The sequence below is a fragment of the Oncorhynchus keta genome, chromosome 10 (assembly GCF_023373465.1).
Source record: "Oncorhynchus keta strain PuntledgeMale-10-30-2019 chromosome 10, Oket_V2, whole genome shotgun sequence".
NCBI lineage: Eukaryota > Metazoa > Chordata > Actinopteri > Salmoniformes > Salmonidae > Oncorhynchus > Oncorhynchus keta.
The window spans coordinates 24,030,578-24,101,156 of NC_068430.1; the positions used below are offsets into that span (position 1 = coordinate 24,030,578).

Sequence of the window (70,579 nt, forward strand, 5' to 3'; positions counted from 1 at the left end):
ATGACATAATTTCTGGAATTTTCCAAGCTGTTTAAAGGCACAGTCAACTTAGTGTATGTAAAGTTCTGACCCACTGGAATTGTGATACAGTGAATTATAAGTGAAATAATCGGTCTGTAAACAATTGTTGAAAAAATGACTTGTGTCATGCACAAAGTAGATGTTCTAACTGACTTGCCAAAACTATAGTTTGTTAACAAGAAACTTGTGTAGTGGTTGAAACACTTATGTTGGAGTCATTTCAACTAGTTTATGTAAACTTCCGACTTCAACTGTAACTCTGTGCTGGAGCTGGATTCTATACCGGATGTCACATATAGCATCTAGCTCAAAGTTACAGCCCCTACTGCACCCAGAATTCCACACAATAGTTTGTGGACTCTACTCCATAATTGCCAGGAGGTGAATAAACGGCATGTTGGTATGTTATTACAAAATGTATTCTAAATTAAACAATAGATCAATTCAAAAGCAAACTAGTCCTTGCTTGTTCAAGTACCCTTATGTCCTGCACAGATTTACATGATCACTGTAAAAAGCCAGTCTATTAGATATACAAACGATTGATTATACATTTGTGGAGTAAATGAGTACAATATTGTTGAACGTATTTCTTTCATAGTCTGCTTTCTCTTGTATAATATTGAAAATATTAGATTTGTACATTTGTTTTCATTTTCAGCCAGAATGTAGTATTGTTACTGAGTTGTTTTTTCCCCCACGCTGCATGTGTTGTAAAGAGAATTATCATTACATTTACATTACATTTAAGTCATTTAGCAGACGCTCTTATCCAGAGCGACTTACATTATCACGGCTGTGGCGTCCACAAATACAGTCTGTAGCTCGGTCTCCATTCAGTTGGTGACACATTTCCTTGCGAATATTCTAAAATCGGCATAAAGAAAATATGCACATTTTCCCACCCAATTAATGTGTTGAGGATACAAATCAGTGCATGATGACGTAGTGGACACAAATATACTTTTTGGCTTAAATGTTCATGTACCGAATAAAAATCTAAGATTCAATGGTGTTTCCATTGCATTTTAAACTCTACCGATAGTTACTGTTGCGTTGAATAGCAAATGTGCCTCCTCTAGCCAACAACTCGTAGTGCGGGTGATGTGCTTGTAGGCTACTCTACTTCAATCAACATGATGAGATTATTTAGAATAAACGAGAATATTCTTATTTGTCAAACGGCAGTCAAGCATCAAGCCTTATGTCACCAGAGTACATCTGTCGATATTTATTTGAAATCTAGATCGCTGTGCACTTTCACCACCCTGTGAAGTTCATCATCATTTATTTAATATGTAGCCTAATAGACTGCATGGTTTCCCGAGACATAGTGGGAGGACCACACACCATATAATCGCGTGGCTCCCAATTGACTTTGGTATGATGTTATTTTGTCAATATTTGTTCATAAAGGCGTTTAACCACCATTTATTGCATAATTAATTTTACCGACACAAAAAGATCCCACCATGTCGAATGAACAAATTATCTGTCTACATTTATACAATTTTACGGAAACTGTACCCGTTTCGATCACAGCTGTTATTATTTTAAAAAATAAGATATGACTTCACTCGCATAAAACCTGTGGATGAAAACGTAGTTATTGCTGGTAATTGATTAGACAGTAAAAGGAAATGTGAGCGTTTTATTTAGCTAGTTAAAATATAAATAAAGTGTTTTATGACCTGCTACAGACAGCATTAGATGTGTATTCTGGAATTGAGACGCTCTGCAACCAGGTTGTGATAGGACCTTCTGTGTTTGATTTCAATAAATAGATTTGATAACTGCTTTCCCCTCCATTTTAGCTGCTTGTGCCACGGATGTCTTCAAAATAGCATCAATATGAGTTTTCAATGGCTGATTATCACTAGACAAGTCCATATGCACATGTAAGTGAATATGCATTTCACGACAGCTTCACGACTTTCTGCTTTGTCTGCAGTGCCTACATTCCTCTGAACATGGTGTTTGTTTAATGACGTTGATGGTCTGTACACCACAGCGAAAGGTAGGTTCTGTTTACATCTTTCTGGCTAAGAATACTATGATGAAAGGTACCTGGTAATAAATTGTTATCTACTTCCACTATATTTATTTCAAATGTCAAGGGAACTGTTCAGCCTGCAGTCAAGTTAAGACTCAAGTCTCTATCTACACATTTGATTCTGGAAAGCCAAACTACTCCACTGTCATATTTCATATCTGGAATTGTTAGTGATATCTCCGTGTTATATGCACTGCAACCTCACAAGCTCTCTTGCACTGGAGAAAAGAGAACTGTACCATACTTAAACAAACGTTCTTCTTTTACAGTTTTTTGTGAGTTCTTTAAATGTTTTTGATTTCGTTACAGGAATTCCTTCATTGGGTTTCACACACCCAGACATAACAGGAATAAATATTTTCCTACACAAAACATATCTGTGTGTCTACAAGTATGTCAGAGAACTGGAGATGAAATGCATTGACATAGATATTTTCAATTAAATACACGGTAAAACTTCTAGTTTGGTTGTCATGTCAGGTTGTCCCCTGTATTCTGTTGGCAATGTAATGACAGCGACGTCTGGTGCTTGATGTTGGGGAGAACATGAGTTCTATGAGGTAAAGCGGAGTTTGAAGAGGAAAGTCTTGGGAAATGTATGACTGAGACTTCAGGCCTGAGTGGGTAAATGGTTTTCCTTGTTGCATATCCATCATGTTCAAATGTGTTCCTTACCTGCCACCCTAGACCCACTTCGGCTTGCATACCGCCCCTAGAGGGGAATCGCCATCACACTGCACAATCCCATCTGGACAAGAGGAAAACCTATGTAAGAATGCTGTTCATTGACTCAGCATTTCACGCCATAGTACCCTCCAATCTCATCATTAAGCTGGAGGCCTTGGGTCTCAACCCCACCCTGTGCAATTGGGTCCTGGACTTCCTAAAGGGCCACCCCCAGGTGGTGAAAGTAGGAAACTACATCTCCACTTTGCTGATCCTCAACACTGGGGCCACACAAGGGTGCGTGCTCAGCTCCCTCCTGTACTACCTGTTCACCCATGACTGCGTGGCCATGCACACCTCCAACTCAATCATCAAGTTTGCAGACGACAACAGTAGTGGGCTTGATTACCAACAACGACGAGACGGCCTACAAGGAGGAGGTGAGAGCACTCAAGAGTGTGGTGTCAGGAAAACAACCTTCCACGTTAACAAAACAGAAGAGATGATCGTGGACTTCAGGAAACAGCAGAGGGAGCTCCCCCCCATCCACATTGAAGGGACAGTAGTGGAGACGGTGAACAGTTTTAAGTTCCTTGGCGTACACATCACAGACAAACTGAAACGGTCCACCCACACAGACAGTGTGGTGACGAAGGTGCAACAGCACCTTAGGAGGTTGATGAAATTTAGCAAGTCACCGAAATCCCTAACAAGCTTTTATAGATGCACAATTGAGAGCATCTTGTTGCCCCCCACCGCCTGGTACAGCAACTGCACCACCCTCAACTGCAAGGCTCTCCAGAGGGGGGTGCAGTCTGCACAACGCATCACCGGGGGCATCCTACCTGCCCTCCAGGACACCTATAGCACCCAATGTCACAGGAAGGCCAAAAAGAACATCAAGCACAACAACCACCCGAGCCACTGCCTGTTCACCCCTTTACCATCCAGAAGGCGAGGTCAATACAAGTGCATCAAAGCTGGGACTGAGAGACTGAAAAACAGCTTCTATCTCAAGGCCATCAGACTGTTAAACAGAAAATCAAATCAAATTTTATTTGTCACACACGCCGAATACAACAGGTGTAGATCTTACAGTGAAATGCTTACTTACAAGCCCTTAACAAGAATATCATTTTCTTAAAACTGCTTTATTGGTTAAGGGCTTGTAAGTAAGCATTTCACTGATTTCCATTTCTTCATTGAATTCAGAGACTCTCTATTTCTTCAATTGCCACAAGTGAATCACAAACTGACATAATTCTGAATGTTCCACAACGATCTTCCTGAAATTGAGAGCTGTAAAGGTCTTCATAAAAGGAATTGACAAATTATGATATTTTAATGGGATCTTTGCATAAAAACATAGTTAATTTTGAGTGTTGTTATAGACTATTTTGTAGTTTCTCTTTTCAAGTGCAAAAAAGTAACTAGTGTTTCTTTCCCCCTCTCCAATCAATTTTGCTCTTGACCTTACAAAGGCACCCTTTACCAGATCCGTGTAAAGCTGTTCTAATTCTAGTTGTAAAGACTTGAAAACAGACTCTTCTTCAGAAAACTGTCAAGCTTGCTCATCATCTCTTTTTCTCTAAGGTTCTTTCAGTGCATCAGCTCTTTAGTGTGTTTAATGGCTACCACTGACTTTATATTTGAAAAATTCCCATCTACTTCCATGACCCAAGTCCAGGTATAACCCTTTGTATCCGGATTGAAATAATGCCAGGCATCCTCAACACAGAGATCCTTGTATAATGTGGTGATAATATTGCTATTTTGAGGGCTTCATTAAAATCCCCTAAAATAATTAGAAAATACTGAGTATTTGTTACTTAAATCCTGTACTTTCCTGTTAAGTTGGGTAAAAATGGTCTTATTTGGAGCACGTGAGTTATGTCCGTACACATTACAGATGATGAAAAAAGCATTGTCAAGTTGAACAGTTACTACCACACAACTCCCATCTTGTGAAGATGTGGATTTGTTGGCTGGGCTCCCTGCCTGTGCCATTAAACCCCTACAACTCATCCAGAACGCCGCAGCCCGTCTGGTGTTCAACCTTCCCAAGTTCTCTCACGTCACCCCGCTCCTCCGCTCTCTCCACTGACTTCCAGTTGAAGCTTGCATCCGCTACAAGACCATGGTGCTTGCCTACGGAGCTGTGAGGGGAACACAAACAAGGGCACCCAAACAAGGGCACTGCGTTCATCCACCTCTGGCCTGCTCGCCTCCCTACCACTGAGGAAGTACAGTTCCTGCTCAGCCCAGTCAAAACTGTTCGCTGCTCTGGCCCCCCAATGGTGGAACAAACTCCCTCACGACGCCAGGACAGCGGAGTCAATCACCACCTTCCGGAGACACCTGAAACCCCACCTCTTTAAGGAATACCTAGGATAGGATAAAGTAATCCTTCTCACCCCCCTTAAAATATTTAGATGCACTATTGTAAAGTGGCTGTTCCACTGGATGTCATAAGGTGAATGCACCAATTTGTAAGTCGCTCTGGATAAGAGCGCCTGCTAAATGACTTAAATGTAAATGTAGAACGTCACCTTTAAACTTGTGAATAAGTGTCAAAACACCGGCAGAATGATTTGATCCATGACTGAAATAGGAAATATCTCCCCGTTGTGATTTGCAAAATGTCAAATAATTTTCACCCGAATGAGTTTCCTGAAGGACAAACTCTGCGTTACTGCGTTTACAATATAAAAATAAAACGTTCCTTTTTGTACGATTTCTCAAACCCCTAGCATTCAGACTAACGATATTGAGTGAATTGAAAACGAACTCCTGCATTAAAAAAAGAAAGAACACAAATTTGTTAACACAAGTTGTAATGTGAAGAATAAAACAAACAGTGAACCTTGAAAGGATTAATCCGACGGAAAACTACCCTCAGCTGAGGTAGCGGTGGTTAACAGTATAACAAATCTATTTTACTTCCTTTTTTAGTTGGCAAGCGTTCATCAGTTGTAGTTCGAACGGTACATTTATTCGTGGCATTACATTAACTGTACTCTTGGTAGTACTCACAGTTCCAGTTTGGTTAATGTCAACAGAGTTACGCAGTAATCATTCTTCCTTCGAGAAACGCGTGTGGGCCTTTCAGACAGGAGCCTCCACTTCGTCAGACTGTATCATGATGTCACATGTGGGTGGTTGCAGCTACGTGGACAGGAAGTACCTAGCTCAGCTAGCCAGTCGCCAAAAATACCAAAACAAATCGACGGTGCAGGCGAAAGACGGTTCATGAAGCAGCATAACATTTAAACATGTCATGATTGAGGCAAGGTGTTTCATTGCACTTTATGGATTACCGAGCTTTCTCTATGGAGTATTCTTTGACGTGGATCGATGAAAGGTTTGCCTGATTGTTGTTAGCTAGCTAACATTAGTTGCCTAACCAGCTAACGTTAGCTAGGTAGCCAAGTTAGACAACTCGCTGCTTAGCATTTCCTTTTTTGGAGAAACATAACTTAGCTATACTAGATCGAGATTGTCATAAGTCAACTATATTGTTAGCTAACCTAATTTGAAAGTGCATACTCCTAGCTAGCTAACCTGGTCACTAACGTTAGCTAGCTAGCAATAGACCGCTATGAGTTGGTTCAGTTCTACCCAACTGTCAAGCTTTGCCAAACAAGCTTTGACAACAGCTCAGAAGTCCATCGACCGAGTACTGGACATTAAAGAAGACGAATGGGGTGACACAGTGGTAATGCCTTATGACGGTAGGTAAAATAACGTTACCTAACTAGCTAGCTTAGCATGTCAGTGTGCTGTTGTTTTGGGGTCAACATTATACAACCTTTTTCGTTTGAACATTATTTATGAATTGATGTGATTACCAATGGAAGCAAGACACTAGTCATATTGATAAGGAAGGTAGTCATAACGAGGTGTATAATGTACCCTACCCAATACAGCTAATATGTGATATGCTTTGGAGTTTATATGACCTTATCTTCTCGACATTAACCAACAAGGGTTTCCACGTTAGATCTACCAGGGAAGACTCCATTGAGTGGTGGATGGGGGATGACACAATGGGACTCTCCCCCGGAGGAATGCACCACGACTCTCCCCCCATCATCTGAGGCCATCACGACCCCTGTCACCCGCATGGTTGTGGATGAAACAGAGAACTTCTTCAGTGCTTTTCTGCCCTCAGGAGAGCTCCAGGGTGTCATGGACACTCAGGTCGTCTCTGTGCCGCCCACCAAGTCCCACAGGCGACCACAGGAGAAGGATGAGGAGGACAAGGATGACATGGACCCTCACAAGACAGGCCTGACAGAGACCAACAGACTGGAAGACCAGGAAGCTACTGAGAACCAGGCTGTCCTGACTGAGTCCTCAAGTTTATGGTCTTCCTCTGAAATTGTTCTCGTTCAGACACCAGAGCCTCCAGTCCTGGCTCAGGGTGATTCTCCTGATGACACTGACAGTCCACTAATCAGTGAGAGCTGGATAGAATCAACTGTGGATGATACAACTGCTGTTTCTGAGGATGCACGAACCGAACAACCATTTACTCCCTCAGAAACCCAACATGATTATGATGATCACATCTCTGAACCCACTGTCAACACTGAACTAGAGCCCCCCTTCAATCCATCTCCTCCCACACCCCCTAGGGAAATCTTATTGGAGGCCAAAGACTCCAAAGCGGGGGACAGGCAGAGTGACACACCCTCCCCTAAATCAGAGGACAGACAGAGCAACACCCCCTCCCCTCCTGTCAGCGCCTTCTCCTCAGGCACCTCCACCACCAGTGATATTGAGGTTTTGGACCATGAGAGTGTACAGAGTGAGAGTTCAGCCAGTTCCAGGCAGGAGATAGCAGAGGCCAAAGCAGGCCTGCACCTGATGCAGGGCTCCTTCCAGCTTCTCTCAGCCTCTGCCTGTGGGGACTTCCCCCGCTTGGAGGACTACCCCAAGCTGACTGAGAGCTGTGGATCCTCCTCAGATGCCTTTGAGCGCATCGACTCGTTCAGCATGCAGTCCCTGGACAGCCGCAGTGTCAGCGAAGTCAATTCTGATGATGAGATCCCAGGGAGCCGGACACTGGCATCTGTCACCGCAGGGCCCACGCCTTCTCCGCCTGTCAGAGTGGCAACCACTGCACAGGAACGGGAAGAAGAAGAGGAGGAGGAGAAGCAGCAGCAGCAGGAGGAGGAAGAAGATGAAGAGGGGCTAACAGAAACAATGAAGGATCAGTCTCTGGATGAGAATGAGATGGAGGAGAGTGGTCGCAGTGCCACACCTGTTAACAGCGAGCAGCCTGAGGACCTAATAGAACAGGAATCAGAGGCGGACGTCACGCTGTCAGGTCCCACCCCTGACCATGAGGAACAGTTGCCCCCACCAATAACGGAAGAGAAAAGAGGGGTGTCAACATGTCAGATTCTGGAGCTTCAAAAGGTAACACACCTGTTCAGAACATGACCTTTGTGACTTGTAACAACACTTTTTAATGAACTGCTTGTGTGTGCATGAGTTGGTGTGTCCCCTTTTTTAAGTACCAACGCCTGGAGAGCAGAATAGTAAAACACCCGGTTGGACAATCCTGTTCACATGCCAAAGTAAATAGTCACTGTGGATAAGATGCATTCTCCCAAACCATCATGAATTAAACAATGTGCACCTCAATTTGAACAACCTATTTGATGGAGACTGTGAGACATGATTTAAGTACTAATCATTTATTAAGGTGCCTTATCAGTGTTTTCAATGCGGTGGTTTGTGGAAAATCATTTCTTTGTAGGTAATTGATGAGCTGTCAAGCCGCCTTGAGAAGAGGGAGTTACAGCTGCTGTCAGTCAGCAAAGACAAAGCCAGGCTGGAGGAGGAGTGTGACAACCTTAAAGAGTGAGTGTAAAGATCCCGACAATGTTTAAAACCCATTTCTTAAATGCATTGTAAGAGCAGAAAGAAGCATTCTCCAAACACACCTTTGGAAATACACTGAGTTTACAAAACCTTAGGAACACTTTCCTAATATTAAGTTACACACCCTTTTGCCCTCAGAACAGCCTCGTGGGGGGGCATGGACTCAATAAGGTGTCAAGCGTTCCACAGGGATGCTGGCCCATGTTGACTCTAATGCTTCCCACAGCTGTGTTATGTTGGCTGGACGTCCTTTGGGTGGTGGACCGTTGTTGATACACACAGGAAACTATTGAGCGTGAAAAACCCAGCAGCGTTGCAGTTCTTGACACACTCAAACCGTTGTGACTGTCACCTGCTACCATACCCTGTTCAAGGGCACTTAAATATTTTGTCTTGCCAATTCACCCTCTGAATGGCACACATACACAATCCATGTCTCAATTGTCTCAAGGCTTAAAAATCCTTATTTAACTTGTCTCCTCTTCATCTACACTGATTGAAGTGGATTTAACAACTGACATCAATAAGGGATCATAGCTTTCACCTGGTCAGTCTTTGTCATGGAAAAAGTAGGTGTTCCTAATGCTTTGTACACTCAGCATGCTCTATAGACGGGTTGGCTGACAAAGTCACAAAAATGATGCACAAAGCCTGAAGCTGTGCTTTGTTATGATTCTGAACGGTCAGATAGCTAGCAATAATGACAAGAATCTGTCATGTGGGGAATCGCAGGTGTCTTTTTTCAGCTAGTTTTTATCTTGTCTTATTTTAACTGATTTTCATGTCAATGCTAATATGGCCAAAATGTACTAGCAAACTAACCAACAACATTAATAATGTATGTGAGAGACTAGTGCTAATTGTGCAAATGTATTTGTTTTCAATTAACATTTGGAGATGAAATATAGGTTACATGTGTTCAACAATCTAAGCCAACCATGTCTGTTTTGCCCCATAGTTTCGCATGTGTCAGTTTTGTTTCTAAACAGCTAACCCATCTATACATGAATGGTAAAGTAAATAGCAAATCGTTTGTCGGCCAATTTGTCCTCTTGGTTGTGTCTATGGTGAAGTATAGTCGATAGATAAGGATGGTCCTTTAAGAGACTGAGAAGTCTCTGTGTGTTGCAGTGAGGTGATAGGTCTTAAGGAGGAGAGTTCCAGTGTGCAGTCTCTGAAGGAGGAGTTCACCCAGCGCATTGCAGACACAGAGAGGAAAGCCCAGCTAGCGTGCAAGGAAAGGGATATTGCCAAGAAGGTAAAACACAAACCGATATCTCTGTCTGTGTCAGGTATTACTGTCCCTGGTTACTCTACCCCCATAAGAATTGATTTAAGATCATTGAGTCAAATAACTGAAAATTAGTGACCATGATAGTCACATTATGCACAAAGCCTCTCCAGCCTATTTTACTGTTATGTTTCCTCCGGAGGGGATAAAGGGGATGAGGGAAGAGCTGTCCACCAGACTGAACTCCAACGAGACTATGGAGATCATCAGAGAGAAGGAGGAGCAGATCCGCGAACTGCTGGAGGAGGGTGAGAAGCTGTCCAAGCAGCAGCTGCAGCACTCCAACATCATCAAGAAGCTGCGTGTGAAGGAGAAGGAGAGCGAGACCAAAATCACCAAACAGAACAAGATGCTGAAAGATCAGGAGGAAGAGCTCAAACACCTACAGCAGGTCAGTGGAAATATACACTACTGTTGAAAAGTTTGGGGTCACTTAGAAATGTCCTTGTTTTTGGAAGAAAAGCACATTTTTGGCCATTTTAAAATAACATCAAATTGATCAGAAATACAGTGTAGACATTGTTAATGTTGTAAATGTCTATAGCTGGAAACGGCAGATTTTTTGTATAGAATATCTACATAGGCCTGTTATCAGCAACCATCACTCCTGTGTTCCAATGACATGTTGTGTTAGCTAATCCAAGTTTATAATTTTAAAAGGCTAAATGATCATTAGAAAACCCTTATGCAATTATGGTAGCGCAGCTGAAAACTGTTGTTCTGATTTAAAGAGGCAATAAAACAGGCCTTCTTTAGACTTGTTGAGTTCCTGGAGCATCAGCATTTGTGGGTTTAATTACAGGCTCAAAATGGCCAGAAACAAATATCTTTTGTCTGAAACTCATCAGTCTATTCTTGTTCTGAGAAATGAAGACTATTCCATGTGATTGGAATTGCCAAGAAACTGAAGATCTCGTACTACTCCCTTCACAGAACAGCGCAAACGGACTCTAACCAGAATAGAAAGAGGAGTGGGAGGACCCGGTGCTCAACTGAGCAAGAGAATATGTACATGAGTGTCTAGTTTGAGAAACAGACGCCTCACAAGTCCTCAACTGACAGCTTCATTAAATAATACCCGCAAAACACCAGTCTCAACGTCAACAGTGAAGAGGTGACTCCGGGATGCTGGCCTTCTAGGCAGAGTGTCAAAGAAAAAGCCACATCCCAGACTGGACAATAAAAAGAGAAGATTAGATGGGCAAAAGAACACACACTGGACAGAGGAACTCTGCCTAGAAGGCCAGCATCCCGGAGTCGCCTCTTCACTGTTGATGTTGAGACTGGTGTTTTGCAGGTACTACTTAATGAAGCTGCCATTTGAGGACTTGTGAGGCGTCTGTTTACAACATGAGCAATGTTTACACTGTATTTCTGGTCAATTTGATGTTATGTTAATGGACATCAAAATGTGCTTTTCTTTCAAAAACAAGGACATTTCTAAGTGACCCCAACCTTTTGAACGGTAGTGTATATATTTTTAATTTTAAGGATTTTATTGAACAATCACATTACTTCAGTAGTCATCAGAAGTGTATCCTGATCCTGAAAGCCCATTTGGTATTTAACCCTGCCTGGCTGTATATGTTTCTGAAGGTTCTGGATGAGAAGGAGGAAGTGGAGAAGCAGCACAGGGACAACATTAAGAAGCTGAACGTGGTGGTGGAGCGCCAGGAGAAGGACATGACCAAACTCCAGAGTGACTCAGAGGAGCTCCTGGAAAACAACAGGAGCCTGCAGGCTGCCCTCGACAACTCCTACAAGTGAGGATACATTCTGTACTCCACTCCACTAGTATAACTCGCACTGGTGAAATAATAACTCACTCCACCCTACTTTTCTTACTCCTGCTTCAGACGTGCAATGTGCTTGTCATTTTGAAAAGCCACAAATACATAACGTTCTGCCGGGTAAAGACGGTCACAGAAGCACCAACTCATACAGTATATCCAAGTCAGTGTAATGTGGCGGAAGGTAGCCAGAAGTTAAGAGCGTTGGGCCAGTAATTGAAAGGTCATTGGTTCGAATCCCCGAGCGCACTAGTGAAAAATCTGTCGATTAGCAAGTCACCCGAATCGCTCCTTTAAGTCACTGTTGATAAGAGCGTCTGCTAAATGACTAAAATGTAAATGTGTGTCTGTGATCTCAGGGAACTGGCTACACTGCACAAAGCCAAGGCAAGCCATGCCAGCGAGGCCCAGGAGGCTGCTTTGAGCAGGGAGACCCAGGCCAAGGAGGAGCTGGCTCTGGCCCTGGTGAAGGCCCAGGAGGAGGCCCGCATGCAGCAGGATGCTCTGGTCAACCAGGTGGCTGATCTGCGGCTGGCTCTGCAGAGGGCTGAACAGCAGCAGGCCAGGAAAGAAGACTACCTGAGGGAGGAGATCAGTGACGTGCAGCAGGTAAGAGACACTCATGACTTCTTTGGAGTTGTCTGTAAGGGGAAGCTGTGCTTGTGTTAGGGGTCAAAGGTCACACACTGATGTGTTTGCTGGTTGTCTCCATAGAGACTGCAGGGGGCGGAGACCAGGAACCAAGAGCTGAGTCAGAGTGTTACCTCTGCAACGCGGCCACTGCTCAGACAGATCGAGAACCTGCAGGCCTCGCTGGGGGGCCAGACGGCATCATGGGAGAAACTGGAGAAGAGCATCTCAGATCGACTAGGTTAATCTCAAAAGTTACTCTAGTTTGTAACAAGATTTTTAAGAGTCTCCTCTGGACAACCGATTGTTCCTATTTTAAAAAATAAATATATGTTTTATATGTAATTCCTTTAACCTCCCACCCTTTAACTCAACAGTGGAAGCACAGGCCCAGCTGGCTGTTGCCGTGGAAAAGGAGCGTGCAGCAACTGAGGAGCTGATGGCTATTAAGGCCCAGCTGGCCTCACTGGAGTCCCAGAATTCCCTGCTTCGACAAGAGAAAGGGCGTCTCCACGGTCAGCTGGACGCAGAGAAGACCAGGCGGGAGAAACTGGAGGATGACAGCAGCAGGTACTGGGGGGCTTTTTTCATAGGTTTTGTGAGACTATAACTGTTGCATAGTAGTCAGTTGCCTTTCCTTAAGTTGGACCTAGCAGCTATCCATTACAAAGCTTTGGAGCCTTTCCATTAATGGCCATTTCCTGTCATCCTTATGGTGTAGGGAGCATGTGGAGCTGGAGAATCTGAGGGGAGAGCACACTCGAACACAGGAGGAGGCCAAGAAGGAGAAGGTATGTTCCATCCCCTGCCGTACTCACAATTACCCTGCAGTAATGGAACAACACTTCTTACACATCTGTAACCTTCTCTGTTCCTCCTGCCAGCTCCTCCTGACCAATCAGCTGGAGATGGAGAAAATGAAGGTGGAGCAAGAGAAGAAGAAATGCTACCTAGCACAAGAGGCCCTGAAGGAAAAGGTAGATCTATTTATCAATGGAAGTTCTATATCAATGACCGGCCGTGTGTGTCTGTTCTTAAATCAATCTGTGTGGAGTGAGACTGGCCTGATGTATATGATGTTTCTCTGTCATTAGGAGCGGAAGGTATTGGTTCACTCTGTGGGTGAGCCCCCAGCCTCATCCACCCCCTCCCTGTCCCGTTCCAGCTCCATCAGTGGGGTAGACCACGCCGGCCTGCACTCCTCCTTCTCCCAGGTACTTGCCACAGGCACACCTTTTACGCTTTCGTACCCAGCCAGACTTCCATTTCTAGCCCTGTATTTGGGATGGTGACCTAGAAAGTTCTGTTTTTTTTTGTTTATTACATGCAGCTAAGTCAGATGAATAGGGAACATATGACAAAGGGCCAAATCCTAACTAGTTTGCATATTTGGTTTGTTTGCGGTTGGATGGTTAACAAGACAGACCTGTTTTGAATTTCGTCAGGAGGACTCTCTGGGTCACTCATTGGGGACGATGACGATGTCTATGAGTGGGACCAACCTGTATGAGGCGGCTCGGCTCAGTGGAGGCTCCAGCGTCATAGAGAACCTGCAATCCCAGCTCAAACTCCGAGAGGGAGAGATAGCACAGCTACAGGTACCAGCTGCCTGTCTGACACCTTGCTTTGAGGACTGCCGTTGGAAGTGTCCTACATGCATTTCTTTAAATGCCTTCTGGTTTTCAATGAAGTGATTTACAAATATACTGTTGTTGAAAAACAATGCTTGCCAGGATATTACCTCTTGCTTCTCGTCTCCCTCCCTCTCTCATCTCTTTCTCCCTTAGCTGGAGATCGCTAGTCTGGAGAGGACTCGCTCGTCCATGGCGGAGGAGATGGTCAGATTGACCAATCAGAATGAGGAGATGGAGGACAGTGTGAAGGAGATCCCCACACTGAAAGTGCAACTTCAGGTGAGGAGAGGATCAGTTCACACAAGTGCCACTAAAGCCAGTGAAATACAAGTGCCACTAAGCCATTGTAATCATATTAGGGTCAATCCTTGTTGTGATTCTTTAATTAAAAACCAAGATGTTATGTGAAAACTGACATCTCACAAGATGAGTTACTGGGCAGAGATGTGTGACCATCTAGGCACAGATAAAGGAAAGGTAAAGTCCATTAGTAAACCCTTTTGTGACTATATAGATCTAGTGTTGTCCTCTGAGCCTGTGTTGTGCGACTGACTATTGTAGGAGCTGGAGCAGAGACACAACACCATCCTCCAGATGTATGGAGAGAAGGCTGAGGAGGCAGAGGAGCTGAGACTCGACCTGGAGGACGTCAAGAACATGTTCAAAACCCAGATTGACGAACTGCTCAAGAACCAGAAGTAGACTGTTCCATCTAACATCCAGACCATACACAGATACAATAAACCGTTTTTTGTAGAAGTGCATTTACTGTAAAGGATGGGAAAATAAGAGTTAATGCACCTTTTTATTTCTGATTACAGAACAGTTATTGTTTTCTTTAGGTTTTCCATCACTGTCTCTAAAGGAAGGGACATTTGAAAATCTGTCATATTATTTTAACAATTAGAATCAAACTATTTAAGTGGGAAATGATGGGTAACAAATCAATATCTTAACATGTACAGATATGAAGGATAGTCACAATTAATATTCTACATTCATCATTTACTAGTTCCTTTGCATCGATTCATAACCCAACAGCCTGTTAAACAGATTGTTTTAGATGTCATTGTCCTTTATTGTGATCAACTGGCTTCCTTTTTCACTTTCTGTGTAGTGGGATGATTCAGAATGGACTATCAAGTTATATTGACAGTCTCAATCCCCTTGACCCCAGCATCCTAATTGTCATCAGTGTGTATGTTTCTGAAAACTGTACATCTTACTTTAGGATGAAAGAACAGAAAGAGTAAAGATTTTATATATTGCTTGTTTGCATTTGCTTCAGAGGTTGTCACGTGTAGACAACCAAACCTTGCCCTTGGTGTGTATCAGTGGACTAGGAAATCTGTAGAATTGAAAGTTATGCTGTGTTAAGGCAAGGGTAATCTGCAGATATCTGAGGCATTTTCTTTAATTTAAAAAGAAAGCTATTTAATCTCATGTTAACATAGATAATGGTATAAGATTGATGTTTACTCTAAAATGTTTGGTCTTTCCCTTGCTGGGTTTCTGTCCAAATTCAAACAATTAACTGTTATAACAAATGTATCAAAAAGAAAGAATATTGCACAGTGGTATGTAGTCAATAGTTTACAGGTTTCTTCACAAATCACACATGGGGCATAGACATGAAGTTAGAAACACTGTTGATTACAAGATTCTCGGGTCTAAAATGTAGAGTCTGTAAATAAACATTTATTGGGGTGGGGATTTATTCTTGATGTGATTTTTTAAAATGTATTGTTGCAGAATTGTTAGGCAAAAACAGTTGCACTTCTGCAAGTCTGAACTACATCCTACAACTCCACCTTGTGACTAATAATATACTGCATGCCGGTGTAAGGTTTCCGGTGTTATGGCGACCCGGAGCATACATTTTTGTTTGCAGAAGGTAAGCGCCAGGTTTCATGTGTAGTTTAATCTACCCATCGACCACATAATGTTTCTATTTCCGATAAGTAGTTTTCCGAAGTTTGCTGGTTCTATACTTTCGCTGTCACCCTTTTTACTCGGATTGCAGTCAATTGTACGGTGTACCAGCAAAAGCGGTGCCACCAAGAATGTTGCAAGCTGTCGATGTCTGCGTAGCGGGAGCACAGTGATGATGATTTGTCCTTGTCCAGCAATGCAAATAAATATTCTAGTCCAGACATTTTAGGGGCGTTTTGCAAAGTGAGTGTATTAATAATATCGGTGCAACTTGTTAACGAGCGGAGTTAGTCGTTCCCTTCCTGTAAGCTACAGATAATTATATTGTAGCTGGATAACTAGTTAAAATCGGATACAATGTGTCACTGCGCCGTATAGTTTATGATGTGGTTTACATTGTAGCATTCAACAAAACGATTGTGTTCTGGATGCGCAATGTATTACTTAGGTACAATAGACCGCCAGCGACACTCCCTAAGAGAAGTCTAGACGGCTAACTTAATAGCTTCAAGGAGCAACATTTTACAACAGAAACGGATGTCGTAGTTATGTTATCCCACATATAGCTTGTTGGTGTTATTATTCAAGACTCTGAACTTACATATAGCCCACTAACAACATGAGCATCTTTATGTTTTGAAGCCTTATGGCATTTTCCCACGGACTCAAAAGCATCTCAGACATTTGGCTCATTGTTCCACCAATAAAATAAAAAGTCTCTCAGCGGGTGTATAAAGCAGACTAGGCAACGGTATACTGTATTTAACGTTTTGCTTTGCTCAGCAGTCTGGTTGTGTCAGCATATGCATCAACAAACACATTTTCCACCATTATTTTTTTTTAAATCCCCCCAGGACAAGCACAGAAGCATGGGAATGTAATATGATGATGTTATGTGGATATTCTTCTCGTCTGACCTTTTTTGGTAGCTGTGTTCTCATGGGTCACATGTCATACAGGTCCCGCACTTGTTTTCTCAAACAATGGTAGGAAAAGGGTCACTAATGTTTCCTTCACTAGGACCTCTCCTATATGGAGTTCAGATCCGCCTCGGCAGGTTCCAACACTATGGTCTATACCCACACGCTTGTAAACTGCAGTATATGTCTCTATCCTAGATTACAGTGTATCTGCCTCTATTGCACTTTCTTTCCCCATCTCCTTCTGTCTCTCTTTTTTTCCCTCTCTTTCCACAGAGTTTGGGTTGTGCTGTGAGGTAAGCCAAGGCGACTCTCCCATGTGTTTCTGTGGGACTGACTATGCTGCTGTTGGTAGCACTGGTCATGGTCTGTACTTACACTGTGGTAGCTGCCGAGGAGGCTGAGAACACCAGCCACAAACCACCACTCCACTACAGCAGCCTCGCGCTGCCACAGCACCATATCCCCTACTTCCTCCACACTAACAAGAGAGTGGCCAGGCTTTGTCGAGAGGACCCGCTCTGCCCTTTTAAAGTAAGAACTGCACTTTCATTGTTTTTAATAGTACAGGGTGAGCTACTGTTTTATTATCACTGTTATTGTGTTATTATCACTGTTATTGTGTTATTATTATCACTGTGTTATTATCACTGTGTTATTGTGTTATTATCACTGTGTTATTATCATTGTGTTATTATCACTGTGTTATTGTGTTATTATCACTGTTATTATTTCTGTTATTATCACTGTGTTATTGTGTTATTATCACTGTGTTATTGTGTTATCACTGTTATTGTGTTATCACGGTGTTATTCTGTTATCACTGTGTTATTGTGTTGTTATCACTGTGTTATTATCACTGTGTTATTGTGTTATTATCACTGTGTTATTGTGTTATTATCACTGTGTTATTGTGTTATTATCACTGTTATTGTGTTATCACTGTGTTATTCTGTTATCACTGTGTTATTGTGTTGTTATCACTGTGTTATTATCACTGTGTTATTCTGTTATCACTGTGTTATTGTGTTGTTATCACTGTGTTATTATCACTGTTATTGTGTTATCACTGTGTTATTGTCACTGTGTTATTATCACTGTGTTATTGTGTTGTTATCACTGTGTTATTGTGTTATCACTGTGTTATTGTCACTGTGTTATTATCACTGTGTTGTTATCACTGTGTTATTGTGTTATTATCACTGTGTTATTATCACTGTTATTATCATTGTTATTGTGTTATCACTGTTATTGTGTTATCACTGTGTTATTGTGTTATTATCACTGTGTTATTGTGTTGTTATCACTGTGTTATTGTCACTGTGTTATTATCACTGTGTTGTTATCACTGTGTTATTGTGTTATTATCACTGTGTTATTATCACTGTTATTATCACTGTTATTGTGTTATCACTGCTATTGTGTTATCACTGTGTTATTGTGTTATTATCATTGTGTTGTTATCACTGTGTTATTGTGTTGTCATCACTGTGTTATTGTGTTGTCATCACTGTGTTATTGTGTTGTCATCACTGTGTTATTGTGTTGTCATCACTGTGTTATTGTGTTGTCATCACTTTGTTATTGTGTTATTATCACTGTGTTATTGTGTTGTTATCACTGTGTTATTGTGTTATTATCACTGTGTTATTGTGTTGTTATCACTGTGTTATTGTGTTATTATCACTGTGTTATTATCACTGTTATTGTGTTGTCATCACTGTGTTATTGTGTTATTATCACTGTGTTATTGTGTTGTTATCACTGTGTTATTGTGTTATTATCACTGTGTTATTGTGTTGTTATCACTGTGTTATTGTGTTATTATCACTGTTATTATCACTGTGTTATTATCACTGTTATTATCACTGTTATTGTGTTATCACTGTGTTATTATCACTGTGTTATTGTGTTGTTATCACTGTGTTATTGTGTTGTTATCACTGTGTTATTGTGTTGTTATCACTGTGTTATTATCACTGTGTTATTATCACTGTGTTGTTATCACTGTGTTATTGTGTTATTATCACTGTGTTATTGTGTTGTTATCACTGTGTTATTGTGTTATTATCACTGTGTTATTATCACTGTTATTATCACTGTTATTGTGTTATCACTGTGTTATTGTGTTGTTATCACTGTGTTATTATCACTGTGTTATTATGTTGGGTATCGTACCATGTTGGGTGTCGTCATTCAAACTGTGGAGTGGGATTAGCTCTTTTAAATTCTTGAACTGAGTTGAATTTTTGTCAAGGTGAATCTATTTTCAAAGCAGCCAGTCTTGTGGACAGAGAGTGACAAAAATGTTAAGAACTTAAGTTTACGATTATTGCAAATTTAAAGCTTTGGACAGTGACCACACACATATTTTTATGTGTATCATTTATGTGTATCATGTGTACAAGTAGTTGTTTAGTGTGGACTTTCATGGTCTATGCAAGTGTGTGTTAGCACATCTTTAGTGCGTCTCTCCCCCTCCCTTAATGTTTTACGACAGGATGCTCTGCCGGATGTGTCGTCCTGCTGGGGGTATGAGAAGAACTGTGCCCCAGAGAACCGCTTTGGCTATCCTGTCTGCACCAAGATCGACTCTGGATGGTACAACACAATCCCCCTCTCTGCATTTCCTTTTGTTCAGTGGTCCTTCTGTGGCTCAGTTGGTAGAGCATGGCGCTTGCAACGCCAGGGTAGTGGGTTCGATTACCGGGACCACCCATACGTAGAATGTATGCACACATGACTGTAAGTCGCTTTGGATAAAAGCGTCAGCTAAATGGCATATATTATTATTATATTATATATTCATTAGCATATTGTGCCAAGCTCCTGTCATACATGTGGATGTGCATAATGTATTTCTGCAGCTGGTTTGGCCTAACAGAGCTCTTTGTCCTCCCTAGGGCGAGCTCAGTGGAGGCAGCCCAGGAGCTGTTCTGGAAACAGGCAGACTTTGGTTATGTCATGGAGCGCCTCAGTGAGATGAAGACCCTCTGCAAGGCCACCAATCCTGTAAGACCCTGCCATCCCTCGGTGCAGCTGCACACAGAGGACTCGGGGATCCACGGGGATAAACAGAAAAGGCATTTGCTAAATGCTTACATTTTATTTCTAGGGAGATTCATCTCTGAAATGCTCCAGCCACACTCGCTTCTGCAGGGCGACCAATCTGTACCTGGACCTGAGGAACCCTCGCAGGGGTCATGAGAGGTCAGTGCACCTTGGTTGACACTTCCTGTCTAGCGACCCATCTGGTTTCCTTGTTTTCCTTTGTGGACCATGTCAGGGGAAGAATTCCCTAGCCGTAGTTTATTTTGGGTCTGTTTCTTCCATTTGCTTGTCCCTTCATCTTCATCGAACTAAAATACAGGACAGGCAATATGGCAGACACTTTTCTTAGACTAATGAAATAAATTATTATCAAATTAAAGAAGTGTGGGACACACCTGTGTTTTCTCTGCAGGTATAAGGAGGACTTTCTCCAAGAGGGGGAGATTGGGGGGCGTTGCAGTCTGAACAGCCGAGCGCTGGCCGCAGAAGGAGAGCACAAGAGCCCTCTGCAGTCCTGGTGAGACAACACAGAGAATCCTTATGCCCCTCCCTGAACTGTCCGATTCATATCAAGGTTTCTTCTTTCTAAATACATTTCACTTCGTAACAAAAGTATTTGATTGATTGATGAATGACACATACATGAAACACACTATTTTTCCTTCCCAAGGTATGCTGAACTGCAGGCATACACAGAGCTGGACTTCAACCCCACAGATGAAGAGCATTGTGACATCATCATTGAGAAACCTACTGTATTCATGAAGCTTGACGCAGGTGGGAACAGTCTTCATGCCTTTAGTACAATGTCAAATAACTTATTCTGTTCATGCACAGTGTAGAACTAGTGACACAGTAACATATGTACTGAGATGTGATGGACAAACCTGAATGTGCCTTTTTCACAGGGGTGAACATGTACCATCATTTCTGTGACTTTGTCAACCTGTACATTTCCCAGCACATCAACAACTCCTTCAGCAGAAACATCAATATCCTCATGTGGGATACGGTAGGAACAACATTCTGCAGCCCGTATCCATTTCACTGATCTGAGAGGACTGGATAGGTGCAAGAAATCTGTTGAGGACTCCGCTGGGCCCTCCATAGGCTAGTTGGAGATTCCACCATGTTGCAAGCTGTTGTTTTGTTCAAAGCTGTATGTACTGTACAGAAAGAAGTATGGTTGTTGACCAGAGGGTTGTGTAAAGAAGTGTTAATATGGTTGCTGACCAGAGGGTTGTGTAAAGAAGTGTTAATATAGTTGTTGACCAGAGGGTTGTGTAAAAGAGTGTTAGTATGGTTGTTGACCAGAGGGTTGTGTAAAGAAGTGTTAATATGGTTGTTGACCAGAGGGTTGTGTAAAGAAGTGTTAATATGGTTGTTGACCAGAGGATTCTGTAAAGAAGTGTTAGTATGGTTGTTGACCAGAGGGTTGTGTAAAGAAGTGCGAATATAGTTGTTGACCAGAGGGTTGGGTAAAGAAGTGTTAGTATGGTTTTTGACCAGAGGGTTGTGTAAAGAAGTGTTAGTATGGTTGTTGACCAGAGGGTTGGGTAAAGAAGTGTTAGTATGGTTGTTGACCAGAGGGTTGTGTAAAGAAGTGTTAGTATGGTTGTTGACCAGAGGGTTGTGTAAAGAAGTGTTAATATAGTTGTTGACCAGAGGGTTGTGTAAAGAAGTGTTAGTATGGTTGTTGACCAGAGGGTTGTGTAAAGAAGTGTTAGTATGGTTGGTGACCAGAGGGTTGTGTAAAGAAGTGTTAGTATGGTTGTTGACCAGAGGGTTGTGTAAAGAAGTGTTAATATGGTTGTTGACCAGATGATTCTGTAAAGAAGTGTAAGTATGGTTGTTGACCAGAGGGTTGTGTAAAGAAGTGTTAGTTTGGTTGTTGACCAGAGGGTTGTGTAAAGAAGTGTTAGTATGGTTGTTGACCAGAGGGTTGTGTAAAGAAGTGTTAATATGGTTGGTGACCAGAGGGTTGTGTAAAGAAGTGTTAATATGGTTGTTGACCAGAGGGTTGTGTAAAGAAGTGTTAATATGGTTGTTGACCAGAGGGTTGTGTAAAGAAGTGTTAATATGGTTGTTGACCAGAGGGTTGTTTAAAGAGGGTTGTTAAAGAAGTGTCAATATGGTTGTTGACCAGAGGGTTGTGTAAAGAAGTGTTAATATGGTTGTTGACCAGAGGGTTGTGTAAAGAAGTGTTAGTATGGTTGTTGACCAGAGGGTTGTGTAAAGAAGTGTTAATATGGTTGTTGACCAGAGGGTTGTGTAAAGAAGTGTTAATATGGTTGTTGACCAGAGGGTTGTGTAAAGAAGTGTTAATATGGTTGTTGACCAGAGGGTTGTGTAAAGAAGTGTTAATATGGTTGTTGACCAGAGGGTTGTTGTGTTAATATGGTTGTTGACCAGAGTGTTAGTGTTAATATGGTTGTTGACCAGAGGGTTGTGTAAAGAAGTGTTATATGGTTGTTGACCAGAGGGTTGTGTGTTAATATGGTTGTTGACCAGAGGGTTGTGTAAAGAAGTGTTAGTATGGTTGTTGACCAGAGGGTTGTGTAAAGAAGTGTTATGGTTGTTGACCAGAGGGTTGTGTAAAGAAGTGTTATGGTTGTTGACCAGAGGGTTGTGTAAAGAAGTGTTAGTATGGTTGTTGACCAGAGGGTTGTGTAAAGAAGTGTTAATATGGTTGTTGACCAGAGGGTTGTGTAAAGAAGTGTTAGTATGGTTGTTGACCAGAGGGTTGTGTAAAGAAGTGTTAATATGGTTGTTGACCAGAGGGTTGTGTAAAGAAGTGTTAGTATGGTTGTTGACCAGAGGGTTGTGTAAAGAAGTGTTAATATGGTTGTTGACCAGAGGGTTGTGTAAAGAAGTGTTAGTATGGTTGTTGACCAGAGGGTTGTGTAAAGAAGTGTTAATATGGTTGTTGACCAGAGGGTTGTGTAAAGAAGTGTTAGTATGGTTGTTGACCAGAGGGTTGTGTAAAGAAGTGTTAGTATGGTTGTTGACCAGAGGGTTGTGTAAAGACGTGTTAGTATGGTTGTTGACCAGAGGGTTGTGTAAAGAAGTGTTAATATGGTTGTTGACCAGAGGGTTGTGTAAAGAAGTGTTAGTATGGTTGTTGACCAGAGGGTTGTGTAAAGAAGTGTTAATATGGTTGTTGACCAGAGGGTTGTGTAAAGAAGTGTTAGTATGGTTGTTGACCAGAGGGTTGTGAAGTGTTAATATGGTTGTTGACCAGAGGGTTGTGTAAAGAAGTGTTAATATGGTTTTTGACCAGAGGGTTGTGTAAAGAAGTGTTAGTATGGTTGTTGACCAGAGGGTTGTGTAAAGAAGTGTTAATATGGTTGTTGACCCAGAGGGTTGTGTAAAGAAGTGTTAATATGGTTGTTGACCAGAGGGTTGTGTAAAGAAGTGTTAGTATGGTTGTTGACCAGAGGGTTGTGTAAAGAAGTGTTAGTATGGTTGTTGACCAGAGGGTTGTGTAAAGAAGTGTTAGTATGGTTGTTGACCAGAGGGTTGTGTAAAGAAGTGTTAATATGGTTGTTGACCAGAGGGTTGTGTAAAGAAGTGTTAGTATGGTTGTTGACCAGAGGGTTGTGTAAAGAAGTGTTAGTATGGTTGTTGACCAGAGGGTTGTGTATGGCGGTGCTGTGTTTTACATGTGACTACTTGCGTGCGGAGGGGGTCAACAGGAAGTAGTAGGTGAAAAACAGAATGATTTATGGGAAACCTTATCCTGTCCATTGTTCCCCCCTCTGGCTGTGGAAGTGAAGGTTGAGGGTAAAGAAATAGAGGGAGGGAAAATGACAGCGAGAAGGAAAGGAAGGGCCTTTCATCTGACAAACAACACAAGTTGTAAGGTAAACTGGTGACTGACTGCTAGGAAAGGTTCTAATGAAACATACACCATAATACCAACCACTGTTTCCTAATAGTCTCCATGTAATCTGGAATTGAGTTTAGCCAGTTTGATGAAGCAACTGAATTTCGAAGTCGGCTTTCTTATGTATGTTTCTTCCTTTTCAGAGTTTTAGTGGATATGGGGATCTGTTCAGTGAGACATGGAAGGCTTTCTCTGACTATGACATCATCCATCTGAAAACATTTGACACTAAAAGGGTAAAATAATCAAAGCTCGTGTGTGTGCGTGCGTGCGTGCGTGCGTGTGTGTGTGTGTGTGTGTGTGTGTGCGTGCGTGCGTGCGTGCGTGCGTGCGTGCGTGCGTGCGCATTCGAGTGTGGTCGTACATGGTTGTTTAACGTGTCCATTACCTTGAAACAGGTGTGCTTCAAAGATTCCGTGTTCTCCCTGCTCCCCAGGATGAGATATGGGCTGTTCTATAACACACCTTTGGTACGTATTCTGTCTGTATCTCCTATGTAGTAAAAATATAGAGATATAATTGCGCCGCCTTTGAGGAAATCTGAATCCCTTTGAACTTCTTGGGATGTCCCTGCCTTTCTGACTCCATGCGTTTGCCTATTTTTATCACGCAGACTTTATGTCCACGCTTTTTTTTGTTCATGCTTCTCGCCTCCTCATTCCGTTTTCCTGCATCTTCTGATATCCAGTTTGGTAATAACATGCAATTTAGGTCAAATATTTATGTTTTGTATTCATCGTGTCCAGCTCTTATGTAATTTAAATGATAATTTCAAGGAGATTTGTGTACACATGGTAACATGTAAATACGTACAGTACCAGTCAAAAGTTTGAACACACCTACTCATTCCAGGGTTTTTCTTTATTTTTACTATTTTCTACATTGTAGAATAATAGTGAAGACATACAAACTATGAAATAACACATATGGAATCATGTAGTAACCAAAAATGTGTTAAACAAATCAAAATATATTTTATATTTGAGTTTCTTCAAAGTAGCCACCCGTTGCCTTGATGACAGCTTTGCATACTTTTGGTATTCTCTCAACCAGCTTAATGGGGTAGTCACCTGGTATGCATTTCAATTAACAGGCGTGCCTTGTTAAAAGTTAATTTGTGGATTTTTTTCCCTTAATGCGTTTGAGCCAATCAGTTGTGTTGTGACAAGGTAGGGGTGGTATACAGAAGACGGCCCTATTTGGTCAAAGACCAAGTCTATATTATGTTAAAAAAAACAGCTCAAATAGCAAAGAAAAACAACAGTCCATCATCACTTTAAGACATGAAGGTCAGTCAATTTGGAACATTTAAAAAACATGTTGAAAGTTTCTTCAAGTGCAGTCGCAAAAACCATCAAGCGCTGTGATGAAACTGGCTCTCATGAGGACCGCCACAGGAAAGGAAGACCCAGAGTTACCTCTGCTGCAGAGGATACGTTCATTAAAGTTACCAGCTTCAGAAATTGCAGTCTAAATAAATGCTTCACAGAGTTCAAGTAACAGACACATCTCAACATAAATTGTTCAGAGGAGACTGCGTGAATCAGGCCTTCTTGGTCAAATTACTGTAAAGGAAACCACTACTAAAGGTCAGTAATAAGAAGGGACTTGCTTGGGCCAAGAAACACGATCAATGGACATGTCTTTTTGTCCAAATTGGAGATTTTTGGTTCCAACTGCCATGTCTTTGTGAGACGCAGAGTAGGTGAATGGATGATCTCTGCATGTGTGGCTCCCACCGTGAAGCATGGAGGATGAGGTGTGATGGTGTGGGGATGCTTTGCTGGTGACATTGTCTTTGATTTATTTAGAATTCACGGCACACTTAACCAGCATGGATGCCACAGCATTCTGCAGCGATATGCAATCCCATCTAGTTTGGGTTTAGTGGAACTATAATTTATTTCTCAAACGGACAATGACCCAACACAACTCCAGGCTGTTTAAGGGCTATTTGAGCATGAAGGAGAGTGATGGAGTGCTGCATATGACCTCCACAATCACAGACCTCAACCCAATTGAGATGGTTTGGGATGAGTTCGACCTCAGAGTGAAAGATAAGCAGCCAACATGTGCTCAGCATATGTGGGAACTCCTTCAAATCTGATGGAAAAGCATTCCAGGTGAAGCTGGTTGAGAGAATGCCCCGAGTGTGCAAGCTGTCATCAAGGCAAAGGGTGGCTACTTTGAAGAATTTAACACTATTTTGGTTACTACATGATTCCAGATGTGTTATTTCATAGTTTTGATGTCTTCACAATTATTCTACAATGTAGAAAATAGTACAAATTAAGAAAAACCCTTGAATGAATAAGTGTGTCCAAACCTTTGACTGGTACTGTAGGTTTAGGGGGCAGCCTTGAGGTGTGAAATATTGATCATGTTTAAATTCCGGTGTTTAAATGTATGACTGATGTGCTCTGGCATGTAGGAGTGAATAACAGATCTGTGCTCTGGCCTGTAGGAGTGAATAACATACCTATGCTCTGGCCTGTAGGAGTGAATAACAGATCTGTGCTCTGGCCTGTAGGAGTGAATTACAGATCTGTGCTCTGGCCTGTAGGAGTGAATAACATATCTGTGCTCTGGCCTGTAGGAGTGAATAACATATCTGTGCTCTGGCCTGTAGGAGTGAATAACAGACCTGTACTCTGGCCTGTAGGAGTGAATGACATATCTGCACTCTGCATGAATTTTAAATGTGTCTTTTCATGTGTATGGTATTATGTTTGGATTTGGCAGATATCTATCAAATTACACATTTCACTGTGTGTGTGTTCTCTCTGTGCATGTGTGTGTGTGTGTATGTGCGTGTGAGGGACACGTACAAATGGATCGGATGTTTTCTTCTTGGCATGTTAATGGCAGATATCTGACTGCTACAGTGAAGGGATGTTCAGGGCCTTCTCCCAGCATGTTCTATATCGACTCAGCGTTCCACAGGTTGGACCCATGGTAAGGAATACTGACCACACACAAACACCCACATACGACTACGCAGACACACACTGAAACACACACACACATACACACACCCACATACGACTATGCAGACACACACTGAAACACACACACACACACCCACATACGACTACGCAGACACACACTGAAACACACACCCACATACGACTACACACACACACACTGAAACACACACACACACCCACATACGACATCGCAGACACACACTGAAAGACACACACCCACATACGACTACGCAGACACACACTGAAACACACACACACACACCCACATACGACTATGCAGACACACACTGAAACACACACAAGCACACCCACATACGACTACACACACACACACACACACACACACTGAAACACACACACACCCACATACGACTACATACACACACACACACACACACACACATAGCACGGGTCACTTTGTTGGCGCACACACACCTTTTCCTCACTGGTCTGTAACTCCCCGATACAGGTTTCACTGGTCTGTAACTCCCCGATACAGGCTTCATTGGTCTGTAACTCCCCGACACAGGCTTCACTGGTCTGTAACTCCCCGATACAGGCTTCACTGGTCTGTAACTCCCCGATACAGGCTTCACTGGTCTGTAACTCCCCGATACAGGCTTCACTGGTCTGTAACTCCCCGATACAGGCTTCACTGGTCTGTAACTCCCCGATACAGGCTTCACTGGTCTGTAACTCCCCGATACAGGCTTCACTGGTCTGTAACTCCCCGATACAGGCTTCACTTCACATATTAATCTCCTCCATCTAATATGTTTTATAGTTTGGTGAAGGCATGTATTTAGCACTATGCGGTGTTGGTGTACTCCCTCTGGGGTTCTCCTGGCAGTCTTTGTGGTTTGTGGCTGATCACTTTCACAGTTTCTCTGTTTTTAGCATCAGGAGTTGTCTTCCTCAGGCTATTTTCACCTCAACAGCCACTAGGAGATGGTAATGCTGTATAACAAGCTTGCTCTCAACCTTGTTAGCTCAGCCCGCTCGGCTGTAGCTCTATCGTGAACATAATATTTGTAAAAAATAAATTATCAATACTTTTTTTTAACGTTCTGTAGAAAACTCCCATTTCCCCTTACCTTATTTGTTGTGGCAGTTTTCTACAAGTACATAAAGTCTAAATGAAGGTCCTTGAAAAGCTATGGATGGGCTTAATATGTCAGATTATGAGATCAGCATAATATTTACAGATGTTGCAATTGCTCTTCCTGGACCATATAAAATATACATGTCATATTTATAATAATAAGATATGCCATTTACCAGATGCTTTTATACAAAGGATCTCAAAGTCATGCATGCACACACTTACTTATGGGTGGCCCCATGAATTGAACCCACAATGCTGGCGTTGCAGGGGCCATGTTCCACTTTAACAACTGTGCCACACAGTAAGTATCATCTCACCAGCCCTATGTTCTTGGTTTCAGGAGGGGAGGATTCGGGTGACGTTGTTGGCACGCAGCACAGACTACCGTAAGATATTGAACCAGCAGGAGGTGAGTCCAGGCTGAGGCAGTACTGCCAACTCTCTGCTCCTCCCTCCCTCCCTCCCTCCCTCCCTCCCTCCCTCCCTCCCTCCCTCCCTCCCTCCCTCCCTCCCTCCCTCCTTCCCTTCCCTCCCTCCCTCCCTCCCTCCCTCCAACCCTCCCTCCCTCCCTCCCTCCTCCAGCTCTTAACTGGCCATTTAAAATTATATTTGCTATAAACTGGCAGCGTAAAATGCCTATGATTTATGCAGCCAGTCTCTGTGTTTGTTTGAGCTCTCATTGATTGGAGAATGCATCTCACTGTGTTCATACAGCTCACAAACGCCCTGAAGACTGTGCCTCTACTTGAGGTCAGAGTGGTGGATTACAAATACAAGTGAGTGAACAGTTTGTGTTCTTTAGACGTAGTTTAGGGGAAGTAAGGTTGGATTATATAGTAATGCTGGAGAACACAATGCAGCAGCACAAAGGGAATTGTGTAACAGCTGGATTTTATTGTCTGACACACCGCTTTTAGAGTGGAGTAAATATTGAATGTACAGTATAGTATGTTGGACTGAAGTCTGTCGGGGTATTGGGTTAAGTAGTAAGTTCAATTTAAATATAAGCTTTTGATGTGAGTGCTGCATGTGCTTGGTGGGTGACTACTTGTCTGGTCTGGTCTGGTCTTGTCTGTAGGGACGTTCCGTTCCTGGAGCAGCTCAGCATTACCCACAACTCTGACATCTTCATCGGGATTCACGGGGCAGGACTTACTCATCTGCTCTTCCTTCCTGATTGGGCCGTCATCTTTGAGCTGTGAGTGACAATTGTCAGTCTGTCTCTGTGGGTCTACAACAGGTTTACTGTGTCTTTGTGTTTCTGGGTCTGTCTGTCTCACTGGATCCTTGTCTCTGTCTGTCCTTCCATGCTCTGTGGATGGCAGTACTGGTCTACAGGCAGTGATGGAAAAAATACCCAATCGTCATAATGAAGTAAAAGTAAAGATCCTTAATAGAAAATGACTCAAGTCAAAGTGAACATCACCCACTAAAATACTGCTTGTCTAAAAGTATTTGGTTTGAAATATGCTCTAGTGTCAAAAGTAAATGTAATTACGCAAACATACTTAAGTGTAAAAGTATAAATAATTTCAAATTCCTTATATTAGCACAATTGTTTTATTATTTTTTATTTACGAATAGCCAGGGGCACAATCCAACACAGAGACATAATTTATAAACAAAGCATTTGTGTTTAGTGAGTCTGCCAGATCAGAAGCAGTAGGGATGACCAGGGATGTTCTCTTGATAAGTGCGTGAATTGGACCATTTTCCTGTCCTGCTAAACATTCACAAGTACTTTTAGGTGTCAGGAAAAATGTATGGAGTAAAAAGTACATTATTTTCATTAGTAATGTATTGAATTAAATGTAAAAGTTGTCAAACATATGAATAGTAAAATACAGATACCCCCAAAAACTACTTAAGGCATTTATGCTTAAGCATAACAGGGCAAAGTGATATCTGGGCTGGATATGGTATTGTGTGTGATGGGTGGGTCTGGCAGCATGCTGTGCTCTGTTAGCCCTTAGCCGCAAGGCATGGCGGTGAAATACGGCCTAATTTAAACAGGCATTCATCAGGCAGGACGAGGAGGCGGATGCCACAGAGAGAGGAGAGAGAGAGCAGGAGATGAAGTGTCTCCATCTGTTCTCCACAGATATAACTGTCAGGATGAGAGCTGCTATCGAGATCTGGCTCGGCTACGGGGGATTCGATATGTGACTTGGCAGAAAAGGGACAAAGTGCTCCCAGAAGATAAGGTGGGAAACTCCAACACCACTCTTGCCACCACCTCCACTTAACTCACCGCCCCAGATTCCCAGAGACACCTGACTAATGCTCACCTGTAGCTTCAGCATTTATCACCACACTCATCTGTCATTTTGTTTTTAGTACACACACTCACGCTGCCTCACACACACACTCACGCTGCCTCACACACACACTCACGCTGCCTCACACACACACTCACACACACACACACACACACACACACACACACACACACACACACACACACACACACACACACACACACACACACACACACACACACACACACACACACACACACACACACACACACACTCACAAATCACAGACCTGGAGTGCAGTGTTCATAAAGACTTTCTCTCACTTTTCCATCATCACCCCTCCCACTCACCACACACAGGGTCACCATCCCACCCTGGGGGATCATCCTAAGTTCACCAACTACTCCTTTGACGTGGAGGAGTTCATGCGTCTGGTGCTGGAAGCAGCAGACTACGTCCTGCACCACCCCAAGTGGCAGCCCCCACCCAGCCACGATGAACTGTAAGCCTGCACCACCCCAAGTGGCAGCCCCCACCCAGCCACGATGAACTGTAAGCCTGCACCACCCCAAGTGGCAGCCCCCACCCAGCCACGATGAACTGTAAGCCTGCACCACCCCAAGTGGCAGCCCCCACCCAGCCACGATGAACTGTAAGCCTGCACCACCCCAAGTGGCAGCCCCCACCCAGCCACGATGAACTGTAAGCCTGCACCACCCCAAGTGGCAACCCCCACCCAGCCATGATGAACTGTAAGCCTGCATCACCCCAAGTGGCAGCCCCCACCCAGCCATGATGAACTGTAAGCCTGCAGCCCCCACCCAGCCATGATGAACTGTAAGCCTGCACCACCCCAAGTGGCAGCCCCCACCCAGCCATGATGAACTGTAAGCCTGCAGCCCCCACCCAGCCATGATGAACTGTAAGCCTGCAGCCCCCACCCAGCCATGATGAACTGTAAGCCTGCATCACCCCAAGTGGCAGCCCCCACCCAGCCACGATGAACTGTAAAGCCTGCAGCCCCCACCCAGCCATGATGAACTGTAAGCCTGCAGCCCCCACCCAGCCATGATGAACTGTAAGCCTGCAGCCCCCACCCAGCCACGATGAACTGTAAAGCCTGCAGCCCCCACCCAGCCATGATGAACTGTAAGCCTGCAGCCCCCACCCAGCCATGATGAACTGTAAGCCTGCAGCCCCCACCCAGCCATGATGAACTGTAAGCCTGCACCACCCCAAGTGGCAGCCCCCACCCAGCCATGATGAACTGTAAGCCTGCAGCCCCCACCCAGCCATGATGAACTGTAAGCCTGCAGCCGCCACCCAGCCATGATGAACTGTAAGCCTGCATCACCCCAAGTGGCAGCCCCCACCCAGCCACGATGAACTGTAAAGCCTGCAGCCCCCACCCAGCCATGATGAACTGTAAGCCTGCAGCCCCCACCCAGCCATGATGAACTGTAAGCCTGCAGCCCCCACCCAGCCATGATGAACTGTAAGCCTGCAGCCCCCACCCAGCCATGATGAACTATAAGCCTGCAGCCCCCACCCAGCCATGATGAACTGTAAGCCTGCAGCCCCCACCCAGCCATGATGAACTGTAAACCTGCAATCACCCCAAGTGGCAGCCCCCACCCAGCCATGATGAACTATAAGCCTGCAGCCCCCACCCAGCCATGATGAACTGTAAGCCTGCAGCCCCCACCCAGCCATGATGAACTGTAAGCCTGCAGCCCCCACCCAGCCATGATGAACTGTAAGCCTGCAGCCCCCACCCAGCCATGATGAACTGTAAGCCTGCAGCCCCCACCCAGCCATGATGAACTGTAAGCCTGCAGCCCCCACCCAGCCATGATGAACTGTAAGCCTGCAGCCCCCACCCAGCCATGATGAACTGTAAGCCTGCAGCCCCCACCCAGCCATGATGAACTATAAGCCTGCAGCCCCCACCCAGCCATGATGAACTGTAAGCCTGCAGCCCCCACCCAGCCATGATGAACTGTAAGCCTGCAGCCCCCACCCAGCCATGATGAACTGTAAGCCTGCAGCCCCCACCCAGCCATGATGAACTGTAAGCCTGCAGCCCCCACCCAGCCATGATGAACTGTAAGCCTGCAGCCCCCACCCAGCCATGATGAACTGTAAGCCTGCAGCCCCCACCCAGCCATGATGAACTGTAAGCCTGCAGCACGAGGACAGTTTGGTGAAGTCAAACACACGACTAAAACACAGTCGTCTTATAAATCTAAAAGTATTTTTAATTCTAGTTCTTGTATATTATGAAGGTTAAATTTAAGTTTACAGCATCACTTTTCAGCTATTTATTATTTCTTTTTTTTCTGCAGTGAGTCTTTAACACAGCCCAAGGTGCATCTCAGTAGCGATAATAAAGAGAAATCAAATGGCCGTGGCAAACTTAAGAGTACCTGCCACCATTTTCCTTGTTCGAGAACAGTATATGTGCTATACATACACTCCTTACAACAAATGACTATTTATATTACAAGCTGCCACTGGTGGTTGCCGTAATGATCATTTGTTTACTTTCTAAAACAATGGGTTTATTTTCTGCATTTTCTGATTAAAGTGGTGTGTTATAGACAGACAGGGAAGGAACTTTCAACATGTTGTAAATGTGCCCATTTTATCAACCCCGCAGAATTGTCTTTGCAACTATTTTGTCGTCACTACATATAGTAAACGTCCAGGAAGGGAAAACACAAGTGATATAATCAATCTAAAGCTGGATGTTTTATTTATAAGTGAAAGGGAGTCAGACCTTTTGGTCAATGTTTTGGAAAGTCTTGTAAGTCATGTTATATTTCAAAGCCATGGAAATGTTTTGGAAAGTCTTGTAAGTCATGTTATATTTCAAAGCCATGGAAATGTTTTGAAATAAACATTTTCAAAAGTGTTGACATCTCTCTTTTTTTTGGCAATTTAAGCAGCAATGATTTTATTAATCACTATTCAAATTAATATTTTGATAGTAACTGTGTACAGTATCTCCTGAACTTTTCAAACAGAATTGCTGATCTCAGACAGTTATTTGCTGAGGGTTTCATTATTTTAGTTTACAGGGGGCTGGGAGGAATGGCTCCCCACAAAAGGGCACTTGTTCAGATATATTTGTCATCACCATAAATCTGGCTGACCTCAAAACCACCACGGCTGCGCTGTCGGTGACATCTATTTGCCATGACACCTGTGTACCACTAGATGGCAGTAGAACACCACACATGAGTCAATTTAGATTACTTTTTTTTCCAGGATCACAGAGGAGAGAATTGCACGATGTGTGGAACTGCATTGATTGGTGTGAGAGTGCTTCTATTGTATAAGTCTGTCGAAATCCTCTGAAATCTAGGTCAGGTTTTTTTTGAGTTGATCATAGAATGATAGATATGCTAGCTCTTAAATCTGAAGACGCATCAGGCCGAATAGCTCATGTTCTAGAGTTGTGAACTGTTGTACCCCATACAAAACACTGCCACCACAAATCTCTATCTGAGCTGCTCTTGTTGTGGTTGAACTTTCCCATTATTGACAGACACCAGTGCTGTCTGGGATGAACACTATTTCTAGGTTGGCTCAGGTTACAGCCAGTGACCAGCCTAAAGAAAAGAATCACCTCTGTGCAGGGGATCAAAAGCAGAGAAACCAAGATGTCTGCTGCTCATTAACCTTCAGCAGGTTGAACATCGATGCCAAGCCCAATGTTCCCTTTTCTCCACTTTTTACTTTTAACAACTGAATAAGACATCATCACAATTTGTATTTTTGGAAAGAAATGAGAACATGGGAAAACTAAGTACAAAGAGTTATTGTCACTTGACTCATAAAGTAAAATATTGTGAGTGAGTGTGTGTGTGAGAGAGAGCTCTGCCCCTTGGAAACCCGATGTAGTCCATTGGCCACCTGTGCGCGGTGTGTGTGTGTGCGTGCCTCCTGTGTAATTAGGAAAAAGCATGTGCTAATTGAGTAATGGTCTTAGGACGCGGTAGAATCCACCTCACCACTCATTATCTATGAGTGTCAGCCATTAGTGCTTATGACAGCGACGTTTGAGTATTTGTTTCAGGTGTCCCACGTGGTGCTTTATAAACAGTTCTGCGTGGGTGGGCGTATTTCGTCATGTTAGAAGCAATGGTGTGAGTCCACTGGAGGTGTTGAATTACTGCCTCTGTTGCTCGTAATGCACGCCTTATGAGCTTGAAATATGCAAGCAGAGGGAGTGCTCCTTCAAAGACAGCCTATGTCTTCTTCATGGGGAAGTGTGCTGTGTGTAAAGTTATTACCGCACATCTCAGCCTGTGATTCAGACTAGATTAGGGAGAATTATTATATATATATATATATATATATATTTTAGGATTGTGCTCTCACTGTCAATATAGGCCTATGGACAACTACCGACTGGGGTTATTTTCACCCCAGAGGGATATTTTTTAAAATTATATTCTTAATAAATTGAAATCATTGTTAAGTGTTTCTGTATCAATATGGACTAAAATGTTGTCATTTGGGTTAATTTTGATCCCAGCCAGAAATACCTCATTCGGCCTATAGTCATTTGATAGATAGGACCTTTATTTGAGTCTCGGCTTCTCTGGAGACCTAATAACAAGTCATCCATACCAGCAAAGGGTGAAGGGGGACCTGTCTCAGTGATGGTGACCAGATAGACAGATCATCTGCAGAGATATAGCTCCCCCTAATATTGTACTTTTCTATACCACATATCATATGACTGTGTACAAAAACAAAATGACCGGGTTTTGTTTGCATACAAATACAAATCTGCCAATGGTATACAAAGTCTGTGAATGATAGACATGCTGGATAGAACTGCAATACATCATTTAGATACACTCTGAATATACACAGAGATGTATTGCTGTGTATTCATTGAATACTGGTCACTTTAATATTGTTTACATACTAATTTACCCACTTTGTGTATATACTGTATTCTAGTCATGGCTCATCCTATATAACTAATGCTGTACACACCTTTTCTTTTCATATACTGTCTTACACACTATTTTATATATATATATATATATATATATATACACACACACATGATGTTAGTAGTTTGAGGGGTTAAATGGATCTGCATATAGTGTCCCTTGTTAACGGGTGAGTAACTTGTTCACCTAGTTTTCTGAAGCTCACTTTTTGTTGTTGAACTTACTAGGCTCATGTATTTTCTACTCAGGCCATATATTTGATTTAGTTTTCATCATCTATCTCCTCTCTCATCCATTTCCCCTTGTCTTTATGCACAATATCCATTATATTGTGTATCACCTCGACCTAATCTAATTTATTTTATAAAGCAAATATTTCTCACCACTGAACAGAGATAAATCAATTACAGTCAGCTCATCTTACCTCACCACTCATACAGGCGTCCCGCTAAGCAGAAAAGCATAATCTTTCAGGGGATAAATGTGAAAATATTGATTGAGTGGGGAAGAAATATTCCTCAAGTTATGACTAGATATTTCCATAATGTTTTTCTCCATGAGACAACGATCATGGGTGGAAATAGTCCCAGAAGGGATCCTATATCCTGGGTCCCTGGAACACGAGTCGTCTTGCCCTTTACTCCAATCTTCCTCATTCAGCACTATTTCCTCTATAAACCCTGGCATGCCAAATGGGATATCTGAAATTGAAAGATATTATAAATAGGCTATTACAAATGTGCATTTTTGATATCCTGAACTTGGTCTCTTTGAAAATAGTTACTCGGGCTGAAAATACAAGTTTTGTCGACTGCGCCATGCACCGAGAAACAGATGGCATGAATTGAATTTCACACCATTTAACCTCATACCTTAATGCCCAGTAAAGTGTTTTCTTCTGTTAATTTGGTTTGGTCCAATACAACCCAGCCGTTTGCGGAAGATAGATGAGATAAGTGCTTTTGATGAAATAGTATTAACGGAATGGCCAGCAGCTTGGAATGTAGGCCTACCCATTAGCCGTGTTCACACTTGAGCTAAAAGGCCTAACATCCACACCGCTAAACGAGGTGGATTTTCCAATCACATTAGCTCTCTGGTGGTTTCACACATTTGTCAAAATATCCTGACATCCTTTTCAGTTGATTCAAACAACGGTTGGCGGCTGATCTGACAGCTGAGTCAATGCAGACAACAGCGGGTTTTAAGCGTTCATGCGGGAGCTCTCCATGGTTCTGAAGTCATATATAGCGCGCCACTGTCCATAAAGGTTAAAATCAAATCAAGTTGATTTGTCACGTGCGCCGAATACAACAGTGAAATGCTTACTTACAGGCTCTAACCAATAGTGCAAAAAATGTATTAGGTGAACAATAGGTAAGTAAAGAAATAAAACAACAGTAAAAAGACAGGTTATATACAGTAGTATGGTTAAAGTGATTATGCATATAAGATGAACAGAGAGTAGCAGTAGCGTAAAATAGGTGTTGGCGGGTGGTGGATGGGACACAATGCAGATAGCCTGGTTAGCCAATGTGCGGGAGCACTGTTTGGTCGGCCCTGTCCTCTATTGGAAGAAGAGACAGACTGCTGAGAGTCAGTGACGGAAAATTGCAACATTGGCTGACAGATCTGCCATTTGAAGCCTGTAGTGTTTCGTTTGTATGCGCTTCCTATGGTTATTTTCAAAGCAGCAGTATCTTCTCAAATGTCTATTTAAAATTATATTTCATGCAGACAGGCACATTCATACATGTAGGCTTACTTTTAGCCCAGGTTAACCTACAACCTCATCAGAACGAAATAACGAGTCACCATGAAACTAAGTGACATGCAAAGACAGAGGTAGTCTACACCTTCAACTGAAACGTTACAGCTCACATTCTAGCCGCTGGCTCACTTAAACCAAGTCGTAAAAATCCAGCGTGGAGCTTCGCGAGGTAGTCTGTGGTAAATATTTTATTAGATAAATGTCTGGGGCCTGGGCAGTAGAAGTGTAGACTACTCGATGCTGGAAATTAATCGCAAGGAGAGATTGAATATACTGACTGAATTGCACCGGGTCTAGTCGTGTTTTATCTGAGCACACTCAGAACACATTTTATTTAATGCTCTCTCCACCAAAGCATTCACTTCTGCAGCATAGGCTACAGTATGCCTATTTTTCGCTTATTCGATCAATGTAACGGAAGTTGTGTAGACTATAAACATATAGCCTAGTGAGCAGAAAGATAAGCCCCCTTCATATGTTCCGTGAAAAACATCTGAACATATCGGATCCTCCTCACATTAGGTCGTTAGCGGACATCGACCTGGCCAAAGCCTAATGACTAGCCTAAATTGGCTACTGCGCTAAACAATCAATCGCAAAGCCCTCATAGAATAATCTTGGGATCAAATAAATGATAGCTTTTCTCTTGGAGCATATCTGTGAGACGGAGATGATTAAATTATGTTTAACACCACCTCGGGGGTTTACATTACACCAACGCGCTTACAGATGGGCACAGAATCAAGTAGGCCTATTGATATTTATGCGGCGTTTGTAATGTGATTGAAGTGTGGAAGTGAGCCGGCCTATTATGTGATGCTAAGTGTAATCGATTAAATTGATCTATAGTTGAGCATCTGCCAATCTGTCTAAAACCGATTAGAGGACCCTCACCCCCCAGCCCACAGAAACGCAATGCTGACTAAACGAATAACTTTTGGATCGCACTGAGCTCGTCATCATCACTTGGTTTTCTCCTCACACTTGCCATGCCGTCATTTCAGCACAGCCCTCACTTGGCGACTTGTAAACTATGACATCACTGAACGTAGCCTATACTTGATAGATTGCAAATGGGGCGGGCGGGCGCAGCGCATGTGTTCAGAATGGGAAAGACAGCTCACAATTCTCCTGTCAAATCGATCCCAGCTCGAGAGGTGTGCGCGCGGGGGAGCGCAACTATCATTCTACCATCACCATCACTCTTGCATCTCTCCAGCGGCTAGCGAACCCGTCTGACGGGCATTGGCGGGGGACCATTGTCAATAACACAATGAACTAGTGTTGAACGTTTAGAAAACATTAGTCTCTTTTCGCTCTTTTGGATGTATTCACTTTTGGTTACTTTTTTTCTGTCATGAACCTCTAAATCTCTATGCCACTGTCTTCGTTTGGTTTCCGTTGTTATGGGACGCAGTAAGATACTGTAACTAGAGGGTGGAACCAGTCTGTAACCAAACTCAGACAGCTCACCCAGCTCCAGCGCGGTGGTACCCGGATAAACTGTAGCCCACCCTGCTGCTCGCCTGACTGTGACCGGCTTCGCCAGATTGGCAGGCAGCTGTAAGGATTAGGTTTATAGTCGGAAACCGGATTCAGTGAAGTGAAGAAAAAGTAACACAGCAAGCGAGCTATCCCCGGATTCCTAAACAATTTGATTATGCCGTCGGTTTTATAGATTTAGGTAAGAGGGTATTTTTCATTCTTAATTCCTTGCATTGATTTGTATAGATCACCTGCTTTCCTGTTTGTTTCGTGACTGTTCCATGGGCTCGGGCGCACACGTTCAGTGATAGGCTAATGAAATAGGGACCAGGGTCAAGAGACGACTTTGCTTTTCGAAGGTGTAGGCACTAGGCAGGCTACCATTTTTCATGCCGCACAGAGGAGGGGTGGTTACTGCTAAAGGGGAAAATAACTTTGATGTTCTGGGTCTCTATAGTGTGCTCAATTTGCTCAATGACCACCCTATGAGAGGAGGACGTTTTGGAGAAAAATACAAGAATGAAACTATTTATCCTCAATCTCTGGCCATTAAAGTCACTTCAGATTCCTGTATTCTTTACATTGCTTAATCCAAATCCTTACACTGGATTGCAATAGACGGTCTTAAATTAAAACGAGGGAACTTTAGAAAAATCCAATCCACTGTCATTTGAATCTGCTCGCAGTAAGGTAGAGAGTGTAAAACAGAGACAAACGGCGGGATTGATGCAGTGTTCAGTGCGAGGCTAAATAAGCGTTAATCGGGGCTCGGTGCTGTTTATTAGCGGCTATCGAGTGGTCGGTAAGGCTGTTCAGCTGATCTGGCTCTTTTTCACCGGGGCTCTAACGGCTTCGTCTGGATCCTGATCTGGTGAGAATAGAGAAGGAGCGGAGACGTAGGCGCGCAGTGAGAAAATGCGCAGCTGAACGCTCTACTCACAGCAGGGCTGGACTGAAGTGAAAGGCTTTTATTAACGTGCAGAAACAGACATCATGCAATAGAGAATAAATATTAATATTATTCACAAACTCTTTCAATTCAATTGAAAGGGGCTTTTTTTGGCATGGGAATCACGTCTCTCTCTCCCTCTCTCTCACTCTAGCTCTCTCTCTCTAGCTCTCTCTCTAGCTCTCTCTCTCTAGCTCTCTCTCTCTCTCTCTCTCTCTCTCTCTCTCTCCCTCTCTCTCTCTCTCTCTCTCTCTCTCTCTCTCTCTCTCTCTCTCTCTCTCTCTCTCTCTCTCTCTCTCTCTCTCTCTCTCACACACACACACACACACACACACATTAAGAGGAAAATGACTTGGTGCATGTTAATGAGAGCAGAAATGAGAGCCAACCCCTATTATGTTGTAATTGTTAGTCATCCTTGTCTCTAACCCCCACCCTCCTCCTCCCCACCACCTCCTCTCTGCTCTTCTCTCTCATCCTTGTCTCTAACCCCCACCCTCCTCCTCCCCACCACCTCCTCTCTGCTTTTCTCTCTCATCCTTATCTCAAACCCCTACCCTCCTCCTCCCCACCACCTCCTCTGTGCTCTTCTCTCTCATCCTTGTCTCTAACCCCCACCCTCCTCATCCCCACCACCTCCTCTCTGCTCTTCTCTCTCATCCTTGTCTCTAACCCCCACCCTCCTCCTCCCCACCACCTCCTCTCTGCTCTTCTCTTTCATTCTCTGCTTTGCATTTTGTACAGAGTGAGAAAGAGTGTAATTATTTCCCCATTGTGTCTCTGTCCAGTAGTGGCAGTCTACAGGGACCGTGTCATTAGTACAGTGCAGAGGGGGAGATGGAGAGGTCCCCAGAGAGAGGAAAGGTTTGGCGACTTAATTCTCAATGGCAGTAACATGAAGATAGGTGCAGTACTCTACATTTCAATGAGATCACTCGAGCAAACCTGGCCTCCTCTTTCACTGAACCATCGTCAATACACATGCGTGCCACACACACACACACACACACACACACACACACACACACACACACACACACACACACACACACACACACACACACACACACACACACACACACACACACACACACACACACACACACACACACACACACACACACACACACACACACACACACACACACACACACACACACGCCTCTTTGTATTGAGAATTGAGGATTCTCACCAGCATATCTCCAAGCTATGTTGCTTCCCCTTTGTCAGCCTCTGTGGTCCCATTTTATCTCCACATACCCCCTCCTCTATACCTTCCCACATCCAGACTCCTCTCCCACTTCTCAGAACCCCCACCAGACAGCAATAAGGCCTATCCTGTGAGGCTCCTACATGGCATGGCCATCCTTTTCCTCCCGGCATGCAGGGGATTTATCTGGCTGAGTGATTGTGAATGCGGAGGAGTGTATTGTGTGCATTTGTGATTGTGTTTGAGTATGAGGCTAAAAGCAGGCAGGGAGGGGACAGACCAGATACTCCTGGGCGATAAGCTAGATGAATGACAGAGGGATCCCGGATAGCAGTGCGACAGACTGATCTGAGATCAGCTGTACGCTGGCATTAGCAGATTCACTGTGTGCCACTGTGATTGATGCTGTGCAATCCAGAGAGGAGGAGAGGAGAGATCCTCCCAGCAGGGAGGTAGAGAGAGGAGAGTGGGAGGCCTCTCATCTGTAAGTGAGATTGGTCCTGATGGCCATTCATCCTCTCCTCTGTTGCCCGAACCATACTGTACTGTACTGGGTAGTCTCCAGAGAGATATGAGAGTCAATCGCATCCTAATGCAGCACAGGAGCTGGAGAAAAAACACTCCATCAGAGCTTCCATAGAGGCCAGGCTGAGATGGAGAGTGCAGCCAGAGATCAGTGTCACCTCTGGGGTAGCCTGGAGGAAGGTAGGGCAGTTTAACATTAGAGGGAGTATGTGTGCCTGTGCCATGAGCAGCAGAAGGCAGAGGACACAACCCACTGTCATGAAGAGTATGATGTGTGAGTTAGAAATCCATTGAGCCCTTGCTTTTTTTAATCAAAGGGAGCCTCTCTAAAGAGAGTGAATGGTTAAAGGCCGAGTGCAGTCAAAAACGTGATTTACCTGTGTTTTATATATATATCAAATCAAATCAAAGTTTACTTGTCACGTTCGCCGAATACAACAGATGAAATTGTGAATACAGTGAAATTCTTACTTACAGGCTCTAACCAACAGTGTAAGAAAGGTATTAGGGGAACAATAGGTAGGTAAAGAAATAAAACAACAGTAAAAAGACAGGCTAAATACAGTAGCGAGGCTATAAAAGTAGCGAGGCTACATACAGACACCGGTTAGTCAGGCTGATTGAGGTAGTATGTACATGTAGATATGGTTAAAGTGACTATGCATATATGATGAACAGAGAGTAGCAGCAGTGTAAAAGAGGGGTTGGCGGGTGGTGGGACATAATGCAGATAGTCCGGGTAGCCATTTGATTACCTGTTCAGGAGTCTTATGGCTTGGGGGTAAAAACTGTTCAGAAGCCTTTTTGTCCTAGACATGGCACTCCGGTATCGCTTGCCATGCGGTAGTAGAGAGAACAGTCTATGACTGGGGTGGCCAAACACACTACCCTCTGAAGTGCAATTGCCGTACCAGGCAGTGATGCAACCAGTCAGGATGCTCTCGATGTTGCAGCTGTAGAACCGTTTGAGGATCTGAGGACCCATGCCAAATCTTTTTAGTTTCCTGAGAGGGAATAGGCTTTGTCGTGCCTAACATCACCATTAACATTACCCACCCATTGAGAAAGAGAGTTCCAAACCTTTCTGCCAAAGGGGCGGCAGGGTAGTGGTTAGAGCGTTGCACTAGTAACCGAAAGGTTGCAAGTTCAAACCCCCGAGCTGACAAGGTACAAATCTGTCGTTCTGTCCCTGAACAGGCAGTTAACCCACTGTTCCTAGGCCGTCATTGTTCTTAACTGACTTGCCTGGTTAAATGAAGGTAATAAAAATAACAGCTCGTTTTCAGTTTTCCCCATTCGGACGACTCCCAGACAGTCCTAGCAAAATTCTTGCTTGAGAAATTGCTCTTTGCGAAGGAGCTATTTTTGTTCGTTTTTGATCAATTTAATTGAAAAAAAATCACAGTAAGGTACGTAATTGTTACCCAGAAATGATTTGATTTTGAGACAAAAATGGCTGCTTTGAACCTTTAAGGGATCCCATTAAAGAAAGATGGAATCCCCTGTGTTCTCTCTCCCTTATCTCTCTCTGCTACTCTCTCTCCCCTTATTTCTCTCTGCTACTCTCTCTCCCTTATCTCTCTCTGCTACTCTCTCTCCCCTTATTTCCCCCCTCTCTCTTTCTGTCTGTCTCTTTCTCTTACTGTCCCTCACCCTCTATCTTCCTTTTTATCGCTCTCCCCTTTTCTCTCTCTGAGTCTGTTGTCTCTGTGCCCCAGGAGGCTGCAGTAATACAGTGAGGGAGATGAAAATGTGTGGTGTGTAACAGCCTGGAAAAGTAGTGTGTGAATGAGGAAGGCGAGCCCTGGAAGACAGAGGCAGAACAGAGGGAGGAGAGACATTGCACCGTGGTCCATTGAGCTGTTCTCCTTCGTTCGTCCTGCATGTGTCCCACTGCCTCCCAGGGTTCTGTGATGTCTGGCCTCACTCTACGTAATGGAATCTGAGGCGCTGTTGTCTCCGGCAGAACTGTTTGGTTCCATTTAGCAGGGCTGGCTTTGATGGACAGCTCAACCTGAAAGCCCTGGGATTAAGGAACAGCAGTCATTTAAAAAGAGAAAGTATGAATGAGGTAGGCATTTGTTTGCGCAAGTAATGTATTTTGTAAAGTGGGAGTTTTGAGGTTGAAAGAAAATAGTTGTTAAATGTATTCTGTCCAGATGTTGGCTGATCACAGAACAAACCCACTTCCCTCTAAACTTTCTCCCTGAATCTCACATTCCTACAGACTTTCATTTCGTATGGAAAAAGTACAAGGAAGTTGTCTTGCTCTCTCATTTCACATATCCCATAGAAAAGAGCACCATCTTCATTTTACGATGCAAACACTTTTATGGATAAAGTCAATAATACATTTCTCCTCACAGTTGGGTTGGTTGATTGATCACAATGGGATTTTGTTCATTGATAAGATTCATTGTGATGATGACAGATCCCCTGTAAGCGACGGTAATGATTGTAATTGAACAGACACGGCTCCTACCCATGGTGCAGTATATATCACCCAGGATGCAATCTGCTCCTGTCCCTGCTCGCGGCATGTTGCTGTGGCAGCTGGCAGATGTGCAGGTAAGCGTGAGTGACATTGTGTGTGTGTGTGATTATTAACGTCTCCCAGTGTAGGCCTAGCATGGGGCCACTGTGAAGGGCTGCAAACTAACGCCACTGATAGAGCCTACACCAGTCACAGTCACAGCAGCACCCAGAGAAACACTACAGGCTGTAGGGGGATTTAGACCTGTGGGACTAAAGACTGAAAGGGAAAGATGGAGGGTGGTTTGTTCTTTCTCTGCAGGTGAGTATTTGTGCCTGTGTGAGAGAAGATGGGTGTTGTTTTTTTGTGTGTACCTGTACCTGTACCTGTACCTGTGCCTCTGTCTCTGTCTCTGTCTCTGTCTCTGTCTCTCTCTCTCTCTCTCTCTCTCTCTCTCTCTCTCTCTCTCTCTCTCTCTCTCTCTCTCTCTCTCTCTCTCTCTCTCTCTCTCTCTCTCTCTCTCTCTCTCTCTCTCTCCCTCCCTCGGTTGTATTGAAGGCAGAGCCAGAGATCTCTCTGAGTATTGCGGTAGTGTGTTTGAGGTGATGGCTTTGTAATGAGAGCTCCAGGCTGCCACCGGTCAGGAGACTGTCTCTGAGGGGGACTGATGTCACTCACAGGATCAGTGGACATTGCCAGGCTCAGGGGTGTTAGAGGATGACACATATAATTCAATGTATGTGTGTGTGGTGTAGTGTGTTTGGCTGTCTCTCTGTGTGTGTGTTTGGCTGTCTCTCTGTGTGTGTGTTTGGCTGTCTCTCTGTGTGTGTGTGTTAGCATTGGTTTTATGTATGAGTGCGAGGAAAACAGAGTGATACGATGTCATGCTCTGGAGACCCACAGACAAATGAATTCACTTATTGACACCACTGACACAACTCACTGACTTTGTAAAATGAACAATTGATCAGCCCCTCTCTCTTTCCTCCCCCTCTCTCTGGCCCCTCTCTCTTTCTCTCCTTTTTTTAACCTTTATTTAACTAGACAAGTCAGTTAAGAACAAATTCTTATTTTCAATGACGGCCTAGGAACAGTGGGTTAACTGCCTGTTCAGGGGCAGAACGACAGATTTGTACCTTGTCAGGGGATTTGAACTTGCAACCTTCCGGTTACTGGACTTGCAACCTTCCGGTTACTAGTCCAACACTCTAACCATTAGGATATCCTGCCTCTCTCCGGACCCTCTCTCTCTCTCCCTCTCTCTCTCCAGCCCCTCTCTCTCTCTCCTTGGCCCGCCCGTTTGCACACGTGGCACATTTGGCCATTAATATATTTACGTGCTAGCCGGCACCAGCCTGGTTATTAGCAACAGAGAGGCCTGTTGGCTGTGAGTGTGCGGGCTTAGCGCCGAGGACTCAGCCCCTCCTCTCTCCATGAGACAAGGCCCATTGATTGGTCTGGTCCATAGGCATATAGCACGTAGTCAGCTGGGTGGAGGAGTCAATGAGCCCAGTGCATTCCTCACCGCTAAAGACCCAGGATTAGCTCAACTTCAGAGGGGCTGTGGCGCCGTGCATAGAAAATCAAACCTAGCTCCACATCAACGTTGTTTATTTTCCATTAATCATAATTTGGACACAAAGCACGATGAATTACTGCAGTTATCGGGCGATTTGCCTGTCAGAGATTATTTTGGCTATGTTTGCTGTGAAGTTGCTCGATAGACTGCGGGAGGCTGGTCTCTCTCTCTCTCTCTCTCTCTCTCTCTCTCTCTCTCTCTCTCTCTCTCTCTCTCTCTCTAGCTCTCTCTCTCTCTCTAGCTCTCCCCCCCCCCTCTCTCTCTCTCTCTCTCTCTCTCTCTCTCTCTCTCTCTCTCTCTCTAGCTCTCTCTCTCTCTCTAGCTCTCTAGCTCTCTCTCTCTAGCTCTCTCTAGCTCTCTCTCTCTAGCTCTCTCTAGCTCTCTCTCTCTATAGCTCTCTCGCTCTCTCAATTCAATTCAATTCAATTCAAGGGCTTTATTGGCATGGGAAACATGTGTTAACATTGCCAAAGCAAGTGAGGTAGACAACATACAAAGTGAATATATAAGGTGAAAAACAACAAAAATGAACAGTAAACATTACACATACAGAAGTTTCAAAACAGTAAAGACATTACAAATGTCATATTATATATATATATATATATATATATATATATACAATGTACAAATAGTTAAAGGATACAAGATAAAATAAATAAGCATAAATATGGGTTGTATTTACAATGGTGTTTGTTCTTCACTGGTTGCCCTTTTCTCGTGGCAACAGGTCACAAATCTTGCTGCTGTGATGGCACACTGTGGAATTTCACCCAGCAGATATGGGAGATTTTCAAAATTGGATTTGTTTTCGAATTCTTTGTGGATCTGTGTGATCTGGGGGAAATATGTATCTCTAATATGGTCATACATTGGGCAGGAGGTTAGGAAGTGCAGCTCAGTTTCCACCTCATTTTGTGGGCAGTGAGCACATAGCCTGTCTTCTCTGGAGAGCCATGTCTGCCTACGGCGGCCTTTCTCAATAGCAAGGCTATGCTCACTGAGTCTGTACATAGTCAAAGCTTTCCTTAATTTTGGGTCAGTCACAGTGGTCAGGTATTCTGCCGCTGTGTACTCTCTGTGTAGGGCCAAATAGCATTCTAGTTTGCTCTGTTTTTTTGTTAATTCTTTCCAATGTGTTAAGTAATTATCTTTTTGTTTTCTCATGATTTGGTTGGGTCTAATTGTGCTGTTGTCCTGGGGCTCTGTAGGGTGTGTTTGTGTTTGTGAACAGAGCCCCAGGACCAGCTTGCTTAGGGGACTCTTCTCCAGGTTCATCTCTCTGTAGGTGATGGCTTTGTTATGGAAGGTTTGTGAATCGCTTCCTTTTAGGTGGTTGTAGAATTTAATGGCTCTTTTCTGGATTTTGATAATTAGTGGGTATCGGCCTAATTCTGCTCTGCATGCATTATTTGGTGTTTTACGTTGTACACGGAGGATATTTTTGCAGAATTCTGCGTGCAGTCTCAATTTGGTGTTTGTCCCATTTTGTGAAGTCTTGGTTGGTGAGCTCACAACCATAAAGGGCAATGGGCTCTATGACTGATTCATGTATTTTTAGCCAAATCCTAATTGGTATGTTGAAATGTATGTTTCTTTTGATGGCATAGAATGCCCTTCTTGCCTTGTCTCTCAGATCGTTCACAGCTTTGTGGAAGTTACCTGTGGCGCTGATGTTTAGGCCAAGGTATGTATAGTTTTTTGTGTGCTCTAGGGCAACAGTGTCTAGATGGAATTTGAATTTGTGGTCCTGGTGACTGGACCTTTTTTGGAACACCATTATTTTGGTCTTACTGAGATTTACTGTCAGGGCCCAGGTCTGACAGAATCTGTGCATAAGATCTAGGTGCTGCTGTAGGCCCTTCTTGGTTGGTGACAGAAGCACCAGATCATCAGCAAACAGCAGACATTTGACTTCGGATTCTAGCAGGGGGAGGCCGGGTGCTGCAGACTTTTCTAGTGCCCGCGCCAATTCGTTGATATATATGTTGAAGAGGGTGGGGCTTAAGCTGCATCCCTGTCTAACCCCACGACCCTGTGTGAAGAAATGTGTGTGTTTTTTTCAAATTTTAACCGCACACTTGTTGTTTGTGTACATGGATTTTATAATGTCATATGTTTTACCCCCAACACCACTTTCCATCAGTCTGTATAGCAGACCCTCATGCCAGATTGAGTCGAAGGCTTTTTTGAAATCAACAAAGCATGAGAAGACTTTGCCTTTGTTTTGGTTTGTTTGGTTGTCAATTAGGGTGTGCAGGGTAAATACATGGTCTGTTGTACGGTAATTTGGTAAAAAGCCAATTTGACATTTGCTCAGTACATTGTTTTCATTGAGGAAATGTACGAGTCTGCTGTTAATAATAATGCAGAGGATTTTCCCAAGGTTACTGTTGACACATATACCACGGTAGTTATTGGGGTCAAATTTGTCTCCACTTTTGTGGATTGGGGTGATCAGTCCTTGGTTCCAAATATTGGGGAAGATGCCAGAGCTAAGTATGATGTTAAAGAGTTTTAGTATAGCCAATTGGAATTTGTTGTCTGTATATTTGATCATTTCATTGAGGATACCATCGACACCACAGGCCTTTTTGGGTTGGAGGGTTTTTATTTTGTCCTGTAACTCATTCAATGTAATTGGAGAATCCAGTGGGTCCTGGTAGTCTTTAATAGTTGATTCTAAGATCTGTATTTGATCATGTATATGTTTTTGCTCTTTATTCTTTGTTATAGATCCAAAAAGATTGGAGAAGTGGTTTACCCATACATCTCCATTTTGGATAGATAATTCTTCGTGTTGTTGTTTGTTTAGTGTTTTCCAATTTTCCCAGAAGTGGTTAGAGTCTATGGATTCTTCAATTATATTGAGCTGATTTCTGACATGCTGTTCCTTCTTTTTCCGTAGTGTATTTCTGTATTGTTTTAGTGATTCACCATAGTGAAGGCGTAGACTCAGTTTTTCCGGGTCTCTATGTTTTTGGTTGGACAGGTTTCTCAATTTCTTTCTTAGATTTTTGCATTCTTCATCAAACCATTTGTCATTATTGTTAATTTTCTTCGGTTTTCTATTTGAGATTTTTAGATTTGATAGGGAAGCTGAGAGGTCAAATATACTGTTAAGATTTTCTACTGCCAAGTTTACACCTTCACTATTACAGTGGAACGTTTTACCCAGGAAATTGTCTAAAAGGGATTGAATTTGTTGTTGCCTAATTGTTTTTGGTAGGTTTCAAACTGCATTCCTTCCATCTATAGCATTTCTTAATGTTACTCAGTTCCTTTGGCTTTGATGCCTCATGATTGAGTATTGCTCTGTTTAAGTAGACTGTGATTTTGCTGTGGTCTGATAGGGGTGTTAGTGGACTGACTATGAACGCTCTGAGAGATTCTGGGTTGAGGTCAGTGATAAAGTAGTCTACAGTACTACTGCCAAGAGATGAGCTATAGGTGTACCTACCATAGGAGTCCCCTCGAAGCCTACCGTTGACTATGTACATACCCAGCGTGCGACAAAGCTGCAGGAGTTGTGACCCCTCTCTCTCTCTCTCTCTCTCTCTCTCTCTCTCTCTCTCTCTCTCTCTCTCTCTCTCTCTCTCTCTCTAGCTCTCCTCTCTCTCTCTCTCTCTCTAGCTCTCTCCCTCTCTCTAGCTCTCTCTATCTCTCTCTAGCTCTCTCTCTCTAGCTCTCTCCTCTCTCTCTCTCTCTCTCTAGCTCTCTCCCTCTCTCTCTCTCTCTAGCTCTCTCTATCTCTCTCTAGCTCTCTCTCTCTCTCTAGCTCTCTAGCTCTCTCTCTCTCCAGCTCTCTCCCTCTCTCTCTCTCTAGCTCTCTAGCTCTCTCTCTCTCTCTCTCTCTCTCTCTCTCTCTCTCTCTCTCTCTCTCTCTCTCTCTCTCTCTCTCTCTCTCTCTCTCTCTCTCTCTCTCTCTCTCTCTCTCTCTCGGTGCATGCTGGGTGTTTTTGGAGTTTGAGTGTTTGGTGTGGAAAGCTCTATCCTAACTAACTTTCTTGATTCTATTCTTTACATGTTATTTTCTATGGTGGAGGGTTAATGCAATATTTGTTTTTAGCGGTATCCAAAGTTTTTTTTTTCAAAGTTAGGGTGGAAGAGGACAGAGTAACGTTCCGGGGGGTTGCAAGGTATAGTGTGCTCAATGGCTTCTCAGCCTAGTGCGCAGGAGACGCTGTCGATACAGCATGGTTTCAGGTGTGTTCCTGAGAACGGAGTTAAGGTGGAGGAGGTTCTGCTCGTGGTCGGTGAACAGGTAGGAGCTGAGTTTATACATTCTGCTTCTAGAATGAACAAGGCTGTGGTTGTGTTCATGAAAAGGGCTAATTTGGTCGGTAGGCTAATTGCTAGCGGAATATTTGTAAGGGATGTGTTGGTGTCAATTTCACCTCTCTCTACCCCTTCAACAAGAGTTGTAGTGGCAAATTTGCCTCCGTTTATTACGGATGATCAAATTAGGAAAGAGCTGAGTCGTTTTGGTAAGTTTGCTAGCGGTTTCCGTGTACTGTCAGCAGGTTTTCAGGCAGATGCCGTTAAGCACGTTGTTTCATTCAGGAGGCAAGTGTTTATGTTTCTGAACAATAATGAGCAACAGCTAAATGTGCATTTTAAAGTGAGGCATGGGGAAGGGCTCTATGCAGGTTTTGCCAGCACAGATAGTCTACGGTGTTTTGAATGTGGGGATTTGGGGCACAAGAGCTTTGCGTGCCCACATAAAGGCCATAGACAAGGGGAGGGTACGAGCGCAAGGGGGGGAAATCAAGGTGAAAATGCAGGGGGTAAGGAGATGCAGACAGCAGAGGCTGGGCCTAGTCAGTCTAGAGATGGTGGTGTAGATGAGGCTGGGTCTAGTCAGGCTAGAGATGGTGGAGAAGCAGAGGCTGCGTCTAGTCAGGCTAGAGATGGTGGGGTAGCTGAGGCTGGGCCTAGACATGCTATGGAGGGTGGTATAGCTGAGGCTGGCCCTAGTCATGCTATGGAGGGTGTTGTAGCTGAGGCTGGCCCTAGACATGCTATGGAGGGTGTTGTAGCTGAGGCTGGCCCTAGTCATGCTATGGAGGGTGTTGTAGCTGAGGCTGGCCCTAGTCATGCTATGGAGGGTGTTGTAGCTGAGGCTGGCCCTAGTCATGCTATGGAGGGTGGTGCAGATGATACTGTGTCTAGTCAGGTTATTCTAGTGGATGAGGAGAGTATAGTGGGGAAGTGTAAGAGATTAGGGGAGGAGGAGGAGGGTGTCAAGAGGAAAAAGAAAAAGGGTGTGGACAAAGGCACCATGGAAATGTTGCCTGTTGCTGTGGGTGAGGCCCTAACCAGAGAGAAAGGGCAGGTGGTCAGGGTGGGAGATAGCGAAGAGGAGGAAAGTGAGTCTGAGGAAGAGGATGAGGAGGTATTTTTTCAGACTCCTCTTCAATTGGCCCGGAGCTGACAGCCAGTCAACCAGAGGGGTCTAAGTACACGTTGAGAGAACTGACAAGGTTCCTGAATGAGACTAAGGGGAAAAAAGTTAATCTTGAGGCTTTTTTCCTGATCCTAGAAAGTTTGTAAGATCAGTACAACATGCTATGAGAAATGAGGGGCATGGTGTCCTCTCACCCAAGAAACGGTTTAGGTTGAGGAAGTGGGTCACAACAGTGCGTAAAGGTTTACCTTCAGACACTGTTTAAATGTTTAATTTCTTACTGACACTGGGGCTTTTGAGCTTTGCTATTGGTCTATTTCTCTGCTGGCTTTTCTCCCACTTCTTATGGAGACTCTTCGGGTAGGCTCACTCAATATAAATGGCGCCAGAGATGCGGGAAAGAGGAGTGTGTTGAGTGAATATGTAAAACATAAACAAGTACAGGTGTTGTTTCTGCAGGAGACGCATAGTGATGTGGTGAATGAAGTTGATTGGCGGCTCTGGTGGAAAGGGGCATGTGTGTTGAGCCATGGGACAAATCTTAGTGCAGGGGTGGCAGTCCTTTTTGCACCGGGTCTGGCTGTAAAAATTTGCTCCTCAAAGGAGGTGTGTAGGGGTAGGTTGCTTGTTGTTAAAGCAGAAATTAACAACATGTGTTTTGTCTTTATAAATGTGTATGCGCCTAACACAGGGAGAGAAAGAGGGGTTCTATTTGGGAGTCTTAGACAGGAACTCTCACAAGTAGCGCCTGAGGAGACGCTGGTGATCGGAGGTGACTGGAACTGTACAATGGATTTTACAAAAGACAGAAATGGGGAAGAGCCTCATTCAGTGTCAGTGGGAGTGTTAAGGGACATCTTTAATCAGTTTGACCTAGTGGATGTTTGGAGAACTAAACATCCAAACACAAGACAGTATACGTGGGTGAAGGTTTTTGGGGCTAGGGTGAGTGCAGCTCGACTTGATCGTTTTTACATGTCCAGGAATCAGAGCAATAGGCTTCTGGGTGCTACCATTCTCCCAGTGGGGTTTCGGATCACCACATGACCATGGCTCGGCTGTCTATTTCACCAGGGCCCCGGCAGGCATCTTATTGGAAGTTCAATGTAAAGCTCTTACAAGATGCCACTTTTGCTCAGGTTTCAGACTTTTGGGAAAGATGGGGGCAGCGAAGAGAGGAGTATGAGTCTCTGAGTCAGTGGTGGGATGTGGGGAAAGTGCAAATTCGGCTTTTCTGTCAACAGTACACAGCTCTCTCATCCTCAGAGGCTAGGAGAGTGTTGGGGGAACTAGAGCGGTGTATTAGTGAGATGGAGGTAGAGATGGTGGGGCAAGGCAATGTAGGCCTCCAGGCTAACTTAGCCGAATTACGTAGGGACCTGGGCAGTTTTTTCCAGGTTAAAGCAAAGGGAGCACTTGTAAGAGCTAGGTTCTCCATGCTCAAGGAGATGGATGCTCCTAGCTCCTTCTTCTTTGGTTTGGAAAGACAGAGCAGTGAAGCCAAGGGTATGCATTGTCTACGGCTGTCTGATGGGCGGGTGACCTCTGTGGTGGGGGAGATGCGGGAGCGGACTGTGGAGTTTTATACTGAATTGTATAGGGCAGAAATGTGTGATCCTATGTGTGCTCAGGTCTTGTTCGCAGGACTCCCTAAGCTCTCTCGGGCACAGAGGATGAAATGGACATTCCTCTGTTGTCACATGAACTGGCAGAGGCAGTAACCCAGATGTCCCCGGTCGTGCACCCGGGGTTGATGGACTTCCAGTGGAATTTTACAAAAAATTCTGGGGAACAATTGGACAGGATTTCTTTGCGTGTTGCGAGAATGCGTAGGGGTAGGAGAGTTGCCGATGAGCTGCCGTCGGGCGCTCTGACTCTCCTGCCCAAAAAAGGGGACTTGTGTAAACTTAAGAACTGGAGGCCTGTGGCATTACTCTGTGCGGACTACAAGATTTTTGCCAAGGTCCTCTCTAACAGACTGAAGTCCCATCTGGACTCTATAATACACAAGGACCAGACATATTGTGTACCGGGACGCTCAATCACGGACAACTTGTTCTTGATTAGGGACATGTTGGACTTGTCGAGAGGTTCTAATGTGAACTTTGGACTGGTCTCTTTAGATCAAGAGAAGGCTTTTGATAGAGTGGATCATGAGTATCTGTTTAATGCGATGTCTGTGTTTGGGTTTGGGAAGAGTTTTGTGACCTGTGTGAAGCTGTTGTATGCTGGGGCGTCATGTATGGTTAAGGTGGGAGGGGGCTCAGTAGGCCAGTCTGGGTGAGACGGGGCATTAGACAAGGATGCCCTCTATCTGGGCAGCTGTACACACTAGCCATTGAGCCTTTTTTAGGACTGCTACGCAGGAGACTGCGGGGAGTGTGCTGGACAGGCATGGATGTGGTGACAGGAATTGCAGTCTCAGCATATGCAGATGATGTTTCTGTGATGGTCAGGGATGGGCAAGATATGCAGGAACTAGAGACCAGTCTGAAGGTGTATGAGGGAGCTTCATCAGCTAAGGTAAACTGGGGAAAGAGCAAAGCTCTGTTATGTGGGGCATGGGGGATAGGGCTCCTCCTCTGCTTCCAGGGGTTTGCAGTGGGGTTGTGAAGGGCTTAAAGTGTTGGGGGTGTACCTGGGCTCGGAGAGGTGGGTCAGCAAGAACTGGGAGGGGCTGACACAGGCAGTGGTGTCAAGACTGGCCAGGTGGAGGTGGCTCCTGTCCCAAGTGTCATATAGAGGGAGGGTGCTGATAATCAACAACCTGGTGGCATCTTCCTTGTGGCATAAACTGGCTGTCCTCAACCCCCGCCGGTCTGCTTGCAGACCTGCAACGCAAGCTGGTGGACTTTTTTGGTCGGGACATCACTGGCTGAAGGCAGCAGTTTTGTACATGACCGTCCACGAAGGAGGACAGGGCCTGGTGGAACTGGAGAGCAGGATGGCTGCTTTCCGACTAAAGGCGGTGCAGAGACTGCTGTACCACACTGATGTTGGCTGGAGGGAACCAGCATGCGCGCTGCTGAGGAGAGCTGGCGGATTAGGGTTGGACCGGCAGCTGTTCCTCATGAAGCTGGAGAGGCTGAGTACAGCAGGTCTCTCAGAGTTTTACTCTGCGGTGCTGAGGGCCTGGCAGCTGCTAAGGCCCACACGAGAAGGGGGTGTGGAGCCTGGGCAGTGGGTGTGGGAGGAGCCCATCTTCCACAACCCAGCCATCCCTTTGAGATCGGTTCAGTCGGCCACCCTGCAGAGGCAACTGATGGCAGGGGGTTTACAAAGGCTGGGTGACCTGAGACTGCTGGGAGAGGAGGGGTGGAAAACCCCGGAGGTCTTGGCGCAACAAACAGGAATAACGTCTCTTAGGCTGCTGGAGAGATTCCTGGAGGAGGTCCAGGAGGCACTGTCTGAGCCGGTAAGGGGGGTGTTTGAGAGGCCAAAGGGAGAGGGGCCACCAATGTTCCCGCCACTGCAGGTGACGGCAGAGACTGGAGACTGGCAAGGGGTCTGGAGGACTTGTTAGATTTTAACACTCCGAGCCTGGGGAGTTTGAGGGGGTGGGAGGTAAAGCCCTCTACAACCTCTGCGTTAAGGTGAGGAGCATTAGAAGCCTAACAGGAGTGAAGGCACATCAGTGGCAGGGGGTATGTGGGGCGGAGAGTATGGTGGGTTTTAGATGGAGGGCGCTCTACAAACCCCCAGTACCAAAGAGGTCAGGGGACCTCCAGTGGAGGGTTCTTCATGGAGCCCTGGCCACTAACAGCTGGTTGGCACGGGTTGATCCGGGAATTGGGCAGGGGTGTCCTTTCTGTCAAATGAAAGAAACTGTAATTCATGTGTTTTCTGTGTGCACCAGGTTAATGCCATTAATGTCTCTGTTGGAATGTCTGTGTGACAGGTTGGGGGTGGTTTTTGCTGTTGGGATGTTTATAATGGGATACAGGTATTCGAGTAAGGAGAAAGAAAAATGTGTTTTGTTGAATTTTCTGTTTGCTCAGGCAAAGTTAGCTATTTGGCTAACAAGGAGGAACAGGGTCAAAGGTGGGGGATAACAGACCCTTTACTACTGTTTCATGGGATGGTCTCTGCGCGCCTTAGGGTTGAGTTTGAGTTCTATAAAATGATCAAATGTGTGGAGATGTTTGAGGAGATATGGTGTGTTGGGGGGCTGTCTGTATTGCTGGGGAAGATGTTTTGGATATACGGTTGTAGGAGATGGTTTTTGTGTATTTTTATTTATTTTTATTTTTTATTTATTTTAGGAGTGGGGGTGAGTTTTAAATGAATTAAGAATGTTTCAATAAAGCAAGACCAAAGTCTCTCTCTCTCTGTTTCTCTCTCTCTCTCTCTCTCTCTCTTCTCTCTCTCTCTCTCTGTCAGTGGCTCACTGTTGTTTCTGTATCTTTCATCACAACCTCTGTAATTCCAGCTGCTCTCGGTCTACAGTGGTTCACCGCCGCGCTCTGAACTTCTAAACTTCTTGATCCTTCACCTCCATGGGGTGAGAACAAATTGAAGAGATGAGACGAGAGAGAAACAAAGAAAGACAAAAATGAGAGAAGAGGTAAAGAGGACAGAGAGAAAAGAGACAGAGAGACATGAATAAGGTATTAATAAAAGGGGGGAGGGAAGGAAGGATAATTCAATCACTGCTCGTGTCATGAAAAGAAAGAGTAGCAAAGACGGGCATAAAGATTTCAGATGTTTATACAGTCTCCAAGCTGTCTACAGTGTAGGGGATGTATCCAAAGTGTCAACATAAAGGATGGGAGTCAGGTATCTGGACCCACTGCCTGTCTCCCATCCATCTCTGTGTCCTGAGGGACACTGACTTTTAATGGTCTTTTATTGCTTTATTAGCGAGCGCTGGATTTATGGCGTGGGCCGTGACTCTGTCTGTCAGAGCGCTGTAGGAGCTGCTCTGATCTATGTCAGGCCACGCTGGCTGTCTGGGTTTAAAAGACGTTCTCATAAAGAACACTGCAACAGAGCTGGATATGGCTGGACTGAGCTGGGGGTGGTGCTGCAGGCAGGTTGGCTCAGTGAGCTAATGTTTATTTGCCTGTTAGTGTCTGTGTCTGTTGTTCCATAAAGCATGGAGCAGTAGGGATCCATCTCTCCCACCCTCAACAGCAGAATACCCTCCATCCCTTCCAGCTAGCTGCTATCTGATTTGGGTTGTTGGCCTCGGAAATGGACTGTCATGCCCAACCAGGGAAAGATACATGCAGGATGTTGTACACACCCTATGTCTCTGTGTGTGTGTGTGTGTGTGTGCGTGCCTTGGCAGGGGGTCCAGACTCCCTGGAGCTGCTGGTAACCTGCTTGGACACATGAAACACGCTAAGGGACTCTGGTCACGTCAGCTTTTCATCCTTGATGCAGAAAAAGGAGGAGGGTGAAAAAAGAGAAAACCCTAAGAATAAAAACACAAAGACACACATCTGGTCAAGTCACTGGATCTGGGGGGTGGAGTCTCTGGCCTGTGCAACAGGCTCTGGATTGGATTTAAGTGCATGCCGATCAATTGTGCTGTAATGGTACCTCACCTTATCATCCTCTCTGAGCTCTGCAGTCAATACCCGGAGAGGGGCACAGCAGGTAATGGTTCTGGAATCAGCCATTCTTCCCTTGTTCTGAGACAGTTTTACACAGCCCGGGGGATGATACTAAATGAATAGCTTGTAGGTGTGAGGGAGTGTCTGCCAGCTGTGCCCCTTGACCTCTCTGGCAGCCCACACACAGCACAGACCAAGCCATCTAACTGAGGGAAGTTTTAGATTCTTTATTTAAATGAGCAGAGTAGATTACCCCAGGAGCACAGAAAGACTAATTTAAGAACCCATTAGCCCATTAAACAAGAGCAATGGCATTAGTATTAGTATTCAGAGCTAAGTTCCGTCTTCGGGTCTCAGGCAGAGTTTGTCATTATGCATGCAGAGTTCACTGAACCACTTCTGCTACATAGGCTGTATTCTTCTTATCTGCTAAGAACGTTGGCTAGCGTTGTATAGTTAGACTGCACAGCAAAATGACATCATTAATGAATACAAATGCAGTAAACCCTCATGCTTTCTGTGCAACTGCAGTTGCTTTTGTTAATCATTGATACATTTCTGGTGTGTTTGTGCTTATATCTGTGTTAGTCTAAGGAGGCTCTCACAAAACATTCAGCATCGCCGAGGAGTACAAAATAAAACCGTTTTTGAATAAGACAGCGATGTCTGAGAAGGATGAAATATATGACGATATGACGATTACTTCACCTCATGTGTTTATATTACCTCAACAGAGAATACACCACCATGCCTCTCTCTCTCTCTCTCTCTCTCTCTCTTTCTCTCTTTCTCTCTCTCTTTCTCTCACACACACAGGAATGTGTTGGAACCAGGAAGGAGGCAGACAAATTGGTCCTTCATGATTAGAAATAGCAGTGGGGAGATATTGAGTTTGGAGCAGACAGGGAGAAGGCAGAAATACTCATCAGCACATACAGTAGATAGAGAGAGGGAGAAATGAAGAGAAAGAAGGAATGAGATAGATGGAGAGAGGAGGAGTAGAACATGGGAAAGAGACAAGGACAGAGAGAAGAGAGCTGTACAGCAGAGACAGAAAAGGAAAGGGAGAGAGGAAGAGAAAAAAAAGAGCAAGAATGACTGGGTGAGGAGAGAGACTGAGTGAGGAGAGAGACTGAGTGAGGAGAGAGACTGAGTGAGGAGAGAGACTGAGTGAGGAGAGAAGACTGGGTGAGGAGAGAGACTGAGTGAGGAGAGACTGAGGAGGAGAGAGACTGAGTGAGGAGAGAGACTGGAGTGAGGAGAGAGACTGAGACTGAGTGGAGAGAGACTGAGTGAGGAGAGAGACTGAGTGAGGAGAGAGACTGAGTGAGGAGAGAAGACTGAGTGAGGAGAGAAGGAGTGAGAGAGAGACTGAGTGAGGAGAGAGACTGAGTGAGGAGAGAGACTGAGACTGAGTGAGGAGAGAGACTGAGTGAGGAGAGAGACTGAGTGAGGAGAGAGACTGAGGAGAGAGTGAGTGAGGAGAGAGACTGGGTGAGGAGAGAGACTGAGTGAGGAGAGAGACTGAGTGAGGAGAGAGACTGAGGAGGAGAGAGACTGAGTGAGGAGAGAGAGTGAGGAGAGAGACTGAGTGAGGAGAGAGAGACTGAGAGAGGAGAGAGACTGAGTGAGGAGAGAGACTGAGTGAGGAGAGAGACTGAGTGAGGAGAGAGACTGAGTGAGGAGAGAGACTGAGTGAGGAGAGAGACTGAGTGAGGAGAGAGACTGAGTGAGGAGAGAGACTGAGTGAGGAGAGAGACTGAGTGAGGAGAGAGACTGAGTGAGGAGAGAGACTGAGTGAGAGAGAGACTGAGTGAGGAGAGAGACTGGAGTGAGGAGAGAGACTGAGTGAGGAGAGAGACTGAGTGAGGAGAGAGACTGAGTGAGGAGAGAGACTGAGTGAGGAGAGAGACTGAGTGAGGAGAGAGACTGAGTGAGGAGAGAGACTGAGTGAGGAGAGAGACTGAGTGAGGAGAGAGACTGAGTGAGGAGAGAGACTGAGTGAGGAGAGAGACTGAGTGAGGAGAGAGACTGAGTGACGAGAGAGACTGGGTGAGGAGAGAGACTGGGTGAGAGAGAGAGTGAGGAGAGAGACTGAGTGAGGAGAGAGACTGAGTGAGAGAGAGTGAGAGAGACTGAGTGAGGAGAGAGACTGAGTGAGAGAGAGACTGAGTGAGGAGAGACTGAGTGAGGAGAGAGACTGAGGAGGAGAGAGACTGAGTGAGGAGAGAGACTGAGTGAGGAGAGAAGACTGAGTGAGGAGAGAGACTGAGTGAGGAGAGAGACTGAGTGAGGAGAGAGACTGAGTGAGGAGAGAGACTGGGTGAGGAGAGAGACTGAGTGAGGAGAGAGACTGAGTGAGGAGAGAGACTGAGTGAGGAGAGAGACTGAGTGAGGAGAGAGACTGAGGAGAGAGACTGAGTGAGGAGAGAGACTGAGTGAGGAGAGAGACTGGGTGAGGAGAGAGACTGAGTGAGGAGAGAGACTGAGTGAGGAGAGAGACTGAGTGAGGAGAGAGACTGAGTGAGGAGAGAGACTGAGTGAGGAGAGAGACTGGTGAGGAGAGAGACTGAGTGAGGAGAGAGACTGAGTGAGGAGAGAGACTGAGTGAGGAGAGAGACTGGAGTGAGGAGAGAGACTGAGTGAGGAGAGAGACTGAGTGAGGAGAGAGACTGAGTGAGGGAGAGAGACTGAGTGAGGAGAGAGACTGAGTGAGGAGAGAGACTGAGTGAGGAGAGAGACTGAGTGAGGAGAGAGACTGAGTGAGGAGAGAGACTGAGTGAGGAGAGAGACTGAGGAGAGAGAGACTGAGTGAGGAGAGAGACTGAGTGAGGAGAGAGAGACTGAGTGAGGAGAGAGACTGAGTGAGGAGAGAGACTGAGTGAGGAGAGAGACTGGGTGAGGAGAGAGACTGAGTGAGGAGAGAGACTGAGTGAGGAGAGAGACTGAGTGAGGAGAGAGACTGAGTGAGGAGAGAGACTGGAGTGAGGAGAGAGACTGAGTGAGGAGAGAGACTGAGTGAGGAGAGAGACTGAGTGAGGAGAGAGACTGAGTGAGGAGAGAGACTGAGTGAGTGAGGAGAGAGACTGAGTGAGGGAGAGAGAGTGAGGAGAGAGACTTGAGTGAGGAGAGAGACTGAGACTGAGGAGGAGAGAGACTGAGTGAGGGAGAGAGACTGAGTGAGGAGAGAGACTGAGTGAGGAGAGAGACTGAGTGAGGAGAGAGACTGAGTGAGGAGAGAGAGACTGAGTGAGGAGAGAGACTGAGTGAGGAGAGAGACTGAGTGAGGAGAGAGACTGGGTGAGGAGAGAGACTGAGGAGGAGAGAGAGACTGAGTGAGGAGAGAGACTGAGTGAGGAGAGAGACTGAGTGAGGAGAGAGACTGAGTGAGGAGAGAGACTGAGTGAGGAGAGAGACTGAGTGAGGAGAGAGACTGAGTGAGGAGAGAGACTGAGTGAGGAGAGAGACTGAGTGAGGAGAGAGACTGAGTGAGGAGAGAGACTGAGTGAGGAGAGAGACTGAGTGAGGAGAGAGACTGAGTGAGGAGAGAGACTGAGTGAGGAGAGAGACTGAGTGAGGAGAGAGAGACTGAGGAGAGAGAGGAGTGAGGAGAGAGACTGACTGAGTGAGGAGAGAGACTGAGGAGAGAGACTGAGTGAGGAGAGAGAGACTGAGTGAGGAGAGAGACTGAGTGAGGAGAGAGAGACTGAGGAGGAGAGAGACTGAGTGAGGAGAGAGACTGAGTGAGGAGAGAGACTGAGTGAGGGAGAGAGACTGAGTGAGGAGAGAGAGACTGAGTGAGGAGAGAGAGACTGAGTGAGGAGAGAGACTGAGTGAGGAGAGAGACTGAGTGAGGAGAGAGAGACTGAGTGAGGAGAGAGACTGAGTGAGGAGAGAGAGGAGTGAGGAGAGAGAGACTGAGTGAGAGAGAGACTGAGTGAGGAGAGAGACTGAGGAGGAGAGAGACTGAGTGAGAGAGAGAGACTGGAGTGAGGAGAGAGACTGAGTGAGGAGAGAGACTGAGGAGAGAGGAGTGGAGAGAGAGACTGAGTGAGGAGAGAGACTGAGGAGAGAGACTGAGGAGAGAGAGAGACTGGAGTGAGGAGAGAGACTGAGTGAGGAGAGAGACTGACTGAGGAGAGAGACTGAGTGAGGAGAGAGAGACTGAGTGAGGAGGAGAGAGACTGAGACTGAGGAGAGAGAGACTGAGGAGGAGAGAGAGAGACTGAGGAGGAGAGAGACTGAGTGAGGAGAGAGAGACTGGAGTGAGAGAGAGACTGAGTGAGGAGAGAGACTGAGTGAGGAGAGAGACTGAGGAGAGAGAGTGAGGAGAGAGAGACTGAGTGAGGAGAGAGAGACTGAGTGAGGAGAGAGACTGAGTGAGGAGAGAGACTGAGGAGAGAGAGACTGAGGAGGAAGAGAGACTGAGTGAGGAGAGAGACTGAGCGAGGAGAGAAGGGACTGAGTGAGGAAAGAGACTGAGTGAGGAGAGAGACTGAGTGAGGAGAGAGAGACTGAGTGAGGAGAGAGACTGAGTGAGGAGAGAGACTGAGTGAGGAGAGAGACTGAGTGAGGAGAGAGAGAGACTGAGTGAGGAGAGAGAGACTGAGTGAGGAGAGAGACTGAGTGAGGAGAGAGACTGAGTGAGGAGAGAGAGACTGAGTGAGGAGAGAGAGACTGAGTGAGGAGAGAGACTGAGTGAGGAGAGAGACTGAGTGAGGAGAGAGACTGAGTGAGGAGAGAGACTGAGTGAGGAGAGAGACTGAGTGAGGAGAGAGACTGAGTGAGGAGAGAGACTGAGTGAGGAGAGAGAGACTGAGTGAGGAGAGAGAGACTGAGTGAGGAGAGAGACTGAGTGAGAGAGAGAGACTGAGTGAGGAGAGAGAGACTGAGTGAGGAGAGAGACTGAGTGAGGAAAGAGAGACTGAGTGAGGAGAGAGACTGAGTGAGGAGAGAGACTGAGGAGAGAGACTGAGTGAGGAGAGAGACTGAGTGAGGAGAGAGAGACTGAGTGAGGAGAGAGACTGAGTGAGGAGAGAGACTGAGTGAGGAGAGAGAGACTGAGTGAGGAGAGAGAGACTGAGTGAGGAGAGAGACTGAGTGAGGAGAGAGACTGAGTGAGGAGAGAGACTGAGTGAGGAGAGAGACTGAGTGAGGAGAGAGACTGAGTGAGGAGAGAGACTGAGTGAGGAGAGAGACTGAGTGAGGAGAGAGAGACTGAGTGAGGAGAGAGACTGGAGTGAGAGAGAGACTGAGTGAGGAGAGAGACTGAGTGAGGAGAGAGACTGAGTGAGGAGAGAGAGACTGAGTGAGGAGAGAGACTGAGTGAGGAGAGAGACTGAGTGAGGAGAGAGAGACTGAGTGAGGAGAGAGACTGAGTGAGGAGAGAGAGACTGAGTGAGGAGAGAGACTGAGTGAGGAGAGAGAGAGACTGAGTGAGGAGAGAGACTGAGTGAGAGAGAGACTGAGTGAGGAGAGAGAGACTGAGTGAGAGAGAGACTGAGTGAGGGAGAGAGACTGAGTGAGGAGAGAGACTGAGTGAGGAGAGAGACTGAGTGAGGAGAGGAGAGAGACTGAGTGAGGAGAGAGACTGAGTGAGGAGAGAGACTGAGTGAGGAGAGAGAGACTGAGTGAGGAGAGAGACTGAGTGAGGAGAGAGACTGAGTGAGGAGAGAGACTGAGTGAGAGAGAGACTGAGTGAGGAGAGAGAGACTGAGTGAGGAGAGAGACTGAGTGAGGGAGAGAGACTGAGTGAGGAGAGAGACTGAGTGAGGAGAGAGACTGAGTGAGGAGAGAGAGACTGAGTGAGGAGAGAGACTGAGTGAGGAGAGAGAGACTGAGTGAGGAGAGAGAGACTGAGTGAGGAGAGAGACTGAGTGAGGAGAGAGACTGAGTGAGAGAGAGAGACTGAGTGAGGAGAGAGACTGAGTGAGGGAGAGAGACTGAGTGAGGAGAGAGACTGAGTGAGGAGAGAGACTGAGTGAGGAGAGAGACTGAGTGAGGAGAGAGACTGAGTGAGGAGAGAGACTGAGTGAGGAGAGAGAGACTGAGTGAGGAGAGAGACTGAGTGAGGAGAGAGAGACTGAGTGAGGAGAGAGACTGAGTGAGGAGAGAGACTGAGTGAGGAGAGAGAGACTGAGTGAGGAGAGAGACTGGAGAGAGAGACTGAGTGAGGAGAGAGACTGAGTGAGGAGAGAGAGACTGAGTGAGGAGAGAGACTGAGTGAGGAGAGAGACTGAGTGAGGAGAGAGAGACTGAGTGAGGAGAGAGACTGAGTGAGGAGAGAGACTGAGTGAGGAGAGAGACTGAGTGAGGAGAGAGACTGAGTGAGGAGAGAGAGACTGAGTGAGGAGAGAGACTGAGTGAGGAGAGAGAGACTGAGTGAGGAGAGAGACTGAGTGAGGAGAGAGAGACTGAGTGAGGAGAGAGACTGAGTGAGGAGAGAGACTGAGTGAGGAGAGAGACTGAGTGAGGAGAGAGAGACTGAGTGAGGAGAGAGACTGAGTGAGGAGAGAGACTGAGTGAGGAGAGAGAGACTGAGTGAGGAGAGAGACTGAGTGAGGAGAGAGACTGGGTGAGGAGAGAGACTGAGTGAGGAGAGAGACTGAGTGAGGAAAGAGACTGGAGTGAGGAGAGAGACTGAGTGAGGAGAGAGAGACTGAGTGAGGAGAGAGACTGAGTGAGAGAGAGACTGAGTGAGGAGAGAGACTGAGTGAGGAGAGAGAGACTGAGTGAGAGAGAGAGACTGAGTGAGGAGAGAGACTGAGTGAGGAGAGAGACTGAGTGAGAGAGAGACTGAGTGAGGAGAGAGAGACTGAGGAGGAGAGAGAGAGTGAGGAGAGAGACTGAGTGAGGAGGAGAGAGACTGAGTGAGGAGAGAGACTGAGTGAGGAGAGAGAGACTGAGTGAGGAGAGAGACTGAGTGAGGAGAGAGACTGAGTGAGAGAGAGAGACTGAGTGAGGAGAGAGACTGAGTGAGGAGAGAGACTGAGTGAGGAGAGAGAGACTGAGTGGAGGAGAGAGACTGAGTGAGGAGAGAGACTGAGGAGGAGAGAGACTGAGTGAGGAGAGAGACTGAGTGAGGAGAGAGAGTGAGAGAGAGACTGAGTGAGGAGAGAGACTGAGTGAGGAGAGAGAGACTGAGAGAGAGACTGAGTGAGAGAGAGAGACTGACTGAGGAGGAGAGAGAGACTGAGAGGAGAGAGACTGAGTGAGGAGAGAGACTGAGTGAGGAGAGAGACTGAGTGAGGAGAGAGAGACTGAGTGAGGAGAGACTGGGTGAGAGAGAGAGACTGAGTGAGGAGAGAGAGACTGAGTGAGGAGAGAGACTGGGTGAGGAGAGAGACTGAGTGAGGAGAGAGACTGAGTGAGGAGAGAGACTGAGTGAGGAGAGAGACTGAGTGAGGAGAGAGACTGAGTGAGGAGAGAGACTGAGTGAGGAGAGAGAGACTGAGTGAGGAGAGAGACTGAGTGAGGAGAGAGACTGAGTGAGGAGAGAGAGACTGAGTGAGGAGAGAGACTGAGTGAGGAGAGAGACTGAGTGAGGAGAGAGACTGAGTGAGGAGAGAGAGACTGAGAGAGAGAGAGAGACTGAGTGAGGAGAGAGACTGAGTGAGGAGAGAGACTGAGTGAGGAGAGAGAGACTGAGTGAGGAGAGAGACTGAGTGAGGAGAGAGAGACTGAGTGAGGAGAGAGACTGAGTGAGGAGAGAGACTGAGTGAGAGAGAGACTGAGTGAGGAGAGAGACTGAGTGAGGAGAGAGAGACTGAGTGAGGAGAGAGACTGAGTGAGAGAGAGAGACTGAGTGAGGAGAGAGAGACTGAGTGAGGAGAGAGACTGAGTGAGGAGAGAGAGAGTGAGGAGGAGAGAGAGACTGAGTGAGGAGAGAGACTGAGTGAGAGAGAGAGACTGAGTGAGGAGAGAGAGACTGAGTGAGGAGAGAGACTGAGTGAGGAGAGAGAGACTGAGTGAGGAGAGAGAGACTGAGTGAGGAGAGAGACTGAGTGAGGAGAGAGACTGAGTGAGGAGAGAGACTGAGTGAGGAGAGAGAGACTGAGTGAGGAGAGAGACTGAGTGAGGAGAGAGACTGAGTGAGGAGAGAGAGACTGAGTGAGGAGAGAGACTGAGTGAGGAGAGAGACTGAGTGAGAGAGAGAGACTGAGTGAGGAGAGAGAGACTGGAGTGAGGAGAGAGACTGAGTGAGGAGAGAGACTGAGTGAGGAGGAGAGAGACTGAGTGAGGAGAGAGACTGAGTGAGGAGAGAGACTGAGTGAGGAGAGAGACTGAGTGAGGAGAGAGACTGAGTGAGGAGAGAGACTGAGTGAGAGAGAGAGACTGAGTGAGGAGAGAGAGAGTGAGGAGAGAGAGACTGAGAGAGAGAGACTGAGTGAGAGAGAGAGACTGAGTGAGGGAGAGAGACTGAGTGAGAGAGAGACTGAGTGAGGAGAGAGACTGAGTGAGGAGAGAGAGACTGAGTGAGGAGAGAGAGACTGAGTGAGGAGAGAGACTGAGTGAGGAGAGAGACTGAGTGAGGAGAGAGACTGAGTGAGGAGAGAGACTGAGTGAGGGAGAGAGACTGAGTGAGGAGAGAGACTGAGTGAGGAAAGAGAGACTGAGGAGAGAGAGACTGAGTGAGAGAGAGAGACTGAGTGAGGAGAGAGACTGAGTGAGGAGAGAGACTGAGTGAGGAGAGAGAGACTGAGTGAGGAGAGAGACTGAGTGGAGAGAGAGACTGAGTGAGGAGAGAGAGACTGAGTGAGGAGAGAGAGAGAGAGAGAGAGACTGAGTGAGGAGAGAGACTGAGTGAGGAGAGAGACTGAGTGAGGAGAGAGACTGAGTGTGAGGAGACTGAGTGAGGAAGACTGAGTGAGAGAGAGACTGAGTGAGAGAGAGAGACTGAGTGAGAGAGAGACTGAGTGAGGAGAGAGACTGGAGTGAGGAGAGAGAGACTGAGTGAGGAGAGAGAGACTGAGTGAGGGGAGAGAGACTGAGTGAGGAGAGAGACTGAGTGAGGAGAGAGACTGAGTGAGGAGAGAGACTGAGTGAGGAGAGAGACTGAGTGAGGAGAGAGACTGAGTGAGAGAGAGACTGAGTGAGAGAGAGACTGGAGTGAGGAGAGAGACTGAGTGAGGAGAGAGACTGAGTGAGGAGAGAGAGACTGAGTGAGAGAGACTGAGTGAGGGAGAGAGACTGAGTGAGAGAGAGACTGAGTGAGGAGAGAGACTGAGTGAGGAGAGAGACTGAGTGAGGAGAGAGACTGAGTGAGGAGAGAGACTGAGTGAGGAGAGAGACTGAGTGAGAGAGAGAGACTGAGTGAGGAGAGAGACTGAGTGAGGAGAGAGAGACTGAGTGAGGAGAGAGACTGGGAGTGAGGAGAGAGACTGAGTGAGGAGAGAGACTGAGAGAGACTGAGTGAGGAGAGAGACTGAGTGAGGGAGAGGAGTGAGGAGAGAGAGACTGAGTGAGGAGAGAGACTGAGGAGAGAGAGAGACTGAGTGAGGAGGAGAGACTGAGTGAGGAGAGAGACTGAGGAGGAGAGAGACTGAGTGAGGAGAGAGACTGAGTGAGGAGGAGAGAGAGAGGAGAGAGACTGAGTGAGGAGAGAGACTGAGTGAGGAGAGAGACTGAGTGAGGAGAGAGACTGAGTGAGGAGAGAGACTGAGTGAGAGAGAGAGACTGAGTGAGGAGAGAGACTGAGTGAGGAGAGAGAGACTGAGTGAGGAGAGAGACTGAGTGAGGAGAGAGAGACTGGAGAGAGTGAGGAGAGAGAGACTGAGTGAGGAGAGAGAGACTGAGTGAGGAGAGAGACTGAGTGAGGAGAGAGACTGAGTGAGGAGAGAGACTGAGTGAGGAGAGAGACTGAGTGAGGAGAGAGACTGAGTGAGGAGAGAGACTGAGTGAGGAGAGAGACTGAGTGAGGAGAGAGACTGAGTGAGGAGAGAGAGACTGGGAGAGAGAGAGAGACTGAGTGAGAGAGAGAGACTGAGTGAGGAGAGAGACTGGGTGAGGAGAGAGAGACTGAGTGAGGAGAGAGACTGAGTGAGGAGAGAGACTGAGTGAGGAGAGAGAGACTGAGTGAGGAGAGAGACTGAGTGAGGAGAGAGACTGAGTGAGGAGAGAGACTGAGTGAGGAGAGAGAGACTGAGTGAGGAGAGAGACTGAGAGTGAGGAGAGAGACTGAGTGAGGAGAGAGACTGAGTGAGGAGAGAGAGACTGAGTGAGGAGAGAGAGACTGGGGGAGGAGAGAGACTGAGTGAGGAGAGAGACTGAGTGAGGAGAGAGACTGAGTGAGAGAGAGAGACTGAGTGAGGAGAGAGACTGAGTGAGGAGAGAGACTGAGTGAGGAGAGAGAGACTGAGTGAGGAGAGAGACTGAGTGAGGAGAGAGAGACTGAGTGAGGAGAGAGACTGAGTGAGGAGAGAGAGACTGAGAGAGAGACTGAGTGAGGAGAGAGACTGAGTGAGGAGAGAGACTGAGTGAGGAGAGAGAGACTGAGTGAGGAGGAGAGAGACTGGGTGACGAGAGAGGAGAGAGAGGAGAGAGAGACTGAGTGAGGAGAGAGACTGAGTGAGGAGAGAGACTGAGTGAGGAGAGAGACTGAGTGAGGAGAGAGAGACTGAGTGAGGAGAGAGACTGAGTGAGGAGAGAGACTGAGGAGGAGAGAGACTGAGTGAGGAGAGAGAGACTGAGTGAGGAGAGAGACTGAGTGAGGAGAGAGACTGAGTGAGGAGACTGAGTGAGGAGAGAGACTGAGTGAGGAGAGAGACTGAGTGAGGAGAAGACTGAGTGAGGAGAGAGAGACTGAGTGAGGAGAGAGAGACTGAGTGAGGAGAGAGACTGAGTGAGGAGAGAGACTGAGGAGAGAGAGACTGAGTGAGAGAGAGACTGAGTGAGGAGAGAGACTGAGTGAGGAGAGAGACTGAGTGAGGAGAGAGACTGAGTGAGGAGAGAGACTGAGTGAGGAGAGAGACTGGAGTGAGGGAGACTGAGAGGAGACTGAGTGAGGAGAGAGACTGAGTGAGGAGGAGAGAGACTGAGTGAGGAGAGAGAGACTGAGTGAGGAGAGAGACTGAGTGAGGAGAGAGACTGAGGAGAGAGACTGAGTGAGGAGAGAGACTGAGTGAGGAGAGAGACTGAGTGAGGAGAGAGACTGAGTGAGGAGAGAGAGACTGGTGAGGAGAGAGAGACTGGGTGAGGAGAGAGAGACTGAGTGAGGAGAGAGACTGAGTGAGGAAAGAGACTGGGTGAGGAGAGACAGACTGAGTGAGGAGAGAAACAGAGTGAGGAAAAATACTGAGTGAGGAGAGAGAGACTGAGTGAGGAGAGAGACTGAGTGAGGAGAAGAGTGACTGAGTGAGGAAAGAGACTGAGTGAGGAGAGAGACTGAGTGAGGAGAGAGACTGAGTGAGGAGAGAGACTGAGGAGGAGTGAGAGAGACTGAGTGAGGAGAGAGACTGAGTGAGAGGAGAGAGACTGAGACTGAGTGAGGAGAGAGACTGGTGAGGAGAGAGAGACTGAGTGAGGAGAGAGACTGGAGGAGGAGAGAGACTGAGTGAGGAGAGAGGAGAGAGACTGAGAGTGAGGAGAGAGAGAGACTGAGTGAGGAGAGAGAGACTGAGTGAGGAGAGAGACTGAGTGAGGAGAGAGAGACTGGAGTGAGAGAGAGACTGAGTGAAGAGAGACTGAGGAGGAGAGAGACTGAGTGAGGAGAGAGACAGAGTGAGGAGAGAGACTGAGTGAGGAGAGAGAGACTGAGTGAGGAGAGAGACTGAGTGAGGAGAGAGAGAGAGAGACTGAGTGAGGAGAGAGACTGAGTGAGGGAGAGAGACTGAGTGAGGAGAGAGACTGAGTGAGGAGAGAGAGACTGAGGAGAGAGAGAGAGACTGAGTGAGGAGAGAGACTGAGGAGAGAGTGAGTGAGAGAGACTGAGTGAGGAGAGAGACTGAGTGAGGAGAGAGACTGAGTGAGGAGAGAGACTGAGTGAGGAGAGAGACTGAGTGAGGAGAGAGACTGAGTGAGAGAGAGACTGAGTGAGGAGAGAGACTGGAGAGAGAGGAGAGAGAGACTAAGTGAGGAGAGAGACTGAGGAGGAGAGAGACTGAGTGAGAGAGAGAGACTGGAGTGAGAGAGACTGAGGAGAGAGACTGAGTGAGAGAGACTGAGTGAGGAGAGAGACTGAGTGAGGAGAGAGAGACTGAGTGAGGAGAGAGACTGAGTGAGGAGAAGAGTGACTGAGTGAGGAAAGAGACTGAGGGAGGAGAGAGACTGAGTGAGGAGAGAGACTGAGTGAGGAGAGAGACTGAGTGAGAGAGAGAGACTGAGTGAGGAGAGAGACTGGAGTGAGAGAGAGAGACTGAGTGAGGAGAGAGAGACTGAGTGAGGAGAGAGACTGAGTGAGGAGAGAGACTGAGTGAGAGAGAGAGACTGAGTGAGGAGAGAGGAGAGAGAGACTGAGTGAGGAGAGAGAGACTGAGTGAGGAGAGAGACTGAGTGAGGAGAGAGACTGAGTGAGGAGAGAGAGACTGAGTGAGGAGAGAGACTGAGTGAGGAGAGAGAGACTGAGTGAGAGAGAGACTGAGTGAGGAGAGAGACTGAGTGAGGAGAGAGACTGAGTGAGAGAGAGAGACTGAGTGAGGAGAGAGACTGAGTGAGGAGAGAGAGACTGAGTGAGGAGAGAGACTGAGTGAGGAGAGAGAGACTGAGTGAGGAGAGAGACTGAGTGAGGAGAGAGACTGAGTGAGGAGAGAGACTGAGTGAGGAGAGAGACTGAGTGAGGAGAGAGACTGAGTGAGGAGAGAGACTGAGTGAGGAGAGAGAGACTGAGTGAGGAGAGAGACTGAGTGAGGAGAGAGAGTGAGTGAGGAGAGAGACTGAGTGAGGAGAGAGACTGAGTGAGGAGAGAGACTGAGTGAGGAGAGAGACTGAGTGAGGAGAGAGACTGAGTGAGGAGAGAGACTGAGTGAGGAGAGAGACTGAGTGAGAGAGAGACTGAGTGAGAGAGAGAGAGAGACTGAGACTGGAGGAGGAGAGAGAGACTGAGTGAGGAGAGAGAGACTGAGTGAGGAGAGAGACTGAGAGGAGAGAGACTGAGTGAGGAGAGAGAGACTGAGTGAGGAGAGAGAGACTGAGGAGGAGAGAGACTGAGGAGGAGAGAGACTGAGGAGGAGAGAGAGACTGAGTGAGGAGAGAGACTGAGTGAGGAGAGAGACTGAGTGAGGAGAGAGAGACTGAGTGAGGAGAGAGACTGAGGAGGAGAGAGAGACTGAGAAAGAGAGACTGAGTGAGGGAGAGAGACTGAGTGAGGAGAGAGACTGAGTGAGGAGAGAGACTGGAGTGAGGAGAGAGAGACTGAGTGAGAGAGAGAGACTGGGTGAGGAGAGAGACTGAGTGAGGGAGAGAGACTGAGTGAGGAGAGAGAGACTGAGTGAGGAGAGAGACTGAGGAGGAGAGAGACTGAGAGGAGAGAGACTGAGTGAGGAGAGAGACTGGAGTGAGGAGAGAGAGACTGAGTGAGGAGAGAGACTGAGTGAGGAGAGAGACTGAGTGAGGAGAGAGACTGGAGGAGGAAAGAGAGACTGAGTGAGAGAGAGACTGAGTGAGGAGAGAGACTGAGGAGTGAGGAGAGAGACTGAGGAGGAGAGAGACTGAGTGAGGAGAGAGACTGAGTGAGGAGAGAGACTGAGTGAGGAGAGAGACTGAGTGAGGAGAGAGACTGAGTGAGGAGAGAGACTGAGTGAGGAGAGAGACTGAGAGAGAGACTGAGTGAGGAGAGAGACTGGAGTGAGAGAGAGAGACTGAGTGAGGAGAGAGAGACTGGAGGAGGAGAGAGACTGAGTGAGGAGAGAGACTGAGGAGGAGAGAGAGACTGAGGAGAGAGAGACTGAGTGAGAGAGAGACTGAGTGAGAGAGAGAGACTGGAGGAGGAGAGAGACTGAGAGAGAGAGAGACTGAGTGAGGAGAGAGAGACTGAGTGAGGAGAGAGACTGAGTGAGGAGAGAGACTGGAGGAGGAGAGAGACTGAGTGAGGAGAGAGACTGAGTGAGGAGAGAGACTGGAGTGAGGAGAGAGAGACTGGAGTGAGGAGAGAGACTGAGTGAGGAGAGAGAGACTGAGTGAGGAGAGAGACTGAGTGAGGAGAGAGACTGAGTGAGGAGAGAGAGACTGAGTGAGGAGAGAGACTGAGTGAGGAGAGAGACTGAGGAGGAGAGAGACTGAGAGAGAGAGACTGAGTGAGGAGAGAGAGACTGAGAGAGAGAGACTGAGTGAGGAGAGAGAGACTGAGTGAGGAGAGAGACTGAGACTGAGGAGGAGAGAGAGACTGGAGTGAGAGAGAGAGACTGAGTGAGAGAGAGAGAGACTGAGTGGAGGAGAGAGACTGAGTGAGGAGAGAGACTGAGTGAGGAGAGAGACTGAGTGAGGAGAGAGAGACTGAGGAGAGAGAGAGACTGGGAGGAGGAGAGAGACTGAGTGAGGAGAGAGAGACTGGGGAGGAGAGAGACTGAGGAGAGAGAGAGACTGAGTGAGGAGAGAGACT

The 70,579-nt window shown here is 45.8% G+C and overlaps 3 protein-coding genes across 3 annotated transcripts in view; all 3 read left to right on the plus strand.

The window, feature by feature from the left end:
* The first annotated feature begins 5,623 nt into the window (after positions 1–5,623).
* Positions 5,624–15,690, plus strand: tmf1 (TATA element modulatory factor 1). Its single transcript, XM_035777486.2, has 15 exons — positions 5,624–6,471; positions 6,741–8,164; positions 8,508–8,611; positions 9,764–9,890; positions 10,066–10,314; positions 11,520–11,686; positions 12,073–12,322; positions 12,428–12,584; positions 12,721–12,913; positions 13,065–13,134; positions 13,228–13,320; positions 13,438–13,557; positions 13,789–13,941; positions 14,131–14,256; positions 14,539–15,690. Exons 1-15 carry the CDS (start codon positions 6,339–6,341, stop codon positions 14,677–14,679), a joined length of 3,507 nt encoding a protein of 1,168 aa, XP_035633379.1. The 5' UTR covers positions 5,624–6,338; the 3' UTR covers positions 14,680–15,690.
* A 96-nt stretch (positions 15,691–15,786) lies between these two features.
* On the plus strand, positions 15,787–33,030 carry eogt (EGF domain-specific O-linked N-acetylglucosamine (GlcNAc) transferase). The gene is made up of 16 exons (XM_052526737.1): positions 15,787–15,871; positions 17,106–17,363; positions 19,330–19,430; positions 19,733–19,841; positions 19,945–20,039; positions 20,293–20,397; positions 20,551–20,657; positions 20,789–20,892; positions 23,910–24,002; positions 24,165–24,236; positions 26,635–26,721; positions 28,199–28,267; positions 28,573–28,634; positions 28,937–29,056; positions 29,960–30,062; positions 30,476–33,030. Exons 2-16 carry the CDS (start codon positions 17,169–17,171, stop codon positions 30,620–30,622), a joined length of 1,569 nt encoding a protein of 522 aa, XP_052382697.1. The 5' UTR covers positions 15,787–15,871; positions 17,106–17,168; the 3' UTR covers positions 30,623–33,030.
* Positions 33,031–38,129: 5,099 nt separating this feature from the next.
* Positions 38,130–70,579, plus strand: part of LOC127932174 (chemokine-like protein TAFA-4) — a 167,927-nt gene continuing 135,477 nt past the window's right edge. Inside the window, exon 1 of the mRNA XM_052526738.1 lies at positions 38,130–38,544. The gene's annotated coding sequence lies outside the window, so the exon portion shown is untranslated. The remainder of the gene's footprint in view (positions 38,545–70,579) is intronic.

What these genes read in the sequence shown, in the direction of transcription:
- tmf1 (XM_035777486.2), top strand. Translation starts at nt 6,339, where the DNA reads ATGAGTTGGTTCAGTTCTACCCAACTGTCAAGCTTTGCCAAACAAGCT. An exon ending in GCCCTCGACAACTCCTACAA is followed by an intron (nt 11,687 to 12,072) that starts GTGAGGATACAT and finishes CTGTGATCTCAG; the next exon opens with GGAACTGGCTACACTGCACA. An exon ending in AGATCAGTGACGTGCAGCAG is followed by an intron (nt 12,323 to 12,427) that starts GTAAGAGACACT and finishes TTGTCTCCATAG; the next exon opens with AGACTGCAGGGGGCGGAGAC.
- eogt (XM_052526737.1), top strand. Translation starts at nt 17,169, where the DNA reads ATGCTGCTGTTGGTAGCACTGGTCATGGTCTGTACTTACACTGTGGTA. An exon ending in TGGGCCGTCATCTTTGAGCT is followed by an intron (nt 29,057 to 29,959) that starts GTGAGTGACAAT and finishes TGTTCTCCACAG; the next exon opens with ATATAACTGTCAGGATGAGA. An exon ending in AAGTGCTCCCAGAAGATAAG is followed by an intron (nt 30,063 to 30,475) that starts GTGGGAAACTCC and finishes CACCACACACAG; the next exon opens with GGTCACCATCCCACCCTGGG.